Raw genomic sequence first — 72,089 nt, 5'->3', positions numbered from 1 at the left:
ATGGTATTGACTATGAAGAAGTTTATGCTCCAGTAACTCGACTTGAAACCATTCGTTTACTGCTGGCTTTATCTGCAAAAAGGAATTGGCAGGTTCACCATTTAGATGTAAAAACTGCATTTCTCAATGGTGAGATTAATGAAGATGTATATGTTTCGCAGCCAGAAGGATACAAGAAACAGGGCCATGAAGATTTGGTGTACAAACTAACCAAAGCTTTATATGGTCTACGACAGGCGCCAAGGGCCTGGTATGCAAAACTCAACCAATGCCTTGAAGGTCTGGGTTTTAAACGCTGCCCATATGAAAATGCAGTCTATACACGAGGATAGGGGGATGACAGCTTAATCATAGCCATTTATGTTGATGATATTTTAGTAACCGGAGCTAATGTTACCAAGATCGAAGAGTTCAAGTTGGAGATGGGAGTCAAATTTGAGATGACAGATTTGGGAAGGTTTAGCTATTATCTGGGGATCGAGGTGGAGTAAAACCAGAATTATATCGTGCTGAAACAATCATCTTATACCAAAAAAATCATAGAAAAAGCAGGTATGAAGGATTGCAATCCAACAAAGTACCCAATGGATCCCAAGGATAAAATCAGTAAGGATGAATGGGGAAAGACAGTTGACACTATGATGTACAAGAGCTTGGTTGGAAGTCTTCGTTACTTGGTTAATACACGTCCCAGACATTGCCTATGCAGTTGGTATCGTGAGTCGTTATATGGAACGACCTACAATTCTCCACTTGAGTGCTGTAAAGAGAATACTACGATATTTGAAAGGCACGCTGCAATTTGGACTGGTGTATTCAGAGAAAGGAGGAAATAATATAATTTCTGGGTACTCAGACAGTGATATGGGAGGCACGGTGGATGATAGGAAGAGCACGGGAGGAATGGCATATTACTTGAATGAAAGTCTCATATCCTGGGTGTCACAAAAGCAAAGGTGTGTGGCATTATCCTCGTGTGAAGCTGAACTAATGGCGGCCATTGCAGCAGCTTCTCAAGGGATTTGGTTGTGGAATGTACTGGGTCAGATCACATCAGAATATATAGGTCCAGTTACTCTATATATCGACAATATGTGAGCCATTGACTTGGCTAAGAACCCTGTGTTCAATGGCAGGTCCAAACACATTGATATCCGTTACCATTTCATCCGTGAATGTGTAGAACGCGACGAAGTGATTGTCAAACATGTTAGCAGTGGGATGCAACAGGCTGATAGTCTGACTAAGGCAATGACAACAATAAAGTTTGAGAGGACGCGTGATCTTCTGGGAGTGCAGCAGCTAGACAAGAAGTTTGAGATTAAGGGGAGAATTGTTGGATAATCTTAAAATTTAGTGTTTTAATTTATTGTTATTTATTTGATGTTTGTTTAGTTCAACTCTGAATTGGTCGTGTTGTCGAGTAGGAGTATTTGTAGGCAGCATTTACAAATAAGAGTAGCAGAGTTATTGTAGGGAAGTAGTTGGTGTGTGGTCTAAATTTCTAGCATAGTTATTTCTTGTACGTTTTATATATCTGGTATTTTCAGAGGATATCAATAACAACTGTTCTTGGCACTCTTGTTTACAGAGTAATTATTTTATATCAAATCGTATTACCCACACAAACTGTATATTTTAAAATAAAATTTAAAAGCGGCATTTTTGAAAATAAATTTAAAAATGATTGTATTTTAAAAATAAGTTTAAAAATGTAGGTATTTTGGGTAATTTACTTTAATAGTATATTTAAGATATATAATTGGAGAAAATTCATTTTGAAAATAAATTACGATGAATATTATATATATCAAATATGTAATTATGCAGAATCAAACTCTCAAAAAGTTAAAACTTTAAATGAAATAAATAAATCTTGCATAATAAGTTGCACGAAATCAAACCCGACTTTAAGCAATAACTCAGTCTAGATATTCTTGTGTTTGTCGGAAGGATATTTTTCTTTTAAATAAAAAATATAGATGCATATTTGAATATTTGAAAATTGTTATAATTATAAAAATTGATAATTGTAAAGTTGTATTCAACGACCACCAAATTTCAAACCTTACTTTTATCAAAGAAAAGTAAACTATCTAATTGCAATTATCAGATTCAATCAAAAGAATCTTGTGGAATGTTGTATTCTTTAACTTTTTATTTATTTACTAGAATTTAGTATTCTCCAAATTCATAATAATCCAAGAAAATATATGATTAGTTTCTATATCTGTTTAAGTGTAGTTTAATGAAGTAGCCATAAAAACAATATTCATTAGTTATTTATGCACATTATGCACAAATGCTTGTGATTAAATACAAATGTATACATAGTGAAGGTGATTAGTCATATATATTTTATGCTTTCTTCATACATTATCGGAGCCACATATAACAAAAAATATATAGGTATTGACTTTAAAATTTGAATTTAAATAAGGGAAAGAATATTTAAGAAAAAATTGATATTTAATTATTTATTCAAGTTTTGAATACTTATTTTTCCTAAACAAAACATGTCTGCTATCTTTATTATCTAGTTGTTATAATTCACAATATTGTTCCTTATTGTCCGGCGATTATAATTCACAATATTGTTGCTCGAATCACAATTAAAGCGTCCAAATTTTCTTTCGACATATCAAGTTGCAAAGACCTTAAAAAAAGGCCTTTGTGGTTTCATAGTACAACCGAATCAGATCACTTGTTTAATTCATATATAAAACGAGAATGAGGATAACATTTTCTTCTAGTTGTCAGTGTTTTCACTAGGAGCGAGCAAAAAAACCGGAAAATCAAAACCAGATTGAAAAATCAAAAAATCAAATCGAAACAAACCGAAATTGATGAAAACCGACAAAAATTGTAATCGAACTGAACCCATGGAACGATTTGGTAACGATTACATTATATGCTTATAACCAAATCGAAAAAACCGAACCAATTATAGAATATAATATTTTATATAATACTATATTAAAATAATAGTATGATATAATTATGTAGAATAAATAAGTAACCGTGTAAATTACCTTATGCAACTCGATAAGTCAGTAATTTTATTAAACATAACTAGCTCTATAGCCCGTGCAATGCACGGGCATGCACTAAATTGTTCGAATTGATGTTATTTTAGGTAATGTACATTGTTGAACTGTATATTTATATACGTTGTTAAATTGTTCAAATTTTTTTATACTTGACCTAAATAACTTTCCCCCTCCTTCTTTCAATATTAACAAATTCATATCTCTGGACATGTTAGGTCGTTGCACTTAAAACATAAACTTTACCAAGATTATTTATGTTAGTCGATAACATTCTTCGATGTTGTGGCATGTAATGACGCAGCTTAACACCAATGTAAATCAACATTATTATATATTTTATCAAATACTATAAGCCAAAATATATATTATTTTTTAAACATCTAATTTGTAAATTTTTAATATTAAGAAAATGTAAGCACTGGCATTTGAGAAAAAAATATTGGTACATTTATCGGTCGAGGATTTTGAGTAAAATAAATATATATTGGAGGTCCATTAATTAGACAGAATGCAATATTTAGCTAGTGCAATGCATGTGCATACTCTAAATAGGTATAAATTATTAATTTGTTTGTGTATTTATATGTCAGAAATATGATCAAAACTATTTTTTGTGTTAAAAATATTATTGATGAGTTTTATAACATTTGATGTTACTACAAGTTTGTATTGTACCTAAATACCTGAGAGTTCCTTATTTTATAATCTTTACTTGAATTTAAATTTTTTATTCGTTCTAATAAATTCTCGGAGTGAGCGAGTATCGAACCAAGGATCTGGGACGATAGAAGATAAACTCTTAATCACTTGGGTTATCCAACCATGCTCTTGAATTTGAGCTTATTTTAACCATATAACTGTTATAATACTTAAAGTATGACATGGTTCCATACAATTAATTTAATAAGAGGTATGGATATTTATAATGCGCATGCATTCTTAATACATGTTTTTTTATCTATATCTTTTTAAATATCTAATTCATAAATTGTTATAATAGATCTGAATATTAGTATTATTGTGATATATGGTATAAGTTTACAAATTATGTGATAAAATATTGTTGATAGCGTGTGACGAAAATCAATGAAACTTGTGACAAACAAAAATATTTTTTTAATAATAAACTAAAATAATTTAAATGGATTGACATTTATTTATAAAATAAGAGAAAACAACCAATATACCAAATTTTGGGTATACCTTGACCCAATATACATGTCGTCAGTTTGTTGGCTCTGAATACCCACCTGATGCGCTAACCACGATATCATATTTATTTTATGTTAATATACATAGAAATATGTGTTGGGTATAATTCTAACTACACAGCAATAATGGGCAGTTATATATATAATAATAAGAACATGGAAAATAACCAACTAACGAAATAAAACACGAAGGCAATAACAAACTATAAATACTGTAATTGACAAAGACAGAAAAGAAAACTTATCTCTTATCGCTTTCCAAATTCTGATAAAAAGAAGAACACAACAGCTGAGTCGCCAAACCCTTCAAGAGGACTTGACTGTTCTTGAAGAGATTATTGCCCCCCCCCCCACTTAAGCTGTGATGGAATGCAGCAATATCGCTTCTAGGATAAAACAGCAACGGATCAATCTGGCCACAGAACCAACAATGATCAACGGCGACTCGCACCTCAGTTTGCCCAAAAAACCTATGCAACTCATATATGTTTGCGAGGTAGGCACCGAGACTTGTCATTTTAATCTCAAGTATACCTCTCAATATATAGGCATCTCAAGTTGCTCTTCTTCTATTTTACTCGATATGGTACACCAAGTAACAAAACAGAAAAAGTAAACAAAATGGGTTTTCCTTATAATTTATATTATATCCTGATTAATTAATATTAATATTACAAAATATATTCAGAGTATGATTAAATGTATATGGTAGAGGTACTACCAATTCATCCTTACAACTTGTTATTACCACATTGAATACACTTTGAGGGATCTCCTCTCAGGTATATTGGGTTCTCGCTGTTGATGAATTATGATGGGTTACCAGTCCCATTCCCAACCTCGACTTAAGGACTATAGCATGCTCAATCCCTTTAGTCAGCGGATCAGCTATATTATCCTGAGTTCTTATGAACTCTATAGCAATAATCCTATCAGACACAAGACCCCTTATAGACTTTAGTCTAACTTGGATGTGTCTCTTTGTTTTATCATTATACTTTACACTTCTGACTTTGTCGATAGTTGTACGGCTATCACAATGAACAGAAATGGCAGGAAGCGGCTTGCTTACTACAGGTAACATACTCATGAGTCCATGTAACCATTCAGCCTCCGTCCCCGTGGCATCAAGTGCACACAACTCAGCCTCAAAAGTAGACCGGGTAATCAAAGTCTGTCTAGAAGACTTTCAGGACACTGCTCCACCCGCAAGGGTAAATACATATCCAGTCACTCCATTGGAACCAGATTTCTTAGCTATCCAACTTGCATCACTGTACCCCTCGAGTACCCCCGGAAATCTCCGGTAATGCAAGCCAAGGGAAATAGTTCCCTTTAGATATCTAAGAACTCTATCCAGTGCCTCCCAATGAGTCTTATTTGGACAGCTTGTTTATCTAGCCAACTTAGACACAGAATAAGAAATATCTGGCCTAGTCACATTAGCAAGATATTGCAAACTCCCAATAATCTAAGAATACCTTAACTGAGACACAGGAACTCCTGAACTATTCTTGACTAAGGCAACTTTTGAATCATATGGTGTACTAGCAATTCTACAATTTGAATAATCATACTTCTCAAGTATAGATTTCTCTATATAATGAGACTGTGACAAAGCTATTCCATTAGTTGACTGAGTCAACTTGATCCCAAGAATCACACTAGCTTCACCCATATCCTTCATCTCAAAGTGCATCTTCAAGAAACTCTTTATCTCATTAAAAATCTCAATATTGGTTCCAAACAACAAGATATCATCTATATACAAGCACACGATCACACAATCATTACCTCTAACCTTATAGTAGACACACTTGTCACTTTCATTAACTAAAAAATTCGAAGTCTAAAACAGTTTCATCAAACTTTTTATGCCAGTCTATAGGTGCTTGTTTAAGGCCTTAGATGGACTTGACTAGTCTACATACTTTCCTCTCATTACCAGAAGCAACAAATCCCTCAGGCTGATCCATATAAATCTCTTCTTCAAGGTCACCATGAAGAAAAGCTGTCTTTACATCCATTTGATGGATGATAAGACCATGTATAGAAGCCAATGCAATAAGCATTCTAATTGTTATCATTCGGGCAACTGGAGGAATATGTATTAAAATAATCAATGCATTCCCTTTGCCTAAAGCCCTTAGCAACTAGCCTAGCATTGTACTTATTTATTGAGCCATCAGGGTTTAGCTTCCTCTTGAAGATCCATTTACATCCAATAGTAGAACACCCTGGAGGGAGATCAACTAACTCCCATGTTCCGTTTGAAACAATTGAGTCAATTTCACTCTTTAAAGCGCCTTTCTAATGCCTTGACTCCGAAGAATCTTTGGCTTGACGGAAATTTAAAGGCTCATCCTCGACATTGTAAGTGATAAAGTCACTTCCAAAGTCCTTGACTACCTTTGTACGCTTACTCCTTCTAGGTTCCTCTACTTCGTAAAGAGTAGAGCTATTACCAGGATCCACCCCCACATTTGTCATCTTTTCCACATGATCAGGAATAGAACGTGATGTGTGAGTGGGATCATCCTCAAAACTACCCAAAGATATACCAGTCTTCATTGGGAATACTTCCTCAAAGAAAGTTGTATCACAAAACTCAACTATCGTATTCGCCACAATACCATCTATGTCAGATTTTAATACTAAAAATCTCATAGCAGTTGTGGTTTCAAGATAGCCCAGAAAGATACAATCAATAGTTTTCGGACCCAGTTTCTTTCTCTTGTGTTCAGGGAAAAGCACCTTAGCAAGGCACCCCCACACACGAAGATAACTCAAACTTGTCATATGCTTTCTCCATAATTTATATGGTGTCTTGTCCATATATTTCAGAGGGACTCTATTCGGAATATGGCAAGCCGTATTCAGAGCATCTCCCCACATGTACTTAGGTAACCCGGAATTAATTAGCATATTGTTAATCATGTCTTTAAAAGTTCTGTTCTTTCGTTCTGCCACCCATTAGACTCAGGTGTGTATGGTGGAGTAACCTCATGAACTATACCATTGTTTGCGCAAAATTCATTAAACAAGGTACTCGTATACTCACCACCTCTATCAGACCTCAAACGTTTAAGTACTTTGCCAATTTGTGTTTGAGCTTCATTTTTATACATAATGAATTTATCTAGTGCTTCATTCTTATGTTTAAGCAAATAAACATAACAATATCTACTACAATCATCTATAAAGGTAATGAAATATCTACAGTGATCCTTAGTCAACACACCACCAAATTCACATATGTCTGAGTGTACTAAATCTAACAAGTCTGAATCCCTAACAACATTATGAAAAGGTTTCCTTATTTGTTTAGCAGTTACACACACTTGACACTTAGATTTCTTATCAATGGCGTACTTTGGAATCAACTCTAAATTCATCATAATCTTTAGAGCACCAAAATTTAAATGACCAAGTCGTAAGTGTCATAAATCAGATAATTCTACACAATTAACAGAAGGTGCAACACTATCATTAATAAAACCACCCAAAACGGGTTCAACATTTATTAAAAACAAATCATCAAACAAGTAACCCTTGTCAAAGAATGTACCAGTATGAGTAATAACTACTTTATTACACTTCAAAGAAAGTTCAAAGCCATTTTTAACTAAACAACTTCCACTTATAATATTTCTACGAATAGAGGGAACATGATACACTCTAGTGAGAGATAGAATCCGCCCAGAAGCAAACTTCAGGTCCACGTTTCCTATTCCAAGCACTTGTGCAACACTAGCATTCCCCATCGTCACTGTCACTCCATGACTCTGTTGATAAGATACAAACAAGCTAACATCAGCACAAATATGTACATTAGCTCTAGTATCAATCAACCACTCATGTGACAGATAAGTGGAAAGTAGTACAGGGTTGTAAGTAACATACCCTTCATCGGTTCCAGAGGCAACAACCTCACCAATGACCATGTTAGCTACTGGCCCATTCGTGGTTCCAAGTCCAAGCACAGTATTTGCTTAAGCTACCACTCCAGCTTTCTTAGCTTTCTTACTTGGACAGTTTTTGCTCCAATGACCAACCTGTCCACAAGACCAACATGGTTTGTTCGCCTTTGGTTTCTTAGCCTTGTTCTTGTCAGGTTTAGTGTTAGCCTTCTTAGTGACTACCTTTCTTTTCTGTCCTACAGTCACTATATTTACCTTCGAGCTCCCATGTTCCACAGGCAACACATGTCCCTATTTGGACTTGTGCTGCTCCTGTACTGAGATGTCCAACATCAAGTTAGTCTATGTGATCTCTCCTTTCTGTCTTTTCAGGGAGAGAGCAAACTCTTCCCAAGACTTAGGGAGCTTTTTAATCACAGACATCACTCGAAACTTCTCAAGCAAGACCATACCGGACTCACCCAAATCATGAACTAACATCTCAAACTCATGAACCTGTTCAGTCATGGATTTTCCATCCACCAGCTTAAAATCAAGAAACCTAGCCACAGAATACTTCTCAAATCCTTGAGAATCAGTATTATGGGTTTGGTCCAGCTTATCCCATAAGACTTTAGCAGTATAAGCATCTGATGAATAAACATCGAACAAGGTGTTCTCCAAGGATGCCAAAATTGGCTGCCCTAGCCACCCCATCCTTCTCAGCCCATAAAGCATAACCTTAACAGATTTAGCTTTCTCTTGATCCAACCCAGGAGGATCATACTGTACCACTAACAATAGACCCTTAACCGTTAACTAGAGCTTCGCCTTTTTCTGCCAAAGAGAAAAGAAGCTCCACCACTAAATTTATTAGGCATACCCGATAAATTAATTGGATGGGGAAAACGATACGTGGTCCAGTCAATGGTAGTAGTACCACCAGAACCAAAACCAGTCTCAACAATTTTAGGAACATCAACAGTTTCGTTAACCATCTTGCTAATTAATATATAACAAAGATAATCTCTTCAAGATTGTTGGGTATAATTCTAACTACACAGCAACAATGGGCAGTTATATATATAATAACAAGAACATGGCAAATAACCAACTAACGAAATAAAACACGAAGGCAATAACAAACTATAAATACTGTAATTGACAAAGACAGAAAAGAAAACTTATCTCTTATCGCTTTCCAAATTCTGATAAGAAGAAGAACACAACAGCTGAGTTGCCAAACCCTTCAAGAGGACTTGACTGTTCTTGAAGAGATTATTGCCCCCCACTTAAGCTGTGATGGAATGCAGCAATATCGCTTCTAGGGTAAAACAGCAACAGATCAATCTGGCCACAGAACCAACAATGATCAACGACGACTCGCACCTCAGTTTGCCCAAAAAACCTATGCAACTCATATATGTTTGCGAGGTAGGCACCCAGACTTGTCATTTTAATCTCAAGTATACCTCTCAATATATAGGCATCTCAAGTTGCTCTTCTTCTATTTTACTCGATGTGGTACACCAAGTAACAAAACAGAAAAAGTAAACAAAATGGGTTTTCCTTATTATTTATATTATATCCTGATTAATTAATATTAATATTACAAAATATATTTAGAGTATGATTAAAATAATCCTTACTCAATATATTTTATATTAATAATTAAATAATCAATATAAATAATTAAACTTGTAATAGAAAAGAAAAATATAAGAGTTCCCACTAGCACTAGGCCACACAAGCATTCCACTTATGCTAGTAGTTGTAAACAACACTAACACAAGATGCTATATAAACTCAGTATCTTTCTTTTACAATACCAATGTGGGACAAAATCCCCATAACCCATTTCAAACAAGCAACTTTGTCTCAATATATTCATGGATTCCACTAAGAAAATATCTTAGATCCAAATATGAAAGTTTAAGTCCTCATGTCAAGGAACAACCTCCAAGTGTTAGTTTCCGGAAATCATATCAAGAACATATATAAAATATGCCTCAAACTTTCCATTTTCTAACAATATGTACTCATCTCTTCCCTCAACATCATCACATTCTTCTTTTATCGTCATATCCACTTCTAACGACCTCTCTCCGGACAGTTTCTCCTCTCTTCTCTTTCTTTTCCATTTTTACACTTAGACATCATAATTTGCCATTACAAGTTATTTGATGAACCAAGTCAATTCAAATCTCAATTAGCATCATTAGTTCTCCACCATCTTCAGTTGGTGTTATTTTTTTACCCTACTCTCGTACTCATAGCTTTGTTAGACTATTGGAAATGTTATCCATAAACTCCAATGTTATCCAACTCGAAATCTTAAACGAAACCTGAAATATTAAAAGAATGGCTACGAAGCCCAGCAAGTACAAATTGACTAACTATTTAACTGGAAAACAATGTGTGTTTTAATAAAACGATTTTTCTCAAAACAATAATAATTTTGTAAAATAATTTCTAAAGTAGATCCAACCCAAAGTTTTATATTTTAAAATTCAGAATTTAATACAGAACAGAGCATATTTTATAACAGATCAGAACAGAATAAAACAGAACGAAACGATATTCTTATTAAATACCACAGTCTTGATCTACGGCCACACTTTGCCAGTAGCCGACATCTTATTCTTATTCTTATAATTATTTACCACACTTTTCCAGTGGTCGGCATCTAAATTTCAATAATTACGCGCCCTTAATAGGTATCTAAAGTTGCACACTCGTGCGCTTACTAAGGGTATCTAAGGCTAGTTCCGGAACTATAGTGTAAATTATGAACGGGTTCGAAAAGACTGGGTTTCAAAAGATTCTCGTATCTTATGTCTTATATAGTTTGAAACAAAATTCTTATATCTTATACGCAAAACTTTTCCGAAAATAAAAGTAAGTCAAAAAGTAGTTACCTCAAAGCCTGATCAGATCTGAATTTAGCCTTTTTGACCCTCTAAATGACGTTTTCTTGAAAAACACGAAATACGGAAGTTGTAAAGAACGAAAAGAGAGTTCCAAAAAGTCCAGAATCAATAAATTCCGTCTTACGATGAATTTTTTACAAATTTTACAAAACTGCTGATTTATGCTGAGAAGAGCCCTACAAATTTTATGAATAAAAATGAAGAGTATTTATAACGAAACAAAACCTTATATTTTAACCTACAAGTTATCTATATTAGAATCTGCTAGTATTTTAACCTACAAGTTATCAATATTAAAAGCCATACAGGCTGCTAGTATTTATTTAGGAAAATTTTGATTAAGAGGGAGATTGTTGGGATTTTAATCTAAATTACATGTTGAAGTTATTATTTTATTTATTTGAATAAGTCAACATGCTTTATTTATTAGTAGCAGTAGGATTAGTACGTGGAAGTAGTAGACATTTAGGTTTATTAGTGAAGAAATAGTAGGAAGGGGTTGATGGTTTAATGTTATCACCTATTATTTTAGTTTTATTTAAACCACTACTTGTAATCTTTTAATTGATGAGAAGTATATACAAGTTTATTTTCTCCAGTTAACACCAAATATACATGTATATACATAAATTCTAGTTTTGACTCTACAAATATGTGCATATAAATTAAGATTAAAAAATTAAAAAGAAATTGACAACAACAAAACTTATATTGAAACCATGTTACATGTTATATTATCTTACTCGGCCATGTTTAAGTGGTGATGATTATCAGAGGCTTAAAACAATAACACAAGCTTAATTTTGAAATTTAATTCATGTAAAGTTGTGAGTCTTCGATGTTTCTCTTATTATCATCGTTTTATTTTGTTTATTTTTTAAAACCTTCCCTAAGTTTGCACGCAGCATGTGCCTATTTTTTAACAAAAACAACATTTTAACAATATATTCTCAAAATACTAATATATCTCTCTCATTTGTTTATGTTAAGGAAATATGATTCACTACAACAAAAATAACTAAATTCCACTAACTAAAAGCCACCGACATTAAATTTCACCAATTTCGGTGGAATTTAAAATCAACTAGAATTTTCGTTGACGAATGAATAAAATCCACCGCGTGCGGTAGAATTTAAGTTCGGTCGCTTTTAATCAGTGGAATTTATAGTCGGTCGCTTTTAATCGGTGGAATTTAATCTTAGATGTGCTTTTATTTTTATTAAACTCAGTAATAATAGCTAGGCGGGAAATTTCCCTCCAAAAATTACAAATATTTGAAACAACAAAAACAACCGAATTCGGTGACTTTCATGTTAACAATAATTTAATTTACCTATGTTTACCTTTATACATACATATAATATTCTTGTAAGTATTCATATTCATATATACATGCTTTTATCCTTATAACTGTTCGTCTTTATTCGTTTAATCCTAGATTTATATATACTGTATCGCTATCTTATTATTGTATGCATATGTATAATGTATGTATTGTACAGTCACAAGGGTTGATTAGATGCAAATGGTGTGGCAGCCTATTTACAGGTTTTAGAGAATAAAGAAGCATTTTAATTTTCATGCTAACTTGAAGATATTTAAAGATGCTGGATAGAAAAATGACGAAGCATGTAATTAGACTAAGACACTTTTGTCTTATTAGTTTTTCTTTTTATAATGTAATTTGGTGATATATAAAACAAGAGTAGTAAGTAGAAAAACAATCAAGCAAGTAAGCAATCAACAAGAGAAATAGATAAATCTGTTTCTGTGAAGAACTTTTCTGTTCTTTGTAGTTCTACTTGTAAGCAGCTATGTACAACATTTGTATCACACAGTTCTCGATCTTATATATATATATATATATATATATATATATATATATATATATCTGGTGGAAAAGTTCAATCCACTAGAAAGTTTTAAATACTTGTGTTTAATTTTTTTGTGTTTGATTATGTCAATATTTTTATTTCACACTTTTGCTTAATCAAACACTGTTATATATTTGAGGTAGAATAGTTCTTGAAATCGAAAAGAAACCAGAATTACATTCAACCCCCTGCCCTTCTGTAATTCATTGTTAGATTGTTTGGGAATAACAAATAGGACTGCTCACGAACCGAGCTGTACGCGAATAAGATCGAGCTCGGCTCGTTAAGAGCTCGTTTGGCTCGGCTCGTTAACGAACTTGACCTCGAACAGACAAATGTGTTCGTTAAGCAAAACGAGTTCGATCCGAGTTTTGGGTTGCTCGGCTCGAGTTCGGCTCGAACTCGCTCGTTAAAACTCAAAAAAATTATAAGATGTTCTAAAAAAATTCATATAGGTATGATTTTTTAAGTCATGTATTGGTGTCTCGGCTTATTTAAAAATATTTCTCATTGATCCAACCGTATGGATGTCATAAAACATATAGTTTATTGCTATAACCAAAGTTTCATGTCAGAATAATTTTATCCGATTTGCTATTTTAATAGTCAAGCATTAGTTTGGCTAGTGTTAGTAACCAGTGTTTAGTCCTGTATTGGTGTTTCAAATTTTTTAAAATATTTTCTATCGATCCAACCCTTTGGATGTCATAAAATATATATTTTATTCATATAACCAAAGTTTCAGATCAAAATAATTTTATAGCTATTGTAACAGTCAAGTATTAGTTTGACTAGTACTACTAACTAGTACTCACTACTATATTGGTGTCTCAACTTATTTTAAAATATTTATCATCGATCCAACCATATGGATGTCAAAATAAATATATTTTAGTAATATAACCAAAGTTTCAGATCAAGATAACTTTATTCGGTTTGTTATTTTAACAATCAAGCATTAGTTTGACTACCACCGCTAACTAGTTTTTAGTCATGAATTGGTGTTTCGATTTTTTTAAAAATATCTTTAATCTATCCAAATTGTGGCATGCCCGCTTGGGACACGTAAATTACCAAGCAATGTCACTTACGGCCAAGGAGAAAATGGTGAAGGGATTTAGTAATATCACTCAACCAAAGTATGTATGTGTGGGATGTCTACTGTCAAAGCAAATGAGGAAGCAAATGCCAACAAAATCAACCTTCAGTGCAGCAAAAGTCCTTGAACTTGTGCATGGTGACCTCTGTGGTCCGATCACGCCTGAGACAACAGCTGGTAATCGGTATGTATTCTTGTTGGTTGATGATTTTAGTCGTGCCATGTGGGAATGCTTAAGAGTAAAATTGAGGCCTTTGATGCTTTTAAAAATTTCAAGGCTTTAGTTGAAACCGGGCCAGAACGAAGAATTACAACATTTAGAACTGATAGGGGGGTGAGTTTAATTCAAATGAATTCAATTTGTATTGTGAAAGAAGTGGTATAAGGAGACACTACACTGCTCCTTACACACCTCAGCAGAACGGCGTGATGGAACGCCGTAATAGGACAGTCATGGAGATGGCTCGAAGCCTGTTGAAGGAGATGAATTTACCAGCCACATTTTGGGGGGAGGTTGTCAGACACGCAGTATATGTTTTGAATCGATTGCCAACTAGAGCTTTGACAGGAATTACTCCATATGAAGCTTGGACTGGGCAAAAACCGGATATTGCACATCTTCGTGTTTTTTATTGTGTTGGTCACATGAAGGTTCCTAGCCATTTCACTTCAAAATTAGACGATCGTAGTGTTGTGTTGTCAACCTTGGAAAGGAGCCTGGTAGCAAGGCGTACAGATTATATAATCCTAAGGAGAAACGGATACATGTGAATAGAGACGTTACATTTGAAGAAAAAAAGCTTGGCAATGGGAGAAGACAGAAATTTGTGAAGATGAACAAATGACTACTTTTGTGATTGATGATATGTTGATGAATGATGGAGAATATGGGGAAGAAAATCAGGATGCAGAAAACGAAACCCAACACAAGATTTGAGAGCTGAGAATTACGATGACAGTGTAACTCCAAAATGAAGTAGACTGATCTCGGATATATATAATGATACAGAAGAAGTAACACTGGACGAGGAACTGTATTTGATGGGAATAGAAGAGCCGGCAAACTACAAGGAGGCAGTAAAGGATCAAAATTGGCATCGAGCCATGGAAGCAGAAATTGATTCTATTGAAAAAAATGGCACCCGGACACTCGTTAAACTGCCACTAGGACATAAAGAGATTGGTTTAAAATGGATATTTAAGCTAAAAAGGGATGTTACTGGTAAGGTGACAAAGCACAAGGCTCGACTCGTGGCCAAGGAATACGCTCAAGAACATGGTATTGACTATGAAGAAGTTTATGCTCCAGTAACTCGACTTGAAACCATTCGTTTACTGTTGGCTTTATCTGCAAAAAGGAATTGGCAGGTTCACCATTTAGATGTAAAAACTGCATTTCTCAATGGTGAGATTAATGAAGATGTATATGTTTCGCAGCCAGAAGGATACAAGAAACAGGGCCATGAAGATTTGGTGTACAAACTAACCAAAGCTTTATATGGTCTACGACAGGCGCCAAGGGCCTGGTATGCAAAACTCAACCAATGCCTTGAAAGTCTGGGTTTCAAACGCTGCCCATATGAAAATGCAGTCTATACACGAGGATAGGGGGATGACAGCTTAATCATAGCCATATATGTTGATGATATTTTAGTAACCGGAGCTAATATTACCAATATCGAAGAGTTCAAGTTGGAGATGGGAGTCAAATTTGAGATGACAGATTTGGGAAGGTTTAGCTATTATCTGGGGATCGAGGTGGAGTAAAACCAGAATTATATCGTGCTGAAACAATCATCTTATGCCAAAAAATCATAGAAAAAGCAGGTATGAAGGATTACAATCCAACAAAGTACCCAATGGATCCCAAGGATAAAATCAGTAAGGATGAATGGGGAAAGACAGTTGACACTACGATGTACAAGAGCTTGGTTGGAAGTCTTCGTTACTTGGTTAATACACGTCCCAGACATTGCCTATGCAGTTGGTATCGTGAGTCGTTATATGGAACGACCTACAATTCTCCACTTGAGTGATGTAAAGAGAATACTACGATATTTGAAAGGCACGCTGCAATTTGGACTGGTATATTCAGAGAAAGGAGGAAATAATATAATTTCTGGGTACTCAGACAGTGATATGGGAGGCACGGTGGATGATAGGAAGAGCATGGGAGGAATGGCATATTACTTGAATGAAAGTCTCATATCCTGGGTGTCATAAAAGCAAAGGTGTGTGGCATTATCCTCGTGTGAAGCTGAACTAATGGCGGCCATTGCAGCAGCTTCTCAAGGGATTTGGTTGTGGAATGTACTGGGTCAGATCACATCAGAATATATAGGTCCAGTTACTCTATATATCGACAATATGTCAGCCATTGACTTGGCTAAGAACCCTGTGTTCAATGGCAGGTCCAAACACATTGATATCCGTAACCATTTCATCCGTGAATGTGTAGAACGTGACGAAGTGATTGTCAAACATGTTAGCAGTGGGATGCAACAGGCTGATAGTCTGACTAAGGCAATGACAACAATAAAGTTTGAGAGGACGCGTGATCTTCTGGGAGTGCAGCAGCTAGACAAGAAGTTTGAGATTAAGGGGAGAATTGTTGGATAATCTTAAAATTTAGTGTTTTAATTTATTGTTATTTATTTGATGTTTGTTTAGTTCAACTCTGAATTGGTCGTGTTATCGAGTAGGAGTATTTGTAGGCAGCATTTACAAATAAGAGTAGCAGAGTTATTGTAGGGAAGTAGTTGGTGTGTGGTCTAAATTTCTAGCATAGTTATTTCTTGTACGTTTTATATATCTGGTATTTTCAGAGGATATCAATAACAACTGTTCTTGGCACTCTTGTTTACAGAGTAATTATTTTATATCAAATCGTATTACCCACACAAACTGTATATTTTAAAATAAAATTTAAAAGCGGCATTTTTGAAAATAAATTTAAAAATGATTGTATTTTAAAAATAAGTTTAAAAATGTAGGTATTTTGGGTAATTTACTTTAATAGTATATTTAAGATATATAATTGGAGAAAATTCATTTTGAAAATAAATTACGATGAACAATATATATCAAATATGTAATTATGCAGAATCAAACTCTCAAAAAGTTAAAACTTTAAATGAAATAAATAAATCTTGCATAATAAGTTGCACGAAATCAAACCCGACTTTAAGCAATAACTCAGTCTAGATATTCTTGTGTTTGTCGGAAGGATATTTTTCTTTTAAATAAAAAATATAGATGCATATTTGAATATTTGAAAATTTTTATAATTATAAAAATTGATAATTGTAAAGTTGTATTCAACGACCACCAAATTTCAAACCTTACTTTTATCAAAGAAAAGTAAACTATCTAATTGCAATTATCAGATTCAATCAAAAGAAACTTGTGGAATGTTGTATTCTTTAACTTTTTATTTATTTACTAGAATTTAGTATTCTCCAAATTCATAATAATCCAAGAAAATATATGATTAGTTTCTATATCTGTTTAAGTGTAGTTTAATGAAGTAGCCATAAAAACAATATTCATTAGTTATCTATGCACATTATGCACAAATGCTTGTGATTAAATATAAATGTATACATAGTGAAGGTGATTAGTCATATATATTTTATGCTTTCTTCATACATTATCGGAGCCACATATAACAAAAAATATATAGGTATTGACTTTAAAATTTGAATTTAAATAAGGGAAAGAATATTTAAGAAAAAATTGATATTTAATTATTTATTCAAGTTTTGAATACTTATTTTTCCTAAACAAAACATGTCTGCTATCTTTATTATCTAGTTGTTATAATTCACAATATTGTTCCTTATTGTCCGGCGATTATAATTCACAATATTGTTGCTCGAATCACAGTTAAAGCGTCCAAATTTTCTTTCGACATATCAAGTTGCAAAGACCTTAAAAAAAGGCCTTCGTGGTTTCATAGTACAACCGAATCAGATCACTTGTTTAATTCATATATAAAACGAGAATGAGGATAACATTTTCTTCTAGTTGTCAGTGTTTTCACTAGGAGCGAGCAAAAAAACCGGAAAATCAAAACCAGATTGAAAAATCAAAAAATCAAATCGAAACAAACCGAAATTGATGAAAACCGACAAAAATTGTAATCGAACTGAACCCATGGAATGATTTGGTAACGATTACATTATATGCTTATAACCAAATCAAAAAAACCGAACCAATTATAGAATATAATATTTTATATAATACTATATTAAAATAATAGTATGATATAATTATGTAGAATAAATAAGTAACCGTGTAAATTACCTTATGCAACTCGATAAGTCAGTAATTTTATTAAACATAACTAGCTCTATAGCCCGTGCAATGCACGGGCATGCACTAAATTGTTCGAATTGATGTTATTTTAGGTAATGTACATTGTTGAACTGTATATTTATATACGTTGTTAAATTGTTCAAATTTTTTTATACTTGACCTAAATAACTTTCCCCCTCCTTCTTTCAATATTAACAAATTCATATCTCTGGACATGTTAGGTCGTTGCACTTAAAACATAAACTTTACCAAGATTATTTATGTTAGTCGATAACATTCTTCGATGGTGTGGCATGTAATGACGCAGCTTAACACCAATGTAAATCAACATGATTATATATTTTATCAAATACTATAAGCCAAAATATATATTATTTTTTAAACATCTAATTTGTAAATTTTTAATATTAAGAAAATGTAAGCACTGGCATTTGAGAAAAAAATATTGGTACATTTATCGGTCGAGGATTTTGAGTAAAATAAATATATATTGGAGGTCCATTAATTAGACAGAATGCAATATTTAGCTAGTGCAATGCATGTGCATACTCTAAATAGGTATAAATTATTAATTTGTTTGTGTATTTATATGTCAGAAATATGATCAAAACTATTTTTTGTGTTAAAAATATTATTGATGAGTTTTATAACATTTGATGTTACTACAAGTTTATATTGTACCTAAATACCTGAGAGTTCCTTATTTTATAATCTTTACTTGAATTTAAATTTTTTATTCGTTCTAATAAATTCTCGGAGTGAGCGAGTATCGAACCAAGGATCTGGGATGATATAAGATAAACTCTTAATCACTTGGGTTATCCAACCATGCTCTTGAATTTGAGCTTATTTTAACCATATAACTGTTATAATACTTAAAGTATGACATGGTTCCATACAATTAATTTAATAAGAGGTATGGATATTTATAATGCGCATGCATTCTTAATACATGTTTTTTTATCTATATCTTTTTAAATATCTAATTCATAAATTGTTATAATAGATCTGAATATTAGTATTATTATGATATATGGTATAAGTTTACAAATTATGTTATAAAATATTGTTGATAGCGTGTGACGAAAATCAATGAAACTTGTGACAAACAAAAATATTTTTATAATAATAAACTAAAATAATTTAAATGGATTGACATTTATTTATAAAATAAGAGAAAACAACCAATATACCAAATTTTGGGTATACCTTGACCCAATATACATGTCGTCAGTTTGTTGGCTCTAAATACCCACCTGATGCGCTAACCACGATATCATATTTATTTTATGTTAATATACATAGAAATATGTGTTGGGTATAATTCTAACTAAACAGCAACAATGGGCAGTTATATATATAATAATAAGAACATGGCAAATAACCAACTAACGAAATAAAACACGAAGGCAATAACAAACTATAAATACTGTAATTGACAAAGACAAAAAAGAAAACTTATCTCTTATCGCTTTCCAAATTCTGATAAGAAGAAGAACACAACAGCTGAGTCGCCAAACCCTTCAAGAGGACTTGACTGTTCTTGAAGAGATTATTGCCCCCCCCCCCACTTAAGCTGTGATGGAATGCAGCAATATCGCTTCTAGGATAAAACAGCAACAGATCAATCTGGCCACAGAACCAACAATGATCAACGGCGACTCGCACCTCAGTTTGCCCAAAAAACCTATGCAACTCATATATGTTTGTGAGGTAGGCACCGAGACTTGTCATTTTAATCTCAAGTATACCTCTCAATATATAGGCATCTCAAGTTGCTCTTCTTCTATTTTACTCGATGTGGTACACCAAGTAACAAAACAGAAAAAGTAAACAAAATGGGTTTTCCTTATAATTTATATTATATCCTGATTAATTAATATTAATATTACAAAATATATTCAGAGTATGATTAAATGTATATGGTAGAGGTACTACCAATTCATCCTTACAACTTGTTATTACCACATTGAATACACTTTGAGGGATCTCCTCTCAGGTATATTGGGTTCCCGTTGTTGATGAATTATGATGGGTTACCAGTCCCATTCCCAACCTCGACTTAAGGACTATAGCATGCTCAATCCCTTTAGTCAGCGGATCAGCTATATTATCCTGAGTTCTTATGAACTCTATAGTAATAATCCTATCAGACACAAGACCCCTTATAGACTTTAGTCTAACTTGGATGTGTCTCTTTGTTTTATCATTATACTTTACACTTCTGACTTTGTCGATAGTTGTACGGCTATCACAATGAACAGAAATGGCAGGAAGCGGCTTGCTTACTACAGGTAACATACTCATGAGTCCATGTAACCATTCAGCCTCCGTCCCCGTGGCATCAAGTGCACACAACTCAGCCTCAAAAGTAGACCGGGTAATCTAAGTCTGTCTAGAAGACTTTCAGGACACTGCTCCACCCGCAAGGGTAAATACATATCCAGTCACTCCATTGGAACCAGATTTCTTAGCTATCCAACTTGCATCACTGTACCCCTCGAGTACCCCCGAAAATCTCCGGTAATGCAAGCCAAGGGAAATAGTTCCCTTTAGATATCTAAGAACTCTATCCAGTGCCTCCCAATGAGTCTTATTTGGACAGCTTGTTTATCTAGCCAACTTAGACACAGAATAAGAAATATATGGCCTAGTCACATTAGCAAGATATTGCAAACTCCCAATAATCTAAGAATACCTTAACTGAGACATAGGAACTCCTGAACTATTCTTGACTAAGGCAACTTTTGAATCATATGGTGTACTAGCAATTCTATAATTTGAATAATCATACTTCTCAAGTATAGATTTCTCTATATAATGAGACTGTGACAAAGCTATTCCATCAGTTGACTGAGTCAACTTGATCCCAAGAATCACACTAGCTTCACCCATATCCTTCATCTCAAAGTGCATCTTCAAGAAACTCTTTGTCTCGTTAAAAATCTCAATATTGGTTCCAAACAACAAGATATCATCTACATACAAGCACACGATCACACAATCATTACCTCTAACCTTATAGTAGACACACTTGTCACTTTCATTAACTAAAAAATTCGAAGTCCAAAACAGTTTCATCAAACTTTTTATGCCAGTCTATAGGTGCTTGTTTAAGGCCTTAGATGGACTTGACTAGTCTACATACTTTCCTCTCATTACCAGAAGCAACAAATCCCTCAGGCTGATCCATATAAATCTCTTCTTCAAGGTCACCATGAAGAAAAGCTGTCTTTACATCCATTTGATGGATGATAAGACCATGTATAGAAGCCAATGCAATAAGCATTCTGATTGTTGTCATTCGGGCAACTGGAGAATATGTATTAAAATAATCAATGCATTCCCTTTGCCTAAAGCCCTTAGCAACTAGCCTAGCATTGTACTTATTTATTGAGCCATCAGGATTTAGCTTCCTCTTGAAGATCCATTTACATCCAATAGTAGAACACCCTGGAGGGAGATCAACTAACTCCCATGTTCCGTTTGAAACAATTGAGTCAATTTCACTCTTTAAAGCGCCTTTCTAATGCCTTGACTCCGAAGAATCTTTGGCTTGACGGAAAGTTAAAGGCTCATCCTCGACATTGTAAGTGATAAAGTCACTTCCAAAGTCCTTGACTACCTTTGTACGCTTACTCCTTCTAGGTTCCTCTACTTCATAAAGAGTAGAGCTATTACCAGGATCCACCCCCATATTTGTCATCTTTTCCACATGATCAGGAATAGAACGTGATGTGTGAGTGGGATCATCCTCAAAACTACCCAAAGATATACCAGTCTTCATTGGGAATACTTCCTCAAAGAAAGTTGTATCACGAAACTCAACTATCGTATTCGCCACAATACCATCTATGTCAGATTTTAATACTAAAAATCTCATAGCAGTTGTGGTTTCAAGATAGCCCAGAAAGATACAATCAATAGTTTTCGGACCCAGTTTCTTTCTCTTGTGTTCAGGGAAAAGCACCTTAGCAAGGCACCCCCACACACGAAGATAACTCAAACTTGTCATATGCTTTCTCCATAATTTATATGGTGTCTTGTCCATATATTTCAGAGGGACTCTATTCGGAATATGGCAAGCCGTATTCAGAGCATCTCCCCACATGTACTTAGGCAACCCGAAATTAATTAGCATACTGTTAATCATGTCTTTAAAAGTTTTGTTCTTTCGTTCTGCCACCCATTAGACTCAGGTGTGTATGGTGGAGTAACCTCATGAACTATATCATTGTTTGCGCAAAATTCATTAAACAAGGTACTCGTATACTCACCACCTCTATCAGACCTCAAACATTTAAGTACTTTGCCAATTTGTGTTTGAGCTTCATTTTTATACATAATGAATTTATCTAGTGCTTCATTCCTATGTTTAAGCAAATAAACATAACAATATCTACTACAATCATCTATAAAGGTAATGAAATATCTACAGTGATCCTTAGTCAACACACCACCAAATTCACATATGTCTGAGTGTACTAAATCTAACAAGTCTGAATCCCTAACAACATTATGAAAAGGTTTCCTTATTTGTTTAGCAGTTACACACACTTGACACTTAGATTTCTTATCAATGGCGTACTTTGGAATCAACTCTAAATTCATCATAATCTTTAGAGCACCAAAATTTAAATGACCAAGTCGTAAGTGTCACAAATCAGATGATTCTACACAGTTAACAGAAGGTGCAACACTATCATTAATAAAACCACCCAAAACGGGTTCAACATTTATTAAAAACAAACCATCAAACAAGTAACCCTTGTCAAAGAATGTACCAGTATGAGTAATAACTACTTTATTACACTTCAAAGAAAGTTCAAAGCCATTTTTAACTAAACAACTTCCACTTATAATATTTCTACGAATAGAGGGAACATGATACACTCTAGTGAGAGATAGAATCCGCCCAGAAGCAAACTTTAGGTCCACGTTTCCTATTCCAAGCACTTGTGCAACACTAGCATTCCCCATCGTCACTGTCACTCCATGACTCTGTTGATAAGATACAAACAAGCTAACATCAGCACAAATATGTATATTAGCTCTAGTATCAATCAACCACTCATGTGACAGATAAGTGGAAAGTAGTACAGGGTTGTAAGTAACATACCCTTCATCGGTTCCAAAGGCAACAACCTCACCAATGACCATGTTAGCTACTGGCCCATTCGTGGTTCCAAGTCCAAGCACAGTATTTGCTTGAGCTACCACTCCAGCTTTCTTAGCTTTCTTACTTGGACAGTTTTTGCTCCAATGACCAACCTGTCCACAAGACCAACATGGTTTGTTCGCCTTTGGTTTCTTAGCCTTGTTCTTGTCAGGTTTAGTGTTAGCCTTCTTAGTGACTACCTTTTTTTTCTGTCCTACAGTCACTATATTTACCTTCGAGCTCCCATGTTCCACAGGCAACACATGTCCCTATTTGGACTTGTGCTGCTCCTGTACTGAGATGTCTAACATCAAGTTAGTCTATGTGGTCTCTCCTTTCTGTCTTTTCAGGGAGAGAGCAAACTCTTCCCAAGACTTAGGGAGCTTTTTAATCACAGACATCACTCGAAACTTCTCAAGCAAGACCATACCGGACTCACCCAAATCATGAACTAACATCTCAAACTCATGAACCTGTTCAGTCATGAATTTTCCATCCACCAGCTTAAAATCAAGAAACCTAGCCACAGAATACTTCTCAAATCCTTGAGAATCAGTATTATGGGTTTGGTCCAGCTTATCCCATAAGACTTTAGCAGTATAAGCATCTGATGAATAAACATCGAACAAGGTGTTCTCCAAGGATGCCAAAATTGGCTGCCCTAGCCACCCCATCCTTCTCAGCCCATAAAGTATAAACCTTAACAGATTCAGCTTTCTCTTGATCCAACCCAGGAGGATCATACTGTACCACTAACAATAGACCCTTAACCGTTAACTAGAGCTTCGCCTTTTTCTGCCAAAGAGAAAAGAAGCTCAACCACTAAATTTATTAGGCATACCCGATAAATCAATTGGATGGGGAAAACGATACGTGGTCCAGTCAATGGTAGTAGTACCACCAGAACCAAAACCAGTCTCAACAATTTTAGGAACATCAACAGTTTCGTTAACCATCTTGCTAATTAATATATAACAAAGATAATCTCTTCAAGATTGTTGGGTATAATTCTAACTACACAGCAACAATGGGCAGTTATATATATAATAACAAGAACATGGCAAATAACCAACTAACGAAATAAAACACGAAGGCAATAACAAACTATAAATACTGTAATTGACAAAGACAGAAAAGAAAACTTATCTCTTATCGCTTTCCAAATTCTGATAAGAAGAAGAACACAACAGCTGAGTTGCCAAACCCTTCAAGAGGACTTGACTGTTCTTGAAGAGATTATTGCCCCCACTTAAGCTGTGATGGAATGCAGCAATATCGCTTCTAGGATAAAACAGCAACAGATCAATCTGGCCACAGAACCAACAATGATCAACGGCGACTCGCACCTCAGTTTGCCCAAAAAACCTATGCAACTCATATATGTTTGCGAGGTAGGCACCGAGACTTGTCATTTTAATCTCAAGTATACCTCTCAATATATAGGCATCTCAAGTTGCTCTTCTTCTATTTTACTCGATGTGGTACACCAAGTAACAAAACAGAAAAAGTAAACAAAATGGGTTTTCCTTATTATTTATATTATATCCTGATTAATTAATATTAATATTACAAAATATATTTAGAGTATGATTAAAATAATCCTTACTCAATATATTTTATATTAATAATTAAATAATCAATATAAATAATTAAACTTGTAATAGAAAAGAAAAATATAAGAGTTCCCACTAGCACTAGGCCACACAAGCATTCCACTTATGCTAGTAGTTGTAAACAACACTAACACAAGATGCTATATAAACTCAATATCTTTCTTTTACAATACCAATGTGGGACAAAATCCCCATAACCCATTTCAAACAAGCAACTTTGTCTCAATATATTCATGGATTTCACTAAGAAAATATCTTAGATCCAAATATGAAAGTTTAAGTCCTCATGTCAAGGAACAACCTCCAAGTGTTAGTTTCCGGAAATCATATCAAGAACATATATAAAATATGCCTCAAACTTTCCATTTTCTAACAATATGTACTCATCTCTTCCCTCAACATCATCACATTCTTCTTTTATCGTCATATCCACTTCTAACGACCTCTCTCCGGACAGTTTCTCCTCTCTTCTCTTTCTTTTCCATTTTTACACTTAGACATCATAATTTGCCATTACAAGTTATTTGATGAACCAAGTCAATTCAAATCTCAATTAGCATCATTAGTTCTCCACCATCTTCAGTTGGTGTTATTTTTTTACCCTACTCTCGTACTCGTAGCTTTGTTAGACTATTGGAAATGTTATCCATAAACTCCAATGTTATCCAACTCGAAATCTTAAACGAAACCTGAAATATTAAAAGAATGGCTACGAAGCCCAGCAAGTACAAATTGACTAACTATTTAACTGGAAAACAATGTGTGTTTTAATAAAACGATTTTTCTCAAAACAATAATAATTTTGTAAAATAATTTCTAAAGTAGATCCAACCCAAAGTTTTATATTTTAAAATTCAGAATTTAATACAGAACAGAGCATATTTTATAACAGATCAGAACAGAATAAAACAGAACGAAACGATATTCTTATTAAATACCACAGTCTTGATCTACGGCCACACTTTGCCAGTAGCCGACATCTTATTCTTATTCTTATAATTATTTACCACACTTTTCCAGTGGTCGGCATCTAAATTTCAATAATTACGCGCCCTTAATAGGTATCTAAAGTTGCACACTCGTGCGCTTACTAAGGGTATCTAAGGCTAGTTCCGGAACTATAGTGTAAATTATGAACGGGTTCGAAAAGACTGGGTTTCAAAAGATTCTCGTATCTTATGTCTTATACAGTTTGAAACAAAATTCTTATATCTTATACGCAAAACTTTTCTGAAAATAAAAGTAAGTCAAAAAGTAGTTACCTCAAAGCCTGATCAGATCTGAATTTAGCCTTTTTGACCCTCTAAACGACGTTTTCTTGAAAAACACGAAATACGAAAGTTGTAAAGAACGAAAAGAGAGTTCCAAAAAGTCCAGAATCAATAAATTCCGTCTTGCGATGAATTTTTTATAAATTTTACAAGACTGCTGATTTATGCTGAGAAGAGCCCTACAAATTTTATGAATAAAAATGAAGAGTATTTATAACGAAACAAAACCTTATATTTTAACCTACAAGTTATCTATATTAGAATCTGCTAGTATTTTAACCTACAAGTTATCAATATTAAAAGCCATACAGGCTGCTAGTATTTATTTAGGAAAATTTTGATTAAGAGGGAGATTGTTGGGATTTTAATCTAAATTATATGTTGAAGTTATTATTTTATTTATTTGAATAAGTCAACATGCTTTATTTATTAGTAGCAGTAGGATTAGTACGTGGAAGTAGTAGACATTTAGGTTTATTAGTGAAGAAATAGTAGGAAGGGGTTGATGGTTTAATGTTATCACCTATTATTTTAGTTTTATTTAAACCACTACTTGTAATCTTTTAATTGATGAGAAGTATATACAAGTTTATTTTCTTCAGTTAACACCAAATATACATGTATATACATAAATTCTAGTTTTGACTCTACAAATATGTGCATATAAATTAAGATTAAAAAATTAAAAAGAAATTGACAACAACAAAACTTATATTGAAACCATGTTACATGTTATATTATCTTACTCGGCCATGTTTAAGTGGTGATGATTATCAGAGGCTTAAAACAATAACACAAGCTTAATTTTGAAATTTAATTCATGTAAAGTTGTGAGTCTTCGATGTTTCTCTTATTATCATCATTTTATTATGTTTATTTTTTAAAACCTTCCCTAAGTTTGCACGCAGCATGTGCCTATTTTTTAACAAAAACAACATTTTAACAATATATTCTCAAAATACTAATATATCTCTCTCATTTGTTTATGTTAAGGAAATATGATTCACTACAACAAAAATAACTAAATTCCACTAACTAAAAGCCACCGACATTAAATTTCACCAATTTCGGTGGAATTTAAAATCAACTAGAATTTTCGTTGACGAATGAATAAAATCCACCGCGTGCGGTGGAATTTAAGTTCGGTCGCTTTTAATCAGTGGAATTTATAGTCGGTCGCTTTTAATTGGTGGAATTTAATCTTAGATGTGCTTTTATTTTTATTAAACTCAGTAATAATAGCTAGGCGGGAAATTTCCCTCCAAAAATTACAAATATTTGAAACAACAAAAACAACCGAATTCGGTGACTTTCATGTTAACAATAATTTAATTTACCTATGTTTACCTTTATACATACATATAATATTCTTGTAAGTATTCATATTCATATATACATGCTTTTATCCTTATAACTGTTCGTCTTTATTCGTTTAATCCTAGATTTATATATACTGTATCGCTATCTTATTATTGTATGCATATGTATAATGTATGTATTGTACAGTCACAAGGGTTGATTAGATGCAAATGGTGTGGCAGCCTATTTACAGGTTTTAGAGAATAAAGAAGCATTTTAATTTTCATGCTAACTTGAAGATATTTAAAGATGCTGGATAGAAAAATGAAGAAGCATGTAATTAGACTAAGACACTTTTGTCTTATTAGTTTTTCTTTTTATAATGTAATTTGGTGATATATAAAACAAGAGTAGTAAGTAGAAAAACAATCAAGCAAGTAAGCAATCAACAAGAGAAATAGATAAATCTGTTTCTGTGAAGAACTTTTCTGTTCTTTGTAGTTCTACTTGTAAGCAGCTATGTACAACATTTGTATCACACAGTTCTCGATCTTATATATATATATATATATATATATATATATCTGGTGGAAAAGTTCAATCCACTAGAAAGTTTTAAATACTTGTGTTTAATTTTTTTGTGTTTGATTATGTCAATATTTTTATTTCACACTTTTGCTTAATCAAACACTGTTATATATTTGAGGTAGAATAGTTCTTGAAATCGAAAAGAAACCAGAATTACATTCAACCCCCTGCCCTTCTGTAATTCGTTGTTAGATTGTTTGGGAATAACAAATAGGACTGCTCACGAACCGAGCTGTACGCGAATAAGATCGAGCTCGGCTCGTTAAGAGCTCGTTTGGCTCGGCTCGTTAACGAACTTGACCTCGAACAGACAAATGTGTTCGTTAAGCAAAACGAGTTCGATCCGAGTTTTGGGTTGCTCGGCTCGAGTTCGGCTCGAACTCGCTCGTTAAAACTCGAAAAAATTATAAGATGTTCTAAAAAAATTCATATAGGTATGATTTTTTAAGTCATGTATTGGTGTCTCGGCTTATTTAAAAATATTTCTCATTGATCCAACCGTATGGATGTCATAAAACATATAGTTTATTGCTATAACCAAAGTTTCATGTCAGAATAATTTTATCCGGTTTGCTATTTTAATAGTCAAGCATTAGTTTGGCTAGTGTTAGTAACCAGTGTTTAGTCCTGTATTGGTGTTTCAAATTTTTTAAAATATTTTCTATCGATCCAACCCTTTGGATGTCATAAAATATATATTTTATTCATATAGCCAAAGTTTCAGATCAAAATAATTTTATAGCTATTGTAACAGTCAAGTATTAGTTTGACTAGTACTACTAACTAGTATTCACTACTATATTGGTGTCTCAACTTATTTTAAAATATTTATCATCGATCCAACCATATGGATGTCAAAATAAATATATTTTAGTAATATAACCAAAGTTTCAGATCAAGATAACTTTATTCGGTTTGTTATTTTAACAATCAAGCATTAGTTTGACTACCACCGCTAACTAGTTTTTAGTCATGAATTGGTGTTTCGATTTTTTTAAAAATATCTTTAATCTATCCAACCATATGGATGTCAAGATATATATATTTTAGTTATATAACCAAAGTTTCAAAAAAAATTATTTGATAAGTTATTTTTACAGTCAAATAGCGGTTGATCTGAATTTTTTCTGTTCGACTCGGCCCGTTTATGTTCGCGAACAAGCTCGTATTCGGCTCGTTAGTTAACGAGTTCGAGTTCGAACACGATTTTTGTTAGATAAGAAAGCTCGGCTCAGCTCGTTTCGTGAAACAAAAAAAAAATCAGTTATGTTTAATAAAACCTCGACTATATTCGATTCGTGAACAGGACTAATTAAAAGTGCTAATATTTGAAATTCGGAAAGCACACTTGTCCTTATCACAGTAGTTTAATGAAGAATTGGACGGTAAAGAGAAATCATATCCTTGATTCTCTATGTCATAACAAAATAACTCTCAAACATAATAAATAACAATTGATAAAAAGACAAGCATATTCTTTGATTGTTAACAAAATCTAGCATATTCCAAAATTTTACATGTTAAAAAACAAAAAATATGTGATAATTCTTATCTCCACTTAAATGTAACATCGTTTACAATATTAAACTAAATACTGATTAATAATTTATGCGCAAATGCATGTGATTTATGCCGGATGTATATATTATGAGTTTTGATTTACTTATGCAAGCAATGGTATTAATACAGAGCAGCTCTTTAAAGGAAATAAAAAATTGCTTACAAGGAAAACACTCTAACTAGATATAACCATTCCTCTTAATATTGAAATTTTAATGTTTTATTTTTCCAAAAAACCCAAAAAATAAAAACTCATCTCTCAAAGTTTTATATGATACCCTAGAAAAAAAAGTGAGACGGTTTTTTCAAATTATGTATCATGCCAAATTCAGTAATAATTAAACTTTTTAATTATCAATAAATTTAAAATTATATAATACCATAAGTTATTTTGTGATCATTATTATAAAAATCATGTTTTTGTGATATTTCCCCAAGTATGCTTGTCTTTTTTCTAGTTTGGATATTTTGTTGTGTATACGTTTTTGAAGTAAATAAAAATTTGACTGTCATTATTAATAATACTCAAAAAAAATCAAATACAAAATTCAAGACGAAATAAGAAAAAAAGGACTTTAGAACTAATTACTAAATGTTTATGTGCTAAACCTATAAATAAATTTTGATATTTCCCCAAGACACTTAGCATCCCTGCCAGCACAACATTTTTATCTTCTTTTGTCAAAAATCTGAAAATGTTTCAACACCGAGTTTTCTCTCCTAGATACGAAAATTTGACAATCTAATTTTTTCTTAGTAATAAGATATTATTAAACATGTGTATTTCTCGTTGGCGCCACGATCAAAAGATTACACAAGCCTCGATATCTTTGTCATTAGAGACTATAAACTTACATAATTTTCGCTTTCTTTCATATCATCTCTACCACATCTCCAATGGTACCATTTTCGGACAACTTTTGACCTTTTGTCACTTATAGTGGCACTGTAGGAAGGTCTTTACACAGTGAGACTAAAATTTAAAAGTACCAGAGGAAGAATTGACAAAAAATATCAATATCAACATTAAATATATTAAATATTAAATAAATGAGGAACATAACCGGTTACTAATATCAATATCAACAACAAATATTAAATCAAATAAATGGGAGTGAGAGTACTGGAACCAAGTATCTGCCTAAACCGAACTCCAATATCATATTAAATAATCAGCTCATCTAAAATTTTAAAATAATAAATAAAGGCCCCAGACCTTATACTCTTCAAATAATAATAATATCTTTAATGATCCATATAAAAAATGTCAATTGTTACCATTATTCTGACCCTTGTAATACAAAATATTCCTTAATCTCTTCTATATATAATAGAAGAACAAATATATAATTTCATGAGATTAAAAAGTCTCATTAAAAAGACTAAATTACCCCTATTTTTAATATTTATATAAAAGATATGGTTTATGGGAATCGAACTCAAGTTATTTAATTTAACTATACAACCTCTTACCACTACATCATATTGTCACATGTGCTTTTTATCATACAGAATTGTGCTAAATGAATATTTTATTTAACTTTAAAGATACTTACTTGAATTTCGCAAAAAAAAGATAGTTAGTTAAATATTTGTACAGTTAATTTTAAAGAATTGAATTCCAAATATAAAATTAGGCGTAGTACATAAATGGATTATTATCTTATTTATTAATCATTTTTTAGTTTGAAAATATATCTCATATATTTTTAACATATCTTTTATTATAAAAATATTGAAAATAGAATCGCTTATTTATAAATAATCTATATTGGTATTACATATTTAGATAAGTTCGAATTATAATGAATCAATGCATTTTAGAAACTAGCTCATTGTTCAAAAAATACTCGAAATTTGACTACATGACCCGGCCGAAACATCGTCACATTCTACGTTTAGTAAATTTAAATTAAAAGTTCGGCGAGAATATCTTATCAATAATGTGAAATTTTTTAATAACTTATGTTAATATAAATTAATGTGTTTGAGATCTTTATAGGATCAAGTCAATTAATTATTTATATTAAAATTACTAATTTCACTGATAACGCATTATTATTTTTGGGATTTGTCCCAATTTTAAGAATATTTAAAATTTGAAATGAGATCTTACTAGATTTGTTAAAACTACGATGATATATTAAATCGATTTATTTTTCATTTTTCACTTTAAAAAAAACTAACTTTTTAAAAAGAATTCTTTTAGATCAGCAATATTCATTGATCAAGATAATATTGTACAAATATTTTGAATTATTGAAATAAAAGTTATATCAATACTATATTGTAGCATTTGATTCAATGCATTTTATATTATTTAAGGAAAGAATATATATTGTTCAATAATTTGAAAGAGTTAATCAGTTCAACTAATATTTATAAAACTTTATCGAACTGAAAATTTTTAATCTTAGAAGAATAGTATAAAATGTTATCAAATTATTATATGAAGAAATATTAGAGTTGTAATGAAAGAAACTTAAAAACGGTTTAAATAACGATATAAATATAATTTTTCTTTCAAATTCTTGAAAAAAAACATGAATATCAATAATAAGTTTTAAAAATATATAATTCATTTTTATGTTACAACAATGATTAATACCCGGTTGCGTAAAAATTTGATATGGATTGTTTGTCAATGATAATGTGAATACCATATATAAATTATAGCAATTTATTTATTACATAATTTTAATTTCTGAATAATTATAAATGCATGTTATTTAAGTAATCAATTATCTCACTAGATGTTAATAATGATTATACATGTACATAAATCAGATATTTAGCATATAAATAATTGAAACCATCATAATTTACTAAGAGATGTAACATACAATAATTTACATGCTAACACACACATACATATAACTTAATCTTACTTTGTTAACATTAGTGTAAATAAAAAACTAACATTTTCTCATACATACATACGTTGAATTTCAAAAACTAATATTTTTCATTAAAATCAACTTTAATATTAACAATAATATAAATTTTACATTATTGTATATTATAATCGCAAGTCATTCTGACTTCTGTTATGTATTTTTTATCTTTTTAAATTGAGTAAATTAATTGTAAGTTAATAGTGAACTTAGTAACAATATAGAGCATTACATATAGTTTAATTAAATAAAATTCAAGATTTTGGTCAACTATGTATTCAACATATATGTTAATCTGTAGTTTTTTATTTGAATATATACTAACGGCATTCTACAGGTTAAGTTTAATCGTTTCGTTTTAAACGTACACTTACTGCTCTGTTTATATTTATTCATTAAATATAAAATAACGGGTAAGAAAAATATAATATAATAATAGTTGAGGGGATATTCACTCCTAAAAATGAGGAAGCATTCGAATCTCCTAATGTTATAGAGGGGGACATGGAGTTTGTTGAAAAGAAATTTTATCTCAATTTCTTCAAAATTTGCTTCAAGAGTTTGTATAATGATATTGTTGGAGTTGCTCTACAAACATTATAATTGCATGATGCATAAAAAACTCTAGAAAATGACCTGTGTCTCGCATAAGTTATTATGCTAGTTTATTATATATTGCCCAAATTTCCTTAAAATTTTATATGTTCGTAAATCACTTGGTTTCACCCCATAACGAAGACGAGAATGAATACCATTTTCGAATCGTCAATCATTTCTCGCATATCCTCTTGAGTGATTATCCCAACAATTCAATATATTCACGTGGAACTAAACCACATTACATAATTTTTAGATATTTCCCAAATATCCTTAAAATTTTATATGTTCGTAGATCACTTGGTTTCACTCCCGTAACGAAGACGAGAATGAATACCATTTTCGAATCGTCAATCATTTCTCGCATATCCTCTTGAGTGATTAACCCAATAATTTAATATATTCACGTGGGACTGAACCACGTTACATAATTTTTAAATTTAAAAATAATTTACCGAGCATATCCTGTTTATTGATTTTACTTTCTAAATTTTAGAAACATGTAATGATCAAACTAAATATATGGATAAAAGTTGTTTTTTAATTTGAAAATAACTTTGAATTGATCTCATTATAATTTATAATGATCGAAATAAATATATGGTCAAAAATATATTACTATATACTGGACATCTATTGCAAAGAGCAAGTGATATCCTTCCATAATCATCCAATAATAGAAGAATATTAATTACTTTGGAAAGAGGCCCACAAAAAACATTTTATTTATTTTTTTTAAATATAGCATTCTCCAAAATCTTATAATATGTTTTACAAACAAAATTTGATCAGTCATCATCTCCAACTTAAATGTAATTTTACAATTTCAAACTTATACTCACAACTTATTTATGGGCAAATACATGTGATTTTAACACAAATGTATATATTGTGAGTTGTAATTTACTTCAACGCATCAAGGTTAATACATGAACATAATTACTACAGAATTCCAACATTTTTCATAAATAAACCTCATGTTAATACAGAACAGCTGTCATAAAGGCACCATAATAAAGAAACTAGGGGCATCCAAATTATTCAACCAAGTGTTGATGCACTGATTGAGTTTTTAGACTTCGTTACGGGAGATTAGAAATTTGACTGATGCATGTTCGTGTGTAATTAATTAGTAAAAAAAATCAGTCTAACAGGAGTACATATAAATATTTGCACTTACTATGGAAAATGTGTTATTATTTACTTTTTTGTTTTTGCTAAAGTATTATTACTTGAACCTTGCTTGTTTGCATAAATATAGAAGAAAATGAATATTCAAGCAAGAAACCGGAGGATTAAAGAGTAGAGACTGTAGAACAACTTATAAATCCTGTACTTGAACCTTACTTGAGTATAGAACTGAAACATAGTACAGCCGAGTTAAAGAAAATTATTATGTACCAACAAGTCACAGCTCACTTGAGTATATAAGTACAGACTACTGGGCACTACAGGGCACTACAGAGTCAGGCCCAACCCATCAAAAACCATCTACCCATTTTAAAAGCAGTGTGTATATATTATTAAATCAAATTAATTACTTTATATTAAAAAAATTTAGTAAATATTCAGGTGCATTTCCTTCTATGTTACAATGATCTCAAACAAGATTTGCTAATCTTTTATATCATATGTTCAATTGGACAAATGATTGAACAGACGATTGTTGCAGCATATCTTATTGCGCTTATTATCAGCAATATAAAGTAACGCTTATTTTTCTTATATACATAAACTTGAGGCAAAAGTTTTAGAATTATCATCTCACCGCCAAGGAGGTTCTAACAACCTACAGAAATCAGCCATCTTTATAATGCACGCCATGTACATTCATATCAGTAACTGTGTGGTCTGCTATCTTGATGTAGTAACATTGCTCAAACATAATATTTCAGAGAAGTGTTCAAATGAACAAGTCTAATCTTGTATTTGTTCAATAGCTTGATCTTTAAATTCGGAACTATACTGTAGTAGAAGTACATATTTAAAACGTAGCGGTTTCTGAAATAACTAGAAATAACACTTGCCTCTCGAAGATTTCTAGCAAACAACTTTTCACATTCTATATGATGTGCACAACAATGTCATCGGAACTTCAAGAACTGTATACCGAGTTCCTCTTAGGCCGTGCACACTGCAGAAGGCGTTCACATAGGGGAGAAGTCCCAATGCACCAGCCTTGCCTTATTCAAACATATATATAATAAATTAGGAGATTTCCGGGGGTTGAACTCATGACAGCTGATACAGATAGACACTTAAGCATCCCGTCAAGCACAACCTTCTATCCTCTTTTGTCCAAGAAGTGAAGATGGTTCAACAACGAGTTTCTCTCTCGCAGATGTGAAGATTAAGACAGTTAATTTCTCATGTACTGTAATGCAGTGAGATATTGTTCTAGAAAGCTGAAACATGGGTATTTTCTTCATTGGCGCCTGAACCTGAAGATTTTAGACAGGCCTCAATATCTTTGCCATTTGAGTCTGTAAACTTGAGGTAGTTTTCGGTTTCTTTCATATCTGTGCTACCATTTCTTCGATGGTACCATTTTCGGACAGAGTTTGGCCTTTTGTCACTTATGGCAATGGCAATGTCATTCGGGAAAAGGTCTTTACGCACAAAAGCATGGAAAATTGTTGTCACGAGCAGGGCTGTCACTGTGAATGTTGCAACGACACAAAGTATGATCGACAGTGACTTGGTTATAACATTTGAGACTTCAAGTGAGTACCTAAGGGTTGCAATGGCAGCACCGGTCATTGGGAAAGTGTAGGCCCACCAAGCCAATGAAAACCTATAAATGACGAGGATATAAACCTCAAAACCTCAGACAGTTATATTTTGAAGGAATCTTAAATACCAAATACAGAATTTATATTGGGGAAAATACCTGAATCCTCGGAAGAAATTAACTCGAACAGCCTGCAGAACAAAAAAAAAGGGATGGACTATTAGCCAACAAATATTTGAACTGAACAAGTGAAACAGAACCGCAACCAACTTGATGAGTTTCCATATTTTTTTGAGCATCCTTCTAGGATTAGTATCACAACTTTTTGTACAAACAACACTAAAAGTAAATTTATTAATTACTAAACTGAATGTCATTCATACTAAACCTAAAAATAATAGGAAACGTTTAGAAGCAACAGTCTGTGTTACTGAGAATTGAAATAATGAAATGTAGGTATATGAATAAAGATTTGTGGCTTATTTATGCAAAAGAACTAACCAGTGAGAAATAAAGGAACAGAGCGATGAAATAAGCAATCCTTGACCCAAAATCGAATGATCCTTGTATTCTTGCCCATGCCATTGAAGCAACGCTAGGTGCAGCAACAAAAAGAAAGAACACCGGATGGAGTTCCTTTGGCAGCGTTTCATTTGTTGGAAGCCTCTGGTACAGTGTAACAAACAGGACTGTGTAGTGAGCCAGTCCAACGGCAAAAAAGAAAATCGGTCCTTCTTTCAACCCCAGTGTTGCACCCAGTAGTGCCCCTACAAAATTCCCTACAACAGAAAGATGGTTTGATGGATTTGCCACCTTTGAAAGTCTTCTCTGTCCTCCTGACATCCACTGCCCGTATATCTTCAGCTCAAGGATTAAGATAGGCGTCATGAGGACATACCATAAAGCCTGATGTAGGTCTTTTGTCAAAGAAGGTGGAACTCCTAGAGCTAAGAACAATAAGGCTATCCACGGAGCAAAGAAGAAGTTGACACGTATTGGATGATAGTACTCACGACGAACAGCCTCAAAGTAGAATACAATCTTCAGAATGTAGGTGAAAGCGACCACGCTAAAAAGAACAACGGATAAGAACCATAGAATAATGTTTACTTTCGTGCTAATATGGAGAAATCCCATTGTAGTACTTGTGGCTAAATTTTTCCACATTATGGCTTGGCTGCTGACACCAAGGCATAAACCAAATGAAGAGATAGGGTAACGAAGAAGAAATGGCCACAGTTTATTGTCTGGAAGCAGTATTTCCTCTGAAGGCTGTAAGTTTGATGACAGTACATATAATTGAACAACATATTAGTATTTCAACTAAAGCCAGAACTACATGAATTTCAATTTTCTGGCGTGCAAAGGCACACTATTTGACAAATATGTCTATAATTGTGTAAATGACGCTTGAATGCACACAAATTAGTAAAAGGTAACAATTCCATACAAATGAAACTTTACTTTTTGATCTGTGTATAAAGGTTTTTAGTTTGACAAATAGAAGCTAAATCTTGACATGCAAATTGTCACAAATACATTGAGAACATGAAGAACTTGTAAAAAAAGGTCATCAGAACATACCCTAAGAGTATCCAACTCCGGTCCTTCCAAAGCATCAAAATATCGGTGCACAGGTACATTCTCCATTTCAGTAGTTTTTTTAAGTGTTGTTCCTGTCTCATTTACCTTTCCACGCAAATTTGATAATTGTCTATCTAACTTTCCAGAAAATGTTTTAAAAGAATTGTATCTTTTATCTGTAAGAGTCTTTCTCATGGGGTTTCTGAGGGGGCGGTCAGGAGTTTTTCCACTTACAACTGCATCATTTAACGCAGAGCCTTTTGGTATCGGCTGTGAACAAAAGATTGGCTGTTTGATCTTTGGAATATCAGTAGAAAGTGGAGAATGTGAAACACCGCTGCTGGAAATTAATTCACAATCATCCCTAAAGAGAACTCTTTTCTTCCCCTCCATGTGGTCTTCTGTAGGAGAAGGCGGCATGCTGATGGAAATGGATCGTGTTCTCTGGTGGGACTCAAAATCACAGTTTTGGATCTCAGCTGGATCTATCTTGGTTTCCTAGTGCATTAAACATAAATAAATTATTTAAAATACAACGATCCTTTGCTGGTTAAAAGTTAATAATAACTGTATTACATTATCCACATAGTTGCTATAGCCAGTCTAAAAGATAGAAGATTAATAATCTAACATCTACAACAACATTACTAAGTAGTGAGACTGCCGGTAAATGAAATTTACACTACAAGAAGTAACAAATAAACATAGGTTTAGCAAAATATTTACTAGGAAAGACTTTTCGAAACAATATAGTTTTGGACTATAAACTCCAGAGTCAATTAAATGTTCAATAGCAAATACGTCCGTGGTACTGCAGAGCTTAAAGTAACAGCTATCTTGGTATATATGTTTACATAGACAGTATATGACTAAAAAACATAACAAAAAGTTGAAGTTTAAAGACATTAAAGAAGTTTCTTACAAAGATTCCAACATTATGAATTCATAAATTGGTTTTATACTTTTATCACTTCAAATCCTTTAAACTTGACAAAAAAACCCTGTCCTCGTAGCTACTTAATCTCGATCAACTTAACTCACTAGTGTTCAAAGATCACATGCATGACCCTAATCAAACAAGTTTATTGTCGAAGCAGTTAAGGATTTAAGATAAGATTGATATAGAGATCAGGACACATACAGAAAACTGAAGGAAAAAAAGACTGCAACACCAAAATATTCTTTTCCCAGGAATATTTATGTTTTAGCAATGTGATGTTTCCTATTGCAGAAGTCTAATATGAGTCTATGACAGACCTTAGAGAGCACAAAATTATGAAACATTAAAGTAATTAAGTTCCAATAAAATTTGAACTACCATTACAAAAGAAACAGAACAGGATCAGCAGCTAAACAAGAGCAAAGTGATTGTTGCTTGTCAGTCTTCTTGTTGGTAATAACTTATAAGTATGAAATGCATCATTCAATTAAAGCATGAAGATTGAGAAAGTAATAACTATCTTGCATCATTATCAGTACAGAGTTGAAAGTTTTTATGACAGCATAATTATAAAACATGTAGGGAATAAACCTGATGCATCTGTGAAAGAAAAATATGGCAATCTACATTAATATCTAATTTAAGTATGCCAATAAATCAAAAAGCATGTGATTCACAGTATCAATTAAGAACAACAAAAATCTCGAAGAATGACATATTGACTTACAACGAGAGAAGGAAAGACTGTGTCCAAGTCAGTGTCTTTGTCCAAACTATCAAAGCATTCCAATTCATGAGTAGACAAATATTCAATGAGTGGTGGAAGTGGATCAGGGGAATCCTTTGGTGGAAGTGGATCAGGGGAATCCTTTGTTTCAAAACTCAGGTTCCTATTCTCTTCCATGGTGCACCTATGTACCTGCAGTTCAACATGTTCTAATACTTAATACTTGCAAATTGCAGTAACTAATAAAAACTTGTTGATACTTAGATTGAATGCAAATGAGAATTGTTATATGCACATCAAGTGTTATGTTCTTGTTCCGCTAAGATGTACTGCCCAAAGTGTCCAAAATCGCAGAATGTGAGGGATTGATCTAATAAGCACAAGATTTTAATTTGAAATCTCCAGAACCCTTGCAAGATACAACCTTAACAAGTAGATCAAAATGTCACCTTCAACCAAAATTAGCCTAATGTCAATAGTTTCGATCTTAAGTACTAAATTTCTCCAAACTGATAATCCACTATTAAGGTCATCTTAGAGAGCAATTAGCAATTGGATCAATCAATCATAGATATCTATTTTTAGGCCATCAACTAGCTTCACTTTAATTTCTTTTTCAAGAAAATCAACTTGCTTCAAGAAAATGCAATAAAATTAACAGCCCAGAATACAAAATTGCTGCTAAAACAATAAAATGTTGAGCCCAGATCGTACCTTAAAATGTGAGAAAAACCCAGAAATAAGTCTTGATCAAACAGAAGTTAAACTCAAAAGTGATATTTTAGACTGAAATATAAAAGGGAGACTGTTTAGAGGTAGAAAGTGAGATTTTAAGTTTTGTATCTACCCCGCAATTTATGGAGGAATGAAGGAAACAAGAGCTGTATATTTATATACGAAATATATGTGTTGTGTATTACACATGCATGTTCATGGGACATAATGCAGCTGCATTATGTGAGAGTGATTGATTTTATGTCCTTTTGTTACGTAATTCAATTGTATCGGTGAATAACAAGAATAATCCTAAACGTAATATATCCAAATTGGTGTTGTAAAAATCGGTATTCCGTTCAACTCGGTGAAGTTATGGAATAATGAGTATTTGGGGAGTACTCGAAAATAGTACTCGGTTAAAAACTCGGATAAAATAAATTATTTTTTTTTAATTTAATATTTATTTAACTTAAAGTATTTTATAAATAAATGATATAAAAAATAATTATTATATTTTCGAATATCTCAAAAGAGTACTCAATATAAAAATCCAAAATTTCAAACGACCAGTAACTTAATTTAGTCTGAATTTAACTTATAATATTTTATAAATGATATGTAATAAATCAATTATTATTTTTTATTTTGGCTAGCCTTTTACAATTATTTTAGCATTAAAAATACTTAAAAGTTATATTTCTTTGTTAGAAACTAATGCCAACTTATGAGTTTTTTTTTTTGAAAAATTACTCATTTTTTCAAATTTTTACCTCCAAAATCGAGTTTTTTCCGAGTAATCCGAGTTTTTCTCGAGTTTGACCCGAGTCATGTAAAAAACCGAGTTATAACCGAGTATACCAAAATTTGAATCGGAAATAGGTCTGGATCCGAGTACTCGTCCGAGTACTCCCGAGTTTTATAACATTTATCCAAGTTAGTTGATAATATTCAAATAAATTTCATCAATAACATCCTCCCAAATTGTCACATCACCGATGACACAAAATTTGTACATCTAGCACACATTGTAAAATATACTAAAAATAATAGTAACTAGTAAAATTATGTTTTTTCTTAAGATTTTAAAAAAAATGATCAAATTTTCAAATCTTAAAAAAAATGTAATCACTTTTTTCTTTCTACTCTTAAAAGAGTGCCTCATGTGTTAACTTTTTACCTCTAAGTACTAAATTTGTAAGAATAAATAACATATTTGTTAGGTATTATACCCGTAATCTATCTATACTATTATATTAAATACGAAACAATGAAAATTTGGTTGGTAGTTGGTCTAGTCACCGTAATTATAGTAATATTTAAAATAAAATACTTTCATAAAGAGATAAATATAGATGACATAATTATAATATGTGTAATGGTTTTCGTTAAATATATATATATATATATATATATATATAATTCACCCGGTCGGGCTAAACAACATTATATTATTGATACAATTTTAAATAAAAAATTAAAAAAACTACATATACTTAGTTAGATTTGAATAATCGAGCTAAAATAAAATAATACATATTATTGATCCCGCTAAAAATATTATATTATTGAACCAGACTATAACAAAATAAAAAATTGAAAAGAAATTCGTGGAGTCGATATAATGTCATCAAACTAAAACAAAATAATAAATATTATCCATTTGGTCTAAAATAAAATAATAATCACCCCATGCTAAAATAAAATTAAACAAAATAGTAAGTATAATTAGTTGGATTTGGTTGATATAACGGGCCGCAAACTAATATAATTTTTTTGCCATTAACACATAAAATTTTATCATTGGTTCGAATTTAAACATATTAGACTAACATAAATCTGAATATAGTTAGATGGAATTAGTCGATTAACAGACTAATGAAAATTAGTATACTATTGATCACAGCTAAAATTTATTTTTTAATTAAATATAATAATTTTTCGTAAACACACCTATAAATATCAATAAAAATTAAAATTTCAATCTTTACATTATTTTTTAAAACTGTAATATCACTAATTTATATACCTATGTGTACCTATAAATATCAATAAAAATATAAATTTCAATCATAACATTATTTTTTAAAACTGTAATTTCACTAATTTATACACCTATTTGTATATTAATAAGTATTATCAAATCATATTAATAAAATTTCAAATAAATAAGTTTTATAACTTAAAATTTTTACTTCAAATTAAATTTAAAAATATTATATATTAAAAATAATCCGTGCATTGCCGGGGTTTTAGACGAGTTATCATAATTATCAAAATGGTCAAACTTTAAAAAAAATTAGAATTAGTGTAAAATAGGGCTGCAACTCTATTATTTACTATTATGAAGTTAAAGCAAGTCACTGACAAAAGTTTTGAGACGGGTATCTATATTAAAATTCCGACACTATTTATATTTATTTTTTCATATTTATGTATTAAATTTTCGTACTTAAATATTGATTATTCGTATAATTTCATACGGTGGTGTTCGTGTATATAAAAATGTCTTACGAAAAGTAATTTTTAAATTGAAAACACGTTGTCATATACTCCATTACAAACACTTCGAGCTGTCGAACAAATCTGAGAAGATTATATGTAGAGATGCGACAAAAACGCAGCCTTTTTATTTAATCTTTGAAACCTGTCATATTACTCCTGTAGTTCTCGCATAGGTTGATTCCTAAAAAATAATATGATTCATCATTATCGACTACCTAATCAGTTTTAAGTCAAGCTTATCAAAACATTTCATACTCGTCGACATAATAATTTATGCTATACCACAACTGAGTTATTTTAACTTGTTCGCTCTAGCATCTATTAAATTTATAGGTCAAAGTCCACTAGTAACCTAGAAATAATATAAGAAATTTTTAGAAAATGATTATTGCCACATGTTAATGAATGGTTCGAAATTGAACATGTGTGTGTTCTTTTAGAAATAAATATAATTAATAAAATAAATTGATGTTACCGGAATATATATAATAATATTATTTACACGGCCAGAATTTATTTGCAAAAATACAAAAGACTCGGTTGAGTAGGAAAAAAGTTATACTACTCCCTCCGTCCGTGAGTTGTTTATGTACAATGTTTGCACGTATTTCGAGTTTTCAATAAATTATAGTTTTATAATGTTTTTTTTTAAAAAATATGAATAAAAGTTTAAACATGAAATTTTTTTTCAGAATTTTTTTTTAAAAAAAAATTATTATGAAAGTATATTTTAAACAAGCATTAAAAAATGTGCCGAAAAGTAACGTAAAAAACGATGTGGCACTGATGGAGTGGTAAACATTACGAAGGGGACAGGCAGCTAACAACTGTACAGAGATTAAAATATATTGATGTAGCGTACAGCAATTGTTGTCTCAGTTTAAATTATGAAGTCAAATTTTATTTTAGATATTTTGAGCTAGAAATTACTTCACTTCTTAGTTCTTGAGAAATGATTAAGATTGTAACACAATGATTTTTCAACTTCGGTAGATAAATATATTTAAAATAAAAATCAGTTTATGAAAATTTTCACTTTTCATAGTCCTTGTGATGAAACTAAAAGAAACTATTTAGTAGATCTATTTTTTATCAAATACTCCCTCTATCCCATTTTGTTTTTCTTATATTGACTTTCGGTATTGTTCACGTTAAGCGATTGACTATTAATTTATGTCTAATCTATAATATCAAACATAGTCATGAGTGATCTCGTTGGATTCGTATTTATCAGTACTTTAATACAGTGAAATTTTTATATTTAATACTAATACGAATTTAAAGATATTAACAAACAAAAGTGTGCATTGGCAAACGTGTCCAATACAAAAAAATATATGTATATTTTTTTACATATATATATATAAAATATATATTTTACATATATATATATGGTAAATACAATTTATTTGTTCAGGAAGTTGGAGGTGAAATGATTTGTTAAAAGACAAAAAAATTAGGTTCTCATTTGTGTGTGTTTAAGTTGGAGAACAAGAGTGGTGTGTGACTAGACTTGCAACTTCACATTGATGTCGATAATTTTAAACAACCTAATTTCACCTCAATTTCACAGATAATAGAGGCAAGACATCATCATTCTAGGTTTGGGAATTCAAGAAAAGCAGGATAATTTTTAAGTTTTAATCATACTAGATTAAATTTCGTGCGATGCACGGGCTATGCTAATATTTCAAATTTTTATTTATTATATTATATTATAATTTTAATATATTTATATAATTATATAAAAATTATAAATTTATAAAAAAATTAAGATAACATGTGATCATAATTTACTAGAATAGGAAAACTATGTCTAGTAGTTTAATGGTTATATAATACTATTTATTTATTTTTTAATAATAAGATAAGTTGTGGTCGAAGTATAGTAGAGTAAGTAGAATATATCTAGTAGTTTAACAATTTAGTAGTTTAACGGATATATAATACTATTTCTTTCTTTATTTAATAATCAAAATTAGGGGATAACCGTTTAACCAAATTATATCTCATTCTGGTTATTATAGTATCGTAATCGTATAGTATAGAGTTAAGAATTTAGTAGTTTAACAGTTATATAACACTATTTATTTACTTTTGAATAATAGGATAAGTTGTAGTCGAAATTTAGTAGAATAAATAGAATAAATCTAGTAATTTAATAATTTAGTAGATTAACAAATATATAGTATTATTTATTTATTTATTTAAAAATTAAAATTATTGAAGAGTAATTGAACCAAATTATACCCGATTTCGATTATTACAACCGGTAAAAGGATTAATGAATGTTTGCAAGGCCGCAAGATGTATGATTATTATAGTGTAAATACATGCCCACGTTATTGAAATTCCCAAGCAAACAGTTGTCGTTTATCTGTCACCTGCTGCCTTACTCGGCCGTGTCAGAGTGCTAGGTTGGCCTCACCCACTTTGTTGGAAATTTTGAAATTCCACTGTTTTCCACTGTTTTTTCCCGTTTTTTTCCGGGGGTTTTTTTTACTGCGGCACCCACGAAGATCCGGTAAAGACACGGTCACATATGTGAAAAGAATGCCCAAAATACACCAGTTTTCAGCTTGCAGTGTCCAAAATATCCGTATGCACTAATTTCAGCCTAAATACCCACATATTACGCATTACACACATGCGTATTTAGACTTTTTAAAAATTGTAAAGAACACGTATTACAAGAATGCGTGTTTTTTTTGAAATTAGTAAGAATACGCATCTTCAAGATGCGTATTCGCTAAAATTCAAAAAAGGAACACGCATTCTGTACATGCGTGCTCTTTACAAATTAAAAAAAAATAGAATCTGCATGTCAGTAATGCGTATTCAGTGGGTATTTAGGACGAAACTCCCCGCCAGTCAGCATTTTAGACAAATTTCCCCAAATGATGGGTATTTTGGTTTTTCACCCGACCTGTGTTCCGTAAATAAATTTTGACTTCTTTTCCTCAATAGTTTTTTTAAAAATCATAAAAATGGCCTAATAAAAATTAAAATATGAGAAGCATGGCGCACTGGACCCACTTACTTCTGGCTGTACCATATAAAATTTATGTATTATATATTTTTATGTATTATATATTTGTATGTTTGAATAGATAGATACGGTGCCCGTTTGGAAATTTTAAAATAAATAATTTATAACTTAAATCGGATAAGTAATTAATAAGTGATAATTTGATAAATGCTTATAACTTATACAAGTGTTTGGATAATTTAATTGAAGTCAGATTTTTTTTAAATGAACTAAAATAAATAATTTTTAAATATAATTATTTTAATTCTTATATTTTAAGTTAGATTAATATTTAAAAATATATATTTTTAAAATTAATATTTAACTTATCAGCTTATAAATTGTAAATTCAACTTATAAATTGGGTTGACAAACACTCATCAATAAATTTTTACGGACTTATAAGCCAATAAGCTGGCTTATAAGATTTGTCAAATAGGCACATAGTCTTGATACTTAATTTAATTTAGAAGTTGTTTAACTTTCACATTTCTTATGTAAAAGATATTAACCTTATATGTTATTGATTTTATTGTGTTATATATATATATATATATATATATATTATTTGGTATTTTTTTTTTCAATCCCAACTAAAAAAATAGTTATAGAACTAGTTTTCAAAAGTAATAGTCTTGTTTTTATTAAAGAGGTTCAAATATTGTTTCTTGATATCGGAATATTAGGTAAGAACTATTTGTACTAAATTTTATACGGTTTGTCTAGTGTATGCTCATGAGCACATTCTAAAAAAGTGTAATTAATGAATTGTAAAAGTTTTATTAGTGGAGATTTTTGTACATACACGGGTCTATCATTATTAATGAGCGCTCCACCACTATTTTGTGATACCTCATCAAGTACCAACTCTTAACATGCTCATGAATACACACTAGAAAAATCCAATTTTATACACAAACATTCTTCTCTACGCTAACATTGCGATTGGATTTTTATAATAAAAATTCACTTTAAGAGACCTTTAAATATTTTTCTTATTAGACCCACAAATCTTCCAGACAGCTCAATAGTCTTTAAGTAAAAGTTTTTAGATCCATCCTAACTCAAGTACATGTTCGTTTTGGGATTACATATTTTCCTTCTAATATTTTTCTAGTAGGTCTTCCCATGTCCCATTTATCGAGTATAATGACGTGAATCGTACATGATACAAATACCTAAAATACACATTTATCAAATTGGGTGTCCAGTTTTTTTTTGTAATACCTAAAATGAAAAAACGTATCTATAGTAATTTTTCGACATACCCAATTCTCAATATGTATTACACTTACTCAATTAAAAATTGTGTAATTAAATGGTATTTTCAGCTATATATTTTGAAAATGGGTATTTTCGAATAATTCACTCAAGAAATGAATATTTTTCATCATCACCCGCACCATTTTACCCTTGGGACATTAATATTAACCAGTATTCCAGAAATCTCTAGGCGTGCCAAGGCGGTGAGGGTACCTTTGAGAGATTAATCGGCAAGTCGGAGATTAATCGGACCGATTAATCGGAACATTAATCGGAAGAATATAAATATCATTTTTAATTTTTATAATTATATAATGATCAATATGTCAAATATTTGTTTGAAAAAAGAAATTAGAATGATATTAAACAATATCTACACATTTGAGATGCGTTATGTACTAATTATTGTTTTTACAATATTAACTATATTTTAATTCACACTTTTAAATTAATTATAATATGTTATTTTTATATTTGAAGTGAGAAAATAAATATATTAGATTACTTGTTACTTTTTACTAATACTTTATATTTGAAATTGACATGATATTGTGTGAAATTATGAAATTAATGAATTAAAATTATAAAAACGTAAAAAAAATATTTTTTTAATTATTTTCCGCCTAGACCGCCTAGGACCGATTTTTGACCGACTAGCCCGCCTAATCCCGATTTTTACCCAATTTTTTGAAAAAACGCCTAAATTATCGCCCAGGTCCGAGTCGGGACGTGTTATCATCACCTAGCGCCTAGGCGCCGCTTAGGCGACCGCCTATACCGATTTTTAGAACACTTATATTAACCGAAAATCCGATGTTGAGAAATAATGTTATCGATTAAAAATTAATTTTAACTCAAATGCTTGCGCAGCCCTAACTCTAAAATGTGTAAACAAGTTTCCTTGGGTTGTATCTCCGGCTCTATCCACACTGTAGGCGGCCCATTTAGTTTGGACCTAGTTTGCTTTGAGATAAGTTGAGCCCAAACAGATAGATCTAAAATCTGTGTCAGTATTATTTTTAAAAGTTACCCTCACACCTTCCTCGTCTTTGACAATTTTCGAAACTAGACATTTCATAAAAGAAGTGAGGGATATATCACTATACTAACGACTGAATGTTTACTCCCGTCTGTTAACATTAGTCTCGCTAACAAAACATTTAGTGTATGATCTCGGGAGTTGTTAATATTTTTTGTAAAATTAAAATTATTTATCAGATAAAGGTCGAATTTGAATTTAATTCGATTAATGGCAACCTAATGTAAGTATGAATTCGTTTTTTAATGCTAGTTTAAAATAAAATTACTAATTTCAAGTACAATTTTTATTAAAGGCAGGATAACACTTTGATATTCCAAAAAGGTGCATGTTAAGTGATATAAGATCACGTAAGACGTAAGACGTCGTCCGTTACCAGGACCGACTTTTGGGTAAAACGACCAAGACGAATGTTTAGGGTACAAAACTATGCAAATGTTGTATACAAAATGAATTTATGCATTTATACATGTAAATGCATTTGATCATGGTGAATATTAATATCATTTGTTTGTTTGCATTATTGCATAGTGATTTAAATGCATGTAAATTATACCTTTACGATTTTCAACAATAGAGGCGTCATTTCAAAAATTCGTACAGGGCATTCAAACTTTAAAAGCGGTTATGTTTACCATCTTGGAATTTTAGATGAACTTGTTCCTTAATCATAACTAGGCCTAGGGAAGACATTATTAAGGCTGACAAAAAAACAAATTACTTGCTTAATCATAACTCGGTTAATTCTGACAAAAAAAAGTTACTTAGGTATAATCTAATTACCAAGCCGTCGACCGCCACCAAATTATGGCCCTAATGGAACATGGTTGGTCGAGCATATTGACACACATGCAACTAAAAAAAGGATTAGCATAATCTGTTAAGGAACCAGTTACTCTAAAACCTCAAGATGTCAGAGAATGACCTTTTTCAAGATCTTATATTCTAACATAATCCATCTAATCAACATTTAACTATGGGCGCGAGAAACATTATAACCATATTATGCACTAATGAAAACAAAAAGTAGAGGTTGTAATTCATTGCTTTTAGCTGGATGCACCTTTTTTCACAAAGTGAAGATGAATCAATATACAATTAGAGTATTACTAAAAGTATTAATATGATCATGTGGTATCAAAGTAAAGGGAGAATTAATGTCATGATTAATATAAAGATTTTGTCTGATAACAATAAAATATATGCATGCATTGTATGCTCAAGAAAGAAAACAAATTGAATTTAAAACCTTTTGATAAACCACACTCAAGTTTTGATATGTTTTTAACTCCGTATTAGGATGATACTATCCGTTGTGGGTCAAATCCGCACGAATTTGTTATTAGATATATCTCAAAAGGTCTCATAACTGGCTGCTTATATTCTATAGTCAAAATTATATCATTTACAAAATTAGTTTCAATCCATTTATATTTTATTTTACACTAAATGTATAAATATAGATATGAGATATTTATTCAAAAGGAAACACTTTGTTTGGATATAAATGAAATATTATGAAAATAAATTTGTTTTTTCAACAAAAAAAAGTATAGTAAATATTATGAATTATGGCCAATTTGGATAAAAATTATATCAAATGCTAATATTATAGTGTTATAATATTAAATTGGAGTTGCTCTGACTTAGATATATGAACTATTATTGATAAATTGTACTTCTACCAAACTTACAAAATCTGAAGGTTGTTTATCATACCGAACTATCAGGTGTGCGGTATATTATCACAAACCACAGATTATTTTAATAATAAAAGTATGATTCATGATAAAATAATAAGTTAGGTTAGCGAAAATCGGAATTTAATTTTATATTATTTTCATTTCTCATTTATATCAACAATCCAAACGGTCCCCTGGTATCGTTGTAACAGGATGGAGCCTGCAGATAATGGTCCAAAGAAAGCCTCTCAAATCTCAACTCAGCCTACTTCTACTAAAATTTCGGGTTTTATATCAAAGTGGCCACCCAACTTGTCAAAATCTATCACTTAGAACACCAATCCCCACGGCCATTTATTTAAAACATTAAACTCATATATTATATCACGCCGTTATCTTATTAAAAAAAATTAACGGTGAGGCTTAGGTGTCAGCTGACATGGCAAGTCCACACAGTAACGGCTATTTTGACCCGCTTTGACCCTCCCTCCCGTTTGAACCCCTTTTACAGATATCATACACACATATATATATATATTAGGGTTTCATATTCAACATATCAATTTCTCTTTATTCTCTACATATCTTTGTAATTAGATCTAGAACTATCATAATCTTTGTCCATAAACCACATGTCCGCTATGTCGAATTCATCATCTATTAAATCTGATCAGAACTTGATTTTTTGTTATTGCGGTATTAATACTCGATTGTGTACGTCATGGACTTCGAAAAATCCTGGAAGGCGTTTCCGGAGTTGTTTGAAAAGAAAGGTAAATATTTGAGTTGTTTTCATTTGTAATTATGTAGAATCAAATTTAATCGATTTTGTATTTTACTTTCAGGAGGACAGAGGTTGTAATTTTTTCTTGTGGATGGATGAGGAGTTGTGTGGTAGAGCCAAAAATATTATTGTTGAACTGAACCAGAGGAATCATAGTCTTGAGGAGAAAATATCAAAGGTGGAGGAGAAACTGTTGAAAGTTGAGGAGAAATTGAGTAAAAAAAAGAAGAAAATAAAGTTGATCAAGAAGCAAAAACAAGCTCAGAAGACTAATTTATGTACTGTTATAGCATGTTTAATTGTTATTATTCTTACAATCTGTGTTGGTAGGGAAATGACAACCAGTAGAATAAAGTATTTACCTTGATGAAATGATTGCAATGTTCTTTGGCAAGCTATTGTAATGAACTATTATTGTAATGTTCTAAGGCATGAGGACATGGAATCCCAGTTAGGTCAAAATTTATGCTATCACATGACCTTTTGTCTAAATCAACAGTGACAAACCTTGTGTTGTACTTTACTTGATATCTGCTCGGGCCATCCCAAGCTGCCCTCCACTTTCTTGATTGAGTGATTCTTTCATCAAGTATTTTCATTATCTTGGGGCACAGCTGCAAATTGCAGTTTCTCATCTCATCTCGCTTCTCTCTAACTCTTGTTAGCAGCTGTATCTCTATATTCATCAACATACTGTCACATGCATTCAACATATAAGAAATTACAATCGTATATGCACTTATTATGAACGAATAAGTAAGAAACAAACAAGTATTACACAAAATGATCAAACGAAATCCCTTATCGAACAATATACACAACAAAAAATGAACAATACAGAAAGGAATGATAGTTACCTTGTCGAAAGATAGTTACGAGTTACTTTAATTGTCCACAATCTCTTGAATATAGGAGCTTGATAGTGTCGTTGTGTTTACATTAGGGTTTTTATTTATCCCCAAAATATAATTCAGCCACCAATATAAGGGGTTATTTGGCTAAGTCGGGTTATGTTTATAAGTCTCACTCTCCTGTGTTATGTCAGTTGCCAAGTAATCAATACGTGGAACATATGTGGAGGACCAACTCAGCATTTTCGAACGTTTGTTTATAAACTAACGGAAGTTTTGAAAAAATTAACGTTTTCCGTTCAAATTTAAAAAATAGGATAACAGCGTGATATAATATATGAGTTTAATATTTTAAATGAGTCGCCGTGGAGATTGGTGTTCTAAGTGATAGATTTTGACAAGCCGGGTGGCCACTTTGATATAAAACCCCTAAAATTTCAGTGTGCATCTTTGGTCATGCGCACATCTCTTCTATATATAATAGCACAAATAAAAGTTGTGTTTGTGGGAATCTAACTCGAGTTGCTTCATTCTTCTATACAACCTTGTATCACTATATCATATTGTCACATGTGCTTTTATCATACACATAATATGTAAGTGTGCTAAATGAATAATTTATTTAACTTTAAAGATAGCTACTTGAATTCCGCAAAAAAAATGATAGTTACTTGAATATTTGTACAATTAATTTTAAAGAACTGAATTCCAGATATAAAGTTAGGCATAGTACATAAATGGATTATTATCTTATTTATTATTATTTTTTAGTTTGAAAATATATTTCATATATTTTTAACATATTTTTTATTATAAAAAGTAATTAAAATGTACATATATAATTTTTGAAGAAAATATTGAAAATAGAATCGCCTATATATAAATAATCTAGATTGATAATAAATATTTAGATAAGTTCGAATTATAATGAGTCAATGAATTTTAGTTTATTTTGAATTTGAAATCAGAATTTGGCCCATTGTTCAAAAAATACTCGAAATTCACTACAACATAAGTGGCCTATTGTAACAGTAAAAAAAGTGTTGTTCAAGGCCAAAAAGTGTGGCTCTAAGTTAAAAAAAAGGGCTATGGTTACACTTTTGTGAAAAAACAGTTCGTAACCAATGTGGCCGCTACCTTAGGGGTCTATGTTTACACTTTTCAGTTTTTAGGTTACATTAACAAAACTGTGCCCATAGATGGTATACGCCTATACTTTCACATTTATAGTAACATTTTGAGTATTGTAACCATAGACTTATAGTCACACCAGTAATTTTTTTTGTTACATCAAATTGTTGTTACCAAAACCCCTTTTTTGAAAAACTCTGTTTTCATTGGTAACACTTTTTATATATGGTAACATGTTTTTAATATACATTATTTAGCTTTACTAACAGTTTTTGTTGGCTTTACCTACACTTTTAAAGTATTACTAACATCAAATTGTGACCATTTACATCACAGTGGCTACACATTAAAAGGCTATGCTAACACTTTATTTAAAAAAAAAGACAATATAGTGTTTGAAAATACCACTTCCCATTACATAACCAACAACCATTTCAATCCAAAATCCACAATGACAATCCAATACATAAGCAGCCAAAATATAACTACTGCCAACAATATATCCAAGGTAATCTAAATAAACTACTACCAACAATCCAAGGCAAGCAAAATAACTTGATACCACCAACCAATTCAAGTACCACCAACCACCAACAAGTTCCAAGCCTACCAACCACCAACCATACCAAAACAAGTACTCACTACTAGAAAAAAGACCTTAGACATCGGTTTTTAACCGATGTCTATGTAAAAAATGTATGATGTCTTCGCGACTGATGTTAAATGTATTTTCTCATAGACATCGGTTAAAAACCGATGTCTATGTAATATTACACATCGTTTCTGAAAAATTTCTGATGTCTAATTCACATTGATGTTATATAATTGTTTAATGTCAAGTTCAGAAATGTAATATTAGGACGATTAGGCCTGTTTAAAACTATAACACACAATCAATATTTATAAAATAACATCGGTTAAAAATAAAAAACCGATGTCTATATCTTATTAGACATCGATCATTTTCTAAGTACCCGATGTCAATGTTGATAATAGACATCGATCATTTTCTAAGTACCCGATGTCAATGTTGATAATAGACATCAGTTGTTTTCTAAAAAACCGATGTTAGTATGATAAATAGACATCGGGTATTTATTTTTAAATCGATGTTATTACCCTGTTTTCATGTGCTAATATTCCTTTATTAACATCGAATATTTTATTTTTCTGATGTCTTTGTGAGTTTAAGACATTGCTTTTATATGTGTAAACTAATGTTATTTATGGTTTTTTAACATCGGTTTTAATAACAATGTGATGTCTGTTTCTATTATAATTAAACTGAGCATCTCTGTTTTTGCATGAACCAGAAAACTCCATATGGTAAAATCCAATCAACCAACAATTTTCCATCCAACCAACCAACAATTTTCACCCATATGGCATCTCATTTATTAAAAGAGAACGATACACTAAATCTGATACATAAACAACAATCCAAATCAAATAATGTATACATAAATAATGACAGATCGGTTACTGGTGAATCCCTTCCTACATAATGTATACAAAAAAAGGAAAAAAACAAACGAATAAGAATTTCTAACCTCCTTCTTGAAGTAAAATGTGCAGGCACTGTCAAATTCCGAGACTTGATGAGATAATCTGCAAATGGACAAAATCGAATTTAAAAACATACTATTACTTAAAACTTTAAACGGACAAAAATCGGAAGATATCAACTAAAAAAGAAAAATACATGCAAATAACAAACCTAATTGATATATTTAGGCAAACCTAAATATATAAACACAAGAACACAAACCTAATTTATGTTAAAAAAATGCAGATTTATGTAAATATATATACATGCATATTTAAAACAACTCAAGAAAAAATATAAAATTAGAGTACAAACCTTATTTGGCTCAATGAATCTCAAAACCTGTTCAAAAAGGAAAAAAACCCATTAAAATTTATGAACAAACCCTAATTGAACAAATGTAACCTAATCGAACATACAAACCTAAATGAACAAACATACCTGTTCAGAAATTCGGGTTTCTCGTAGATGGATTTTGATTAACTGATGGTGTTCTTCAATTTGGGGTTTAATTAAAACCTATGTACTTATTATAAACTGATATGGTGTGTGTGTGAGATAGAGAGAGATGGAAGAGAGAGAGGGAGAGAAGCAGAGAGATGGAAGAGAGAGGGAAAGAGAACCAGAGAGAGTGAGCTCAGAGAGAGAGAGCAGAGAGAGTGAGAGTGAGAGAGAGAGCAGAGAGAGTGAGAGTGAGAGAGAGACATGAAAAATAATTAGGGGGGAGAAACGGGTTTTTTTTTGGTTAAGGGGGGGAATATTTGGGGAATAAGGGGGGAAAGTTTCCGCATTTTTTTTTAATTTTTTTTAAGTTAACCATCGACAACGGTTGTAAAATACAACCGATGTCTATAAAACAAAGACATCGATTATATAGAAAACCGATGTCTAACTAACGTTTTTCATTTTTGAAAAATAAGTATAGACATCGGTTATTTTCTGGACCGATGTCTAAAACAATAAGTAACATCGGTTTTAAAATAACCGATGTCTAAATGAACTTTAACATCGGTCGTCTGAGCAACCGATGTCTAAGGACCAATGTCTATTGACAGAATTCTAGTAGTGACTAGAAACTAAAACTAATAGACCACATCAAGATCATGATTTACAATATCAAACCAAAATAGAGTTCAACTGCATAAAGTATTCCAGTTGCGTAGTCTTCGGCTGCTCTCGGGAGCTCCACAAGTTTGCACAGCTGCATCCAGGGCATCTAGAGCCCATGACGGTGGTCAGAACAAGACCTCCTTTTGTCGAACTGCCTTGGTTGATCTTCTAAGAGCATTAGGGGGAAAAATCTAACAATACATCAGATGTAAAATACTACTTCATTCGGATAAAACTTATAGACCCTGGTGATGTGAAAGATCCTATTTAATTATATTAAAAGGATATTTCACATCACGGGGAGTTTTAATCGAATGATGTAGCATCTTACGTCTGATACAAAGTGAGATTTTTTCTCGTCTTTCACTCTTCATGCTGGCACATATCTCTCTTGCAAAAAGAATCTGAAACTGGTTGGTTTCTAAATAGGTTAAGTTCAATGCATTTATATACGTAAGTAACTATATAAGATTCAAGTTCAAAGATTATTTAGTGGGATGATCTCCGTTTTTAGCTTATATTATTTTAAAAGCACTAATCAGTGTTTTAGGAAACATTCTAAAGACCCTACTCCACTGAATGTCATGAAAATTTAATAAATTTCAAGAGAATACCGAATGTCTAAAGACAACAGGAGATTACCTGAATAAAACTCTTGTCTTTTGCCCCAGAGACAAGAGCATAATTGTCATAATCAGTAGCAATCATATCATAAGGTTCCTTAGAAATGAACGTCAATGTCGAAAATCGTAGATAACACTTCCCTTTTATCATTTCTTGCTTCTCTAGATCTGTTACATTTTTCTCCAGATCTTCGTCTGAGAGACACTGAACATTTCCCCTTATACAAGTGATGTATCCATCTGAACCCCATGAACACAAAAGGTATCAACCTGGATTGCAGCTTTTTTCTCGTTAAATGTATACACTCCCTGAGATGGAATAACTGATTGATCAGAAAGATAAAACTACCTTTTAAAGTTCCTTATAGTGAATAATAAAGAAAAAGACCGCCATTTTGTTATTATGCAGTATTACATGTCAAATGTTTCATACACTTGTGGCTTATCTCTAAGCAGTAAACATGATATTATGTCTCTGATTAATTGACAAAGAGGTCTAAACATTTAGTATGCTTCAAGAGGTCTAAATATCTAGTTTACTTCAGTACCAATATTTTAGGTCATACTCTACAAAATCAGCAACAAATTATATTAGCATATGTTGATGCAGTAGCAATTGAAGTCACAGCCTATGTGAAATAAACCAAGCTCCGTATTATCGTAAAAAAGAGTCTTTGCGATGAAAAAGCACAGACTTACGATTCTTGATAACTGCGTGGAAAAGTAGTTTTATTATGTATTTACCTGTGTGCAATGATAATCTTCTTGCCCTGCTCCTGCAAATCCACGCATGAGTGAAGCAACTTCGAACCACCTCCCTGAATATCTTACTGGATCAAAGTTCTTTATTGTCATACCTTTCATTATCATCATCATCATCATCCCTATTTTATCTTCAGATATTGTGTCAATTAGAAGACTTGGCAGAGTATCTGACACATTTGCAATTCCATATACGTTCTGGTGATGAGTAAGATTTGCCCCCAAAACCTACAAAGGAGAATCAAATATGGTTAAACAATTATTCAGTTTAAAGTCAATGATATTATCCTTGCATAATCCACCTAATTTACAGGGTCGTGCTCTATGAAGAAGAGATTTTAGACTGAGAACAACTGTTCTGCACCTCTGAAAAAGTTGAGAACAATTGTTGTGCACATTCTACAGCAGAACTTGCTTGAAGAAATTATGTAAGAAATGACAAGAAAAACACAAAGATGGGTTGTATGAGAGAGAAGTACAAAAGATGTAGTGATCCTAGATAATGCATTCCTAACCGCAACTTTATTCCATACAGGATTCTCCTCAGTAGAGCATGTTATTTTTTATCCTTCTTGCCACCCCTCTTTTTAAATAAATCAATGAAAGAACAAATCAACCTTATGTGTATTAATCAAACAACATCTCCACACCTAGCATACATATTAATCAAAGCTGTACCAAGAACCACATTCAAGTTAAACCCATGTTTTCTTACATATTCATGCACCTAACAACCCAAACCAATAGCCCCCAACTGCGAACAAACAGATAACACACTCACAAAAGTCGCGGAATTAAACTCAACACCCAAATCTCTCATCCTACAAAACAACGCAACAGCCTCAGTAGCATATCCAAATTGCTCGTACCCCGAAATCATCGAATTCCAAGCAACCACACTTCTTTCAGGTATTCCATCAAACACCTTCTTAGCAAAACCCAGCTTGCACATTTCACGTAAAAACTAACAAAACTAGCCTGAACAAACACATTCAAACCATACCCAAATGCCAAAACATGACAATGAACAACTCTACCAAACCCCAGAGCAGATAGCTCAGCACAGGCCTTGATTACAGCAGTTAAAGCATAGCTTGAAGGCCTTACACAAGAACCAATTGAAGCCATAAGGAAGAGTGAGTGATGGACTGATAAAAACCTGATTGTAGAACAAGAAAACCTCATTGCAGTGAATTAATTAAGAAACCATTATGAAACAAGAAAACCTAATGAAGACCCGATTGAATCCGATTGATGAATTCAGAGACCTGATAGATAGTAAGATAGAAAATTTTTAGAGAGAAGAAATTTAAGAAAAGTTAGAGAGAACTAAGAGAAGAGAATATGAGAGTTGTGTGAGATGGGTTTTGTTAGTTTTAGGACAAAAGTAAAATTTTAATAAATTTAATTCCCCCGCTCTTGTGTTTATAAAAATTTGGATTCCCCGCTTATATTTTTCATACGGACTGTCTGAAATTTCATATTTTGGCTACACCCTTTTTAAGACCAATGGTAACATCAATTTTTGTGTAACAGTAAATGCCTAATTTTCTCTACGGTTACACTAAATGACACCAATGATTACACTGAAAATATGTGTAATCATAGATAGCCAAAAATAATTTTAACGCACCTATGGTCACACTTTAGCTGGTTACACTGAAAAAAGTCGTTACAACAGGCCATATATGGTATAGTGATTTGACTACATGACTAACCGAAAAACATTGTCATATTCTACGTTTAGTAAATTTAAATTACAAGTTCGACGAGAATATCTTGCCAATAATGTGAAATTTTTTGATATCTTATATTAATATAAATTGATGTGTTTGAGGTATTAATAGGATCAAGTCAATTGATTATTTGTATTAAAATTACTAACTTCACTAGTAGCGCAATAGTGTTATGGAACTTGTCCCGATTTTAAAAATATTTGAAATTTGATATGAGATCTCACGAGATTTGTTAAAAACTACGATGATATATTAAATTGATTTATTTTTCATTTTTCACTTAAAGAAACTAGCATTTTAAAAAGAATTCTTTTAGATAAACAATATTTATTGATCAAGATAATATTGTACAAATATTTTGAATTATTTTAATATTTTAAATTATTTAAATAAAAGTTATATTTATACTATATTGTAGCATTTGATTCAATATATTTTATACTATTTAAAAAAATATATTGTTCAATAATTTGAAAGAATTAGCCAGTTCAAATAATATTTATAAAACTTTATTGAATTGAAAAATATTTAATTTTAGGAGAATAGTATACAATATTATTAAATTATTATATGAAGAAATATTAGAGTTGTAATGAAAGAAAGTAAAATATAGTTTAAATAACAATATAATTACAATTTTTCCTTCAAATTCTTGAAAAAAAATCATGAACATTAATAATAAGTCTTACAATATTTAATTTATTTTTATGTTACATGATTGATACTCGGTCGTGTAAAAAACAGATATAGATTATTTGTCACTGATAATATGAATACCATATATAAATTATTGCAATTTATTTATTTCATAATTTTAATTTTTGAATAATTATAAATACATGTTATTTAAGTAATCAATTGTCTCACTAGATATTAATAATGATTATACATGTACATAAATCAGATATTTAACATATAAATAATTGAAACCATCGTAATTTCCTAAGAAATGTAACATACGATAATTCACATGCTAACATACACACATATAACTTAATCTTATTTTATTAAGAGTAGTGTAAAAAAAACTAACATTTTTCCAAACATACATACATTAAATTTCAAAAACTAACATTTTTCATGAAAGTCAACTTTTATATTAACCGTAGTGTAAATTTTATATTATGATTGCAAGTAATTCTCAATTCAATTATTCATTTTTTATCTTTTTAAATTGAGTAAGTTAATTGTAAGTTAGTAGAGAAATCAGTAATAATATAGACCAGTTATATAGTTTATTTAAATAAAATTTAAAATTTTTGGTCAACTCTATATTCAACATATATGTTAATTTTTAACTTTTTCTTTGTAAACATACCAACGACATTCTACGTATTAAGTTTATTTGTTTCATTTTAAACGTACACTGACTACCCTGTTTATATTCATTCATTAAATACAATTATACAACACAAACAAGAATATATATATATATATTTCTTAATGAGCTATATTGAAAATGTTGTGTAATTTAATAATGTCTTGTACGAAAATGATACACAAATAAATACGTTAGACATTATACAACATTTACAAATAAGAATATAACTAAAAATATTATAATTGCATGCATAAAAAAAACTCTAGAAAATAACCCGTGTCTAACTAACCCTATTTTTAATATTTATATAAAAGATGTGGTTTGTAGGAATTGAACTTAAAGATATTTCATTCACCTATACAACCTCATACCACTGCACCATATTGTCACATGTGCTTTTTATCATACATATAATTATAACTGTGGTAAATGCATATTTTATTTAACTTTTAAGATAGTTACTTGAATTCCGAAAAAAAAATTAAATGAATATTTGTACAGTTAATGAAAGGCATATGTCATAGCCTATTTGTTTATTCGAGGATTTAACTCAACTCAAATAAGAATGTAACAAGTAAATAGTGGATCTACCATCAGAGAGATCTCATAAAGTAACATCTATCAAAGGATTCAGAAACAATGTTCATCTACAGACTTGAGGAATTACTTCACTGGAAGAAGCTCAAGAAATTGATCAAGCCTCAGTGATACAAATCAAGATTGTGGACTTAATCAAGTGACAGAGATCTCATCAGGGTATCAGGGAATTACAAGGATTTAATCTGAAGAAAATCATGTTGTCAAAGTCAAGACAAGAAGAAACGTCACGGAAGTTAGTCACTCATGAACAAGACAGTACATCGAGTGTCAACATTGAAGTGGTGGAATTGATTCATAATTCTCAGTGATTTTCAGAAGATTTTCAGAAGGGTGGTTGTTGCTCAAGATTATTGTTAATTCTCTATTAATTAATTAAGTCATATAATTTAATTAAGAAAATAAATTATATCTGCAAAGATTAATTTATTGATTAATTAAATTAATTGATTAATTAATTCTGAATTAATATTAAGATTTTTCAGTTTAAATTTAAATTGAATTCAAATCAGTTTAATTCAGTAAGACTATTGAAATTGAACTGGCATGACAATCTGGATTGTCATACCGATTGTCATGCCAGGCCATTTCAATAGTCATACCGAAAGTTCTACTGGAAGGAGATAGTCTTGCTAGTTCAGTTTGATTGTCATGCTAGTTCAGAGGACAGTCTTGCCGAAAGTCTTTCCAGTATAATTGGATTGTCTTACCGAAAGTCCTATCAGCTATGGGATTGTCATTCCAGTTCAATTCAATTCTATTGAATGAAATATAAAATAACAGAAGCAGAAGACATTTATTTTTATCCATTCTCAACAAACCAAAAACACAGCAGAAAAAGAAGAAGCATAATATTTCATTTTCATCTACTAAATTCAAGATCACAATTTCTAATTTCCAAGTTAAATCCAAACAACTAGAAATCATTCTCTTGTTCTTGTGTAGCTATCTAGCGGATCAAAATCCCTAGAACTTAATCTCAAATTGCGTTTAGCATTTGAATCTTTTTATTGCAAAAATAGAAAAAGTTCATGTCGAATTTATTCTAGATTTGTGATAATTAATTTGAGATTAATCCCTTGTAATCGATACCGTTGTTGTAACACCTTTCAAGTTTAATAATATTTTTATTTAACTTTAATTTTGGTTCAATTTTTTATTCTGCACTAAATTCGATTATTTGGTATTGTTTGTATTCAACCCCCCTTCTACAAACACATTGGGACCTAACAATTGGTATAAGAGCCTTCTGATTACCGAACAAATCAAGATCCTAGACTTTTGTGATTTTTCAACTCCTTGAATTTTATTTATTCAAAAATTCATAATGACTTCACAAAAAATTGGAAACGTTAAAATTCCACTATTTGATAAAGAAAATTATATCATGTGGAAGAAGAAGATGCTCTTGTTTTTACAAGTTGCAAATCCCAAATATCTGAACTTGTTAAAGAAGGGTCCAAAAACTCCGATGGTTATTGAACGAGAGGTGATAGTAGATGATGTTGTGATTACCAAAGCTAGAACCTATACAAAAGAGCCTGAGGATTTTTCTCCTGTTGAAAAAGAAGAAGCCTCCTTGGATGCCAGCCTTAAGTTAATTTTAGTTGATTCCCTCGATCCCTTGATGAACAGACTATGATGAACTGTAAAAATTCCAAACACATCTGGGAAACTATTGAGGTGATTAATGAAGGTACAGAGAAAGTTAGGGAGAACAAGTTGGAGATCCTAACCTCTGAGTATGAACATTTTAAATCCAATCCAGGAGAAGGAATTACTGAAGTGTTTGAGAGGTACAATGCATTGATCAACAACCTGAACATAAATGGAAAATATTATTAAATCAGGGAGGTCAACAAAAAGTTCCTTTTAACACTGCCGACTCATCTTGAGCATAGAATCACTGCCATAAGAGAAGCTAGAGATCTGAGTGAGATTTCTTCGGATAGACTCTATAGTGTGTTAAAAACCTATGAGTTGGAGCAGATTCAGCAGAAGGAAGTCTACGGGAAAGATAGAATGGTCAGCACATCTACTGCTCTTGTAGCTGAATGTCAACAACAACAATCTCAACAGTCGGAGAGAATGGTATAGTTTTCCAAGGCTGAGGAAAATGTGTTAGTAGCAGAATATGATCCTCCTACTACAAATCAATCCAGTGATGATTTTTATTCCTTGGAAGAGCTGGAGCAATTGGAAGATGAGTCAATGGCCCAGATTGTCAAGAGATTCTCCAATGTCAGATTCAAGAGAAATCCCAAGTTCAAGTACAAGTCCAACTACAACAGATTCCAGACAGGTGGATCTTCATCCTCTAACACCAGTAGTGGTGGATACAAAATAGGGATGGTTGATCGGAGCACCATTAGATGCTATAACAGCAATGAGTTGGGACACTTTGCCACAGAATGCAGGAAGCCAAAGCAAGTAAGGAAGAACTCTTATGATTCAAATTAGAAGAGTAACTCTGAAAGGGCTTACCTGGCAAAGGGAAGAAGCTGGGATGATACTGATAGTGAAGATGAAGAAGATGAGAATCTTGCTCTTATGGTTATTGATGGAAAAGCTTCATCATCAAGAAAAGAGGTAAATTTACTGATGCTGAATTAGTTTATCATCTAGGAGGTTCCTTAGATTGTGCTCGTCGTGATAATGAACTGTTAAGTCAGCGGATCAAAGACCTTGAGAAAGAGGTCAATGAATTAAGACTTGTGCACATTAATCAAGACAATTTAAAAGAATAAGTATCTTTTCTAGAGAATAGAGTTAACTGTTATAGACAACTCGAAACTATTCTCAAAGACAAGATCACCGGTCTTGAGACTAAGGTTAGAGCCTACTTCAATTCTTGTTCGAAGGCTAAAGAGTTCTACAGTAAGCAAGCTGTTAATCAAACATCTGGAATAGGTTATGATTACAATGCTGCTATTGGAGAACTAGGCATAAACTCCCCTCCTCATGTATGTGCTAAAGGTAGGGAAGTACCACATGTGCTTAAGGGTGTTAATGAACCCCTCTATAAAAGATCAATTGTTGAACCATTTGATACGACCTCCTCTATTATTCAAGAAGAAATGCGTGCTGAAGATCTTGCTAATGAGAAGGTTGTTTCCAAGTCAAGTGTGTCGAAAGTTCCAGTCAAAGTTGTGAAAGCAACTGAGACTAACTCAGACACACATGAGTTGGATAACAAAACTGCCATGTCTACCATGCATAATTTGCCTGTTGTTAATCCCTCTCATAAAGCATATGGTGTTGCTAATTGTATGTCTTGTGCTTTTAATTCGATGTATGCTTATTTTAATGGTAAGCATGTTTCTAGTGATAAGACTACTCCTCGTCAGCATGTGAATAATAGGAAGCATGATAGGTCTAAGACTGCTAGTCCTTCTAAGGCTAGAAAGGAGACATTTGTGCCTAAGCCTAAACAGAAATTTGTTAAGGCTGTTTACAAGGTCAAATGTTCAGTCATTGAGAAAGTTGAGACCATTAAAGTTAAGAATGTTGTTTTGCCTGACAAAGGTCAATTCTACAAGTATGTCGGGCCCTACCAAGTTTGGGTTCCGAAGAAGGTCTAATCCATTTGAAGTGCAGGGCAGTAAACAGGTGGAACCGGTAGTGTGGATTCTTGACAATGGATCGTCAAGACATATGACCGGAGATAGAGCCCTGCTATCAAATGTGGTTGAGAAAGTTGGCCCACTGGTTACCTTTGGAGATAACAGCAAAGGTTTATCTGAGGGATATGGTTGTTTGCAAGCTGGAAATGTTATCATTGTAAATTTGTATATTGTGCTAGGTTATTATCAGGAAGCAGTATCTAACATATAGCACCAGTGACGAGACTTGAGAATATTACGACATATCAGGCACCTGATGCACATTACACTTGGAATTAGACTCTAGTAAGATGTGTACAAGTGTACTCCTGGTTGGTGAGTCAAAAGAGGAAGTCAATGCACCACAGTTCATGGACTTTGCAGTTGCAGATCTATTGGACTATGCAATCTCTTCTTCACAATCTCACTTCAGGTTGGTATGAACTAGTGTACTACTCAAGCAATCGTCAAGGACATGGTATGTCACTCTAACTGAAGTTACAGTTTAATATGAACTAGTAGAGTCGTCATATTATTAACTCTCTTATCATCAGGCACAAACATATTGTTTTATATGTGCAGTGAGTTTTAGGAGAAAATCAAACTTCTTTCTACATTAGTGATTTCTTATTTCATTAAAATCTTTTGAAATCACTAGTGTACATCATTTCTCTCAAAAGATTAAATGTATGATTTTCATTCCTTAAAGATCTTAAGTACATTTTATCTTTATATTGCCATATGTTCTGTGATACAGGTTCAGTCTCCAATGGCTTTCTTTCATTGACAGTCATGAGGTTGAAAACCCACAACATATATCCCAGACTGTAAAGACAAACACAGAAACAGAACCAACCAACACTCTTTTACCACTAAAATGAAGTATGAGTGAGCGTGAGGGAGATAGTGCCTTAGTGCACCACATAAGGAAGGTTCTGAAGTCAACCTAGCAGCTCTGTCTCCTACAAAGATGAGTAATATTTAAACTGAGATAACTGCTAGCCCCCATACATCTTCTCAAAAAGATGTAATGGCTGAAAAGGCTCAAAAACAGTTACTAGATTCATTCTCACAACAGGGTGCGTCTATTGAAATTTGTCTGTCGGCCAGGGTATCCGATGTAGTGTCACCACTTCAAACATAAATAATTCTTGATGCACAAGAAAAAGGTACACACACTAAGGATGAGTTGACGGAAACAAGAGTTTCGACCATTTTAAGGTCAGATTCGATTGTTCAAGGTTCTTTAATGGACCAATTGCCTTTACAGGTGTTAGGAGAGAATACTGATCCAAAAGCCATATGTCGGTGGTCAGTGTCTACCTCCCCAGGCTTAAATCTCCTGGATGCATCTGCGGATAGTGGATCTGACATAGGTGCAGATCGGCAACTTGTTGACAATGATTCAGATATTACCTGATGAGTCACAAGGAAATGTCTTCACAGACATTAGAAGGGAACTTTGATCTTTATGCTAAATTCGTTGGATCAGTGTTTACCTTCCCAGAATTCAAATTTGGAACCCTGAAAGGGAAATTAGCAACTTGTAGATTATGACTCAGATTCATCTGACGAGTCTAATGAGGATGGGGATTTGCGAACTCCCATTGCACCACCTGTGACCTCCGTAAGGATGGCTAAGGTGATTTTCCTTGTAGGTACAGCTGAATGTTGGAGCTATGAGAGGAGTGATACACTTGTGAGAATGAGTGTAAACACGAGTGGAGAGAAGAGTGATACACTTGTGAGAATGAGTGTAAACACGAGTGGAGAGAAGAGTGAAATACATGTGAGGTACACTAAACAGAATCACACACTCACAGTGAGGAAAAAAGAGAAACTACTTGTTATTTCTTTTCCAACCAAGTGAAATATGAGAACTCCTTCAGACAACGGCATACATTCCGTCTCTAAGGGGGAGATAAAAGCTTAAGTAATAGTTTGGAGGATTCCTCAACTAAGGGGGAGAAATAGCAGGGAGGAAGAAAAAGATCCTACATATGTACACTACACCACACCATTATTGTTTGTAACTACGGACTACACCACACCATTATTGTTTGTAACTACGGATCCTATTGTACGGGAGAGGTGGTAAGCACAAGGTGATTTCCTAGTAAGAAGTTGTTTTCCAAAAGGGGAGTACCATTGGTTTTTATCTGCGGATCCTATTGTACGGGAGATGTGGTAAACGAAGGTGATCTTCTTTAAGCAGTTGATTCTCATAGGGGGAGAAGCAAGAGAGATATGCGCTTCTAAACAGGAAATGTGGCTGTACAAAAGAAGATGAAACTACTTGAAGATATGTTCAGTCTAGAGGAACATCTACTTGGAATCTGGAAAATGTACTTTTCTGTTATTTACTTTGCATTTCTGTTTATATCTTTTTCTTATTTGTTAGTTGAGTTATCCTCTAGGTATTTGTTGTTATTGTCTAACAAACAAATAGGGGGAGATTGAAAGGCATATGTCATAGCCAATTTGTTTATTCGAGGATTTAACTCAACTCAAATAAGAATGTAACAAGTAAATAGTGGATCTACCGTCAGAGAGATCTCACAAAGTACCATCTATCAAAGGATTCAGAAACAATATTCATCTACAGACTTGAGGAATTACTTCACTGGAAGAAGCTCAAGAAATTGATCAAGCATCAGTGATACAAATCAAGATTGTGGACTTAATCAAGTGACATAGATCTCATTAGGGTATCAGAGAATTACAAGGATTTAATCTGAAGAAAATCAAGTTGTCAAAGTCAAGACATGAAGAAACGTCACGGAAGTTAGTCATTCATGAACCAGACAGTACATCGAGTGTCAACATTGAAGTGGTGGAATTGATTCATAATTCTCAGTGATTTTCAGAAGATTTTCAGAAGAGTGGTTGCTGCTCAAGATTAGTATTAATTCTCTATTAATTAATTAAGTCATATAATTTAATTAAAAAACTAAATTATATCTGCAAAGATTAATTTATTGATTAATTAAATTAATTAATTTTTCAGTTTAAATTTAAATTGAATTCAAATCAGTTTAATTCAGTAAGACTATTGAAATTGAACTGGCATGAAAATCTGGATTGTCATACCGATTGTCATGCCAGGCCATTTCAATAGTCATACCGAAAGTTCTACTGGAAGGAGATAGTCTTGCTAGTTCAGTTTGATTGTCATGCTAGTTCAGAGGATAGTCTTGCCGAAAGTCTTTCCAGTACAATTGGATTGTCTCACCGAAAGTCCTATCAGCTATGGGATTGTCATTAAAATTCAATTCAATTCTGTTGAATGAAATATAAAAGAACAGAAGCAGAAGACATTCGTTTTAATCCATTCTCAACAAACCAAGAACACAATAGAAAAAGAAGAAGCATAATATTTCATTTTCATCTGCTAAATTCAAGATCACAATTTCTAGTTTCCAAGTTAAATCCAAACAACTAGAAATCATTCTCTTGTTCTTGTGTAACTATCTAGCGGATCAAAATCCCTAGAACTTAATCTCAAATTGCGTTTAGCATTTGAATCTTTTTATTGCAAAAATAGAAAAAGTTCATGTCGAATTTATTCTAGATTTGTGATAATTAATTTGAGATTAATCCCTTGTAATCGATACCGTTGTTGTAACACCTTTCAAGGTTAATAATATTTTTATTTAACTTGAATTTTGTTTCAATTTTTTATTCCGCACTAAATTCGATTATTCGGTATTGTTTGTATTCAACTCCCCTTCTACAAACACATTGGGACTTAACAGTTAATTTTAAAAAATTGAATTTCACATATAAAGTTATTCATAGTACATAAATGGATTATTATCTTATTTATTAATCTTTTTTGAGTTTGAAAATATATCTCATATATTTTTAACATATATTTTATTATAAAAAGTAATTAAAATGTACATATATAATTTTTAAATAAAATATTGAAAATAAAATCGCTTATATATAATAATCTTTATTGGTATTACATATTTAGATAAGTTCGAATTATAACGATTCAATGCATCATAGTTTATTTCGAATTTGAAATCAGAACTTGGCCCATTGTTCAAAAAATACTCGAAATTTGACTACATAATTCGACCGAAAAACATCGTCACATTCTACGTTTAGTAAATTTAAATTACAAGCTCGGCGAGAATATCATATCAATAATGTGAAATTTTTTAATATCTTATGTTAATATAAATTAATGTGTTTGAGGTCTTTATAGGATCAAGTCAATTGATTATTTGTATTAAAATTACTAAATTCACCGGTAGCACATTATTGTTTTTGAGACTTGTCCCGATTTTAAAAATATTCAAAATTTGATATGAGATCTCACGAGATTTGTTAAAACTACAATGATATATTAAATCGATTTATTTTTTATTTTTCATTTAAAAAAACTAGTTTTTTAAAAAAAATTCTTTTAGATAAGCAATATTTATTGATCAAGACAATATTGTACAAATATTTTGAATAATTTTAAAATTTTGAATTATCAAATAAAAGTTATATCTATAATATATTGTAGCATTTGATTAAATTCATTTTATGCTATTTAAAGAAAAAATATATATTGTTCAATGATTTGAAGGAATTAATCAGTTCAACAGATATTTATAGAACTTTATCGAATTGAAAAATATTTAATTTTAGGAGAATAATATCGTAATGAAAGAAACTTAAAAATGGTTTAAATAATGATATGATTACAATTTTTCCTTCGAATTCTTGAAAAAAAATCATGAATATCAATAGTAAGTCTTTACAATATATAATATATTTTTAAGTTATAACCATGATTGATACTCGATTGTGTAAAAAATAAATATGGATTGTTTGTCAATAATAATATGAATACTATATATATTATTGCAATCTATTTATTATATAATTTTGAATTTTGAATAATTCATATTATTTAAGTAATCAATTATCTCACTAGATGTTAATAATGATTATACATGTACACAAATCAGATATTTAGCATATATATAATTAAAATCATCGTAATTTACTAAGAAATGTAATATACGATAATTTACATATTGACACACACACACATATAAATTAATCTTACTTTGTTAACAATAGTGTAAATAAAAAACTAACATTTTTCCATACATACATATGTTGAATTTAAAAACTAACATTTTTCATTAAAATCAACTTCTATATTAATAGCAGTGTAAATTTTATAATATTGTATATTATGATTGTAAGTCATTGTGACTTCAGTTCTGCATTTTTTATCTTTTTAAATTAAGTAAGTTAATTGTAAGTTAGTAGTGAACTCAGTAATAATATAGTTCACTACATATAGTTTATTTAAATAAAATTCAAAATTTTTGGTCAACTGTGTATACGACATATATGTTTCTTTTTAGCATTTTCTTTGTAAACATACCAATGACATTCTATAGATTAAGTTTAATCGTTTCGTTTTAAACGTACACTGACTACCCTTTTTATATTCATTCATTAAATACAAATTATACAACACAAACAAGAATATATATATGTTGCTTAATGAGCTATATTTGAAACGTTGTGTAATTTGGTAATGTTTTGTATGAAAATAATACACATTGATAAACAATCAACTTGTATTTGATATACGTTAGACATTGTAAAATATTTACAAATAAAAAAACAGCTAAAATATTATAATTGTATGATGCATAAGTAAATTCTAGAAAATAACCCGTGTCTCGCACAAATTATTACTCTGGTATAACTAATGACTGGAACCAGAATTACAAAATAGCTGTGATTAAAATGAAGAATTGCTGAGATTTAGGGAGTAAACGGGCAGTGGCGGATTTAGTTGTGTCATGTGTGCATGGTGTGTCAATTGACACAACATTAATCACAAAAAAAAAAAAAAAAATTTAACAAATCACCTTCCAGTTTCATTGTAACATGGTTTGCTCACAACATGTTTTGCTCCAAATGGGTAATTAAAAACATTAGTACTCATAAAGTGTTTTTAATATCGATTTTGTATAAAATTCTATTAATTTAGGTTGTTCTGATTGACTTTGATTTTCTAATAATGGTGGAATCCCTATATTTACAATAACTAAATCAATCAAAATAATTTAAATTTTATTAATTTTAGTACTTAGTTTGTGTCATGCACACACACTTAGACAAATCCTTTTAATATATCATAAGGGAATATTGTCGAATTTGGATATATTATATTTTGTGTTATTTATTTATTCCATCATTAGGTATTGTATCAATTATTAAAGTGAATATTTCATTTATACACATTTTTTCACAATATTTACCGTATCATGTTTTTACTCCCTTGTTAGTCGTATTTACCTAAATCTTTAGTAAAAAAAGATTAATTTTATATATTTTATTTCATCTCTCTAAACAGACATAACGTAAATACTTCTCGAGCATTCCCATTTATGTTTATTGAATGAGTTAATTTTTTAATATTATATTGAACAATATTTTTTGAACACCATACTCAAAATTTTGCATCCGCCACCGTAATCGGGGCTACTAATATTTTGACTAATTTTTAACTAAAAATCTTAATTTTATTACCAAAATCTCCCAAAATTTTAAATTTATCGTGAACTTTCAACTCAGTCTACGTTATTCTCCTTGATTCCGTCCCTCCACAAAATGTCACGAAATATACGGATAACTTTTGAAATTAAGTTTGAATAAGATTGTAGACCAGAATCTCTATAGTTAAATTCCAAAGGGTCACAGGATCTGAGCATGATATAGGTCGAAGCAGATTAATGAGTGCACATGGCTTTATATAAATTATTGTTGCACAGAATGGGAGAGACCTGCAAGTAGCACCACTTAGTCGGGAAGGGTCTCTCCAACATGATAGTGAAATGTTGAACTCTTTTGGACCTTTATACTCGCTTTGTGACAATAGATATGCCAGATTTTGTTATTCCAGCGGTGGATTCCTCAGAATCGCATTAAAGATACTACTCCCTCCCTCTCGTATATTTCTGAACTTGGTTGACTAACACGATTTTTAAGAAACTAAAATTTGGTTTTAATTTTAATAAAAAAAATGAGATAGCGGATATTAAAATAATTATATTACATGAATGGGTGAATATAGTAATTTTAAATAAGTGCTAAAAAGGAAAAATTCATTTTTTGAGATATTAAAAAAAAGTAGTCAATACAATGTTGGTGCACTTATTGAACTCTTGTAACCCATAAGATCGATACATGCGTGTACGTTTGTAATAAATTAGCAAAAAAAAGTAGGTCACATTAAATGGATCATGTTCAAAGTTTTTTTACTTTTTTCTATAGTTAACTCACGTATATGTTAAAATCAAAAAATCGAACACTCGAGCTCTCTTAAATAAATTAAGATATCGATCACCGCACCAACTATTGTTATCATTTGTTAATGTAATTTTACTTTCTCTTTAAAATAATTTATATATTGAAACTTCAGCTTAAGATTATTACTCAAAAATATATTTTTTTGGAACTTAAAAATTAATCTTTTTGCCCCATTGAGTTGGATACGTTTGTTTTTTGTATGGAATTTAAGAAAAAATGGAATGTTACAAGAAAAATTAAGAAAAATGGGTAAAGTTGTGGAGATAATTAATATTAAATGTATAAAGTTAGTGTGGTGGAAAAAGGTAGTAGATATAAGTGTGTAGTTAATTTTTATATTATAAATTTTTTATTATTTTTATAAAGTTTATCCAGAAAGAAAAGTGTTTAGAAATGAACGTGAATGATTAATTAGGGCTACAAGATATCTCAATGGTACAAATTGTCACGGCTTTGAGAAAAAAGTGGCAAGATAGGCAAGAGTGCGTGTAGTCCACATGTTTTAATGAGGCTGGTGTCTGTTGTTAGAAGGAACTAACAAGTACGGATCGAATCTACAAGAAGACAAGTCTCAAGAATTTTAATCTAATTATTGTAAATTGTTTCTACGGTGACAACGATTGTTGATAATTTCTATAACTAAATAATGCAAATAACTATGTTTTGAAGATCAATTAACTAAAATTATAGGGCAATCAGATTTATCATATTTACACCAAATTGGTTCCTAAACTAAAGCGACTAAAATAATGACGTAATTAGAGTTTATAATCTCTCCCAGAATTTGTCAATCTCTCTCGGATATTAGCACTCCAGTAACATGATTACACGATAATATTTTTTAGAAAAAGAAAACTGAAGCATGTGATGCAGATCTGTAAGGGTTTACCAGACAATAATTTTATTCTGTACTTTTCTTTGATTGATAGAAAAACAAATTAGATAAGTGCTCCCAATGCTCAACCTAACTGCTTTTTCCTCGCCCCAACAGTTATGTATTTTAAAACCGAAACCGAATTAATCTGATTAACCGGAAATGGATACCTTACGGTGATTATTCTGATTAACCGGAAATTTATAAAATATAATTAAAAATATAGTTATATTTAATTTA

General features: G+C 31.6%; 2 protein-coding genes and 1 pseudogene across 2 annotated transcripts; 1 reads left to right on the top strand and 2 right to left on the bottom strand.

Annotated features, from left to right (window-relative positions):
- Nucleotides 1–729: 729 nt before the first annotated feature.
- LOC141720269 (secreted RxLR effector protein 161-like) lies at nucleotides 730–1,344 on the top strand. The gene is made up of 2 exons (XM_074522618.1): nucleotides 730–1,025; nucleotides 1,137–1,344. The coding sequence occupies exons 1-2, from the start codon at nucleotides 730–732 to the stop codon at nucleotides 1,342–1,344; spliced, it is 504 nt and encodes a 167-aa protein (XP_074378719.1).
- A 33,852-nt stretch (nucleotides 1,345–35,196) lies between these two features.
- LOC141721866 (S-type anion channel SLAH2-like) lies at nucleotides 35,197–40,213 on the bottom strand. The gene is made up of 6 exons (XM_074525008.1): nucleotides 40,058–40,213; nucleotides 39,344–39,535; nucleotides 37,677–38,174; nucleotides 36,594–37,364; nucleotides 36,252–36,283; nucleotides 35,197–36,155 (listed from the first exon to the last, which is right to left on the bottom strand). The coding sequence occupies exons 2-6, from the start codon at nucleotides 39,518–39,520 to the stop codon at nucleotides 35,759–35,761; spliced, it is 1,875 nt and encodes a 624-aa protein (XP_074381109.1). The 5' UTR covers nucleotides 39,521–39,535; nucleotides 40,058–40,213; the 3' UTR covers nucleotides 35,197–35,758.
- Nucleotides 40,214–53,819: 13,606 nt separating this feature from the next.
- Nucleotides 53,820–57,509, bottom strand: LOC141720268 (uncharacterized; annotated as a pseudogene).
- Between the last annotated feature and the right edge of the window lie 14,580 nt (nucleotides 57,510–72,089).

This window comes from Apium graveolens, chromosome 4 (genome assembly GCF_009905375.1).
Source record: "Apium graveolens cultivar Ventura chromosome 4, ASM990537v1, whole genome shotgun sequence".
Lineage (NCBI taxonomy): Eukaryota > Viridiplantae > Streptophyta > Magnoliopsida > Apiales > Apiaceae > Apium > Apium graveolens.
This window is presented reverse-complemented; position numbering and strand designations above follow the sequence as displayed.

Excerpts from the sequence above, each read along its gene's own strand:
- LOC141720269 (XM_074522618.1), top strand. The coding sequence starts at position 730 with ATGGAACGACCTACAATTCTCCACTTGAGTGCTGTAAAGAGAATACTA. Across the intron at positions 1,026-1,136 it reads GCAGCTTCTCAAGGGATTTG|GTCCAAACACATTGATATCC; the intron begins GTTGTGGAATGT and ends GTTCAATGGCAG.
- LOC141721866 (XM_074525008.1), bottom strand. The coding sequence starts at position 39,520 with ATGGAAGAGAATAGGAACCTGAGTTTTGAAACAAAGGATTCCCCTGAT. Across the intron at positions 37,365-37,676 it reads CGGAGTTGGATACTCTTAGG|CCTTCAGAGGAAATACTGCT; the intron begins GTATGTTCTGAT and ends TCAAACTTACAG. Across the intron at positions 36,156-36,251 it reads AATTTCTTCCGAGGATTCAG|GTTTTCATTGGCTTGGTGGG; the intron begins GTATTTTCCCCA and ends CGTCATTTATAG.